Consider the following 72,089-nt stretch of genomic DNA (forward strand, 5'->3'; position numbering starts at 1 on the left):
ATCAGTGAGAAGAACATACTCATTTACAGAATATCGTACAAAAGGATGACGAACTCTCGTAGATCGTCTGAGTGGAACACATGGTGGCATGTCTGTAACTGGTAACTCTGGATGAACCATTTCATCTACATCTTTCTCTTGAGCATCAACATCATCAATACCATTGTCATCAATAGGAACATCATCTCCAACCTTTGTGTCAACATGTTGTAGAGGAACTGGATCCAAAATCATCACTATGTTGAGGAATTGTCTGTCTTCTCAAAATCCTTCAAAATCTGATCTTCAATAAACACAATATCCCGACTTCGAACAAGCTTCTTCTAAACTGGATCAAAAAGCCTGTACCCAAACTCATCATCGCCATAACCGAGGAATGCACAAAGCTTAGACTTCACATCAAGCTTTGACCTTTCATCTTTGGGAATATGCACAAATGACTTGCATCCAAAGACTCGCAAGTGACTGTAAGAAACATCTTTGCCGCTCAAAACCCTATTAGGAACATCAAACTGCAAAGGAACACAAAGGGTTAGATTAATAACATGTACCACCATGTTCAACGCTTCACCCTAAAAGGAACGCGGTAACCCTGCATGTGAAAGAAAACGTCCGACTCTCTCAACCAATGTTTTGTTCATCCGCTTCGCTAAGACATTCAACTACGATGTCTTTGGAGGAGTCTTTTGATGCCAAATACCATGCTCTCTACAATAAGCATCAAATGGCCCAATGTATTCGCCTCCATTTTTGTCCGAATACACTTGAGCTTTTTTCCAGTCTCTCTCTCAACTGAGGCATGAAACTGCTTAAACACATCTAAAACTTTATCTTTAAACTTCAAAATATAAAACCATACCTTCCGGGAGTGATCATCAATGAATGTGACAAAATATGAGAACCACCAAGTGTTTATCTCTTCATAGGACCACAAACATCGGAATGAACAAGATCAAATATGTTCTCTCTTCTGTAGGGAGGATGGATCTTGAAGGAAACTCTGTTTTATTTATCTGTAAGACAATGAGAACACATCTTCAACTGGACATCATTTACACATGATAACACTTCCTTCTTTGACAACAAAGTCATGCCCTTTTCACTCATATGGCCAAGTCTCTTATGCCATATCTCATTCATGTCAGCATTCTCCATAGCATTAACAATGCTCTTGGAGATCTTTAGCTGTGCCACATACAACTTTGAGCACTTTTTATCTCTTTCCACGATCAAAAAACCACAAGTGAGTTTCCACAAACCATTACCAAAGTAGTTGTTATACCCATCATCATCAAGTAAACTTGTAGAAATCAAATTTAATCTCATATTTGGGACATGTTTTACATTTTTTAAAACCAACTTCATCTCAGTATCAAATTTAAAACAAATTTCTCCAATACCAACAACCTTTGATAGCCCACTATTACCCATCTTTACATCCCCAAAATCACCTGGAGTGTAAGATGAATAAAAATCTCTTCGTGATGTAACATGATAAGAAGCTCCACTGTCTATAACCTAACTCTCCTCATCATGTGAAAAGTTCACCAAATTATCATCACAACAAAGCAATAAATCATTAGTGATAGTATTCCCTTCAACCTTGTCACCGTCATCATCATCTTTCCTTTGATTGTTGTTTTGGTTGTTGTAGTTTTTCTTCTTGTTCTCTTTCTTTGTCTGTTTGCAGAAATTTTGTGTGTGCCCTTTTTTACCACAATGGTAACACTCCACATTAGCATACTTCCCTTTACCGAAGTTACTAGTACCACGCTGATTTCCTCTATTACCCGGACCTCTACTCTGACTTCTCTCCCGCCTTTCAAAAACCAAGACATCTGATTGTGAAGATGAACCTTGTGACTTTCTTCTCATCTCTTCATTCATAACACTGCCCTTATCCAATTCAATGGTGATAATATCATTCGGTGCAGAGTTGGACAAGGATGCCCTAAAAGTCTCCCAAGAATCCAGTAATGTAACAAGTAGCCATAGACCTTGAATCTTATCATCAAACTTGATACCCATTTCTAAAAGTTGGTTCACAATGCTCTGAAATTCATTTAAGTGATCTGTAACAAGAGTGTCATCTCAGTACTGTAACTTGATCAATTGCTTAATCAAGAACAACTTATTGTTCACAATCTTCCGAGCATACAACTGTTCAAGCTTGTTCCATAAAGTACGAGCTTGTGTCTCCCCAAAAATATGATTCAACACATTATCCTCCACCCATTACCGAATATATCCACAAGCCTGTCTATGCAAAATAGTCCATTCTGCATCAGTTTTATTCTCAGGTTTATCAATAGCAAAAATAGGTAAGTAATAATCTTTCACATATAGGAGACCTTCCATTTTTGCCTTCTAAATATGATAATGAGAACTATTCAAATTAATCATCCTACTTGTATTAGTTTCCATCGTTCAAACAATTCAATTCACAAATAAGCAGACAAGGCTCTGATACCACTTTGATGGGAAATTCATCACAACGGTAAACAATAAAATGCGGAATTTAACCTTTGTTTGACAATACTTTCCTAAACCGTTTAAACCTGTGAGAAAGCTAACAAATAGGTATGCACAAATGCAATCAACACAGCCCCTAAAACAGTGAGTAACACACTAAATAAGCACACATACAAACAACACAAAATTTTAGCGTGGAAAACCCTTCAATGGGTCAAAAACCATGGGACACCTAGTGCCGCATAAAATCCACTACCACCGGTAAGAGATCAATACAAAGTCTTCTCTAGAAAATACTAGAGGAATACAAATTCATCATAACTTTGGAAACATGCACATCAAGGAATATGGAAACAATCAAAAAACAAGAAATGAAGAATATCACCGAAATAATTGTTACTGTTCCGACAACTAAATCTAGATATCTTGATCTCATAATCCAATCTCCGTCGTCCAAAATGTTTTTCCAGAGGTTGTGAAGCTGCTGTCCAAAAATTAAGACGATCCAATGGTGTGAACTCCGACGATAATCAAAATACTAAGAGTGGTTCGGAATGAACAATACCTCCGAAACTTGAAGTTTTTCTCTCTTTTCTTTCTTGTTTTTTCTCTCTCTTTCTCTTGCTATAATTTTGCTAAAAAACTCTTCTTTTATCTCTCTCCCAAATAAGTGTATTAAGAAGGATCCAAGATGGGCCTATTTGTTGGTCTTTTCCTCATGGGCTAAGGAAAACAAAACACACAACACTATCTTCATCAACAAAAACTTACATATCCTTCCCTTTAACACAAAACTGACATATTCTTCCCGCCAGCACAAAACTGATATATTCTTCCCTTCATCACAAAAATTAACCTATGCGAGCTTCGATAGTCTCCTTCTAGTTGATTCATCTATATTATCATCTCCTCAAGTCCACCAACTTCATTTAATTCCACCAAGTAGTTGAGTATTTCCACCATGCATCCTTGTAGGCTTAGAAAAACAAAGTTGAATGTTCCTTAGCAATGCATCAACTGTATATGATGATGTCTTAACCTACAATGATTTGTATAATATCTAATCTACAAAATATCCATCCCAAATTATTAATGTTAGTGTCTGGGTTGTTTGGTGGTTGAAATTAAAGTTGAATGTTAAACACGTCACTACTGGCAACATGTCTAAATTTTGGATCATTATCTGTTATGCGAGGTCTAGCATTGTCTTGTTGAATTGTGATATCCTTGCAAAATTTGGCCATTTAACATTTATTGAAAAAATTGTTATCACCAAATAAAACTGTAATAATATCACCAAATAAAACTGTTATCATTACGGTCTTATCTTGGAGATTTGTTATAACTACTCTATACAAATAATGTTTTGATACCATATTATAATATAAAGAAAATTATATTTGATGTTATGTTTAGAGTTACATAAGTTATGTCTATAATGTAGACATTATATTCGACTTATAAGAAAATAAATATAATATAATAAATATAATAATGATATTATCACACACTAGTAAAATATTATCTTTTAACGTCCGAAAATTAGGTCAGTATTTAAACTTTTTTGGTCGACACTAATCAATACAGTTCGTTACAATTAAGAACGGCCAAGGATGGTAGAACCATGGTCAATATTGAAAAAACACAAATAACGCTCGTCTACACACGATCGTTATTAATAAATAAAGTCGGTATTTTCTGCGGACATTGTTGATCAATAAAGTATGTGTTTTCTATGGACGTTAACGATTAAAAAACCATATTTTCTATGAAAGTTATTAATTAGGAACGACTATCAATAAGTGTTGTAGTAAATATGGTCGGTATTAGTTGTTTATTTAAAAAAATATTGTTTTTAATCTAGAAGCTTGATATTTAAATTAAAACTTATTATATATTCAAATTAAACATTAATACATATTATATGTAACACAAAATATATAATATGTTACGACCATCTATTCAAAAATATATATGTTTCAAAACATGAAAAACATTTATAAGTTTTGAACTTATATCGATAAATATGTTCAATTTCTTCATTTTTAAGCTTCCAAAACATGAATAGACATATATGTTCATTTTCTTTATTTCTTCAGTCTTCTTATATCGAAAAATTTACAACAATCTCATTAAAAACAATCCCAATTAAGTATCTCGAAACTGTAAAAAACAAAACCAGCATAGGTAAAATACTTCTTGAACCACATAATCATTGAAATTATTTCTTCTAACTTTTATAATATTAATTTTTCAAGATCATAATCATACAGATTATCAACAGAACTCATTCAATTAGCCTAAATTTATTCTACAACTAAATCAATTCATAAAATAGTATAATAAAATAATATTTAACCATCTTAGATATCATACCAACAAAATAATAATCATACAATATTTTAATTTACTGTATTTTTATTATACAAAAAGTATAATAAAAGATCAATAACAGATAACTGGTCACTTAATCTCTCTTACTAATTAGTCGAGAGCAGAAAACTATATAAAATTTAAAAAAAATATTTTATTCATCTAAAAAAATATTAAATAAAAAAGAAAACATTCAATAAATTAATCACAAACAAACTTGAAATGTGATTAAGATTTACCATTTTTTTATATTTTGTATAAATTTTAATGATATATATATATATATATATATATTTATATATATATATTTATATATATATTGAAATGTTGATTGTTTAAAATTGGTATTAAAATTTTTCTATAAAGTGTATTTCTTTTATGTTATTTGTTATCAATGCATATTGATGTGATGATTGTAATTTTTATTTGAAAAAGTTTTTTACATTTTAAAACAATTGCCAATGCATTGGTATAAAAATTATAACTTATGTGATCACTCCATTACTTTAAGAGAAGTCATTTTTGATAATTGTGTATATTTTAAAGATAATTATGATAACTCATTTTATTTTATCTCCACTTACAACTCAATTTGATATAGATATCAAGTATATTTTACGAGCTTTATATTTTATAGTTGGTTCACTTATGTATATAATAGTTTGTGTCAGCATCGACTTCAACGATAGAAGGGGGTTGAATATTGTTGAGCTAATTTTTATTTTTAATGCGATTTTAATCCTATCAGAGATTAAAATTTGTTTCTATTTTTCAACAAATCGTCCCAAGCTCTCTTGAACATATTCAAGTGCGGAAATTCTTGCTAGATTTGAAGCGGCATATTAGGAAGTTAGAGATGCAGTAAGGAAATAACACAAGAGTTTTATGGATATTCGAAGATAAAACTCATACGCCACTCATTCTTCTATTTCCATAAGGATTCGACTAGAAGACGTTGGTTTGTATAGAGACTACACAAACCCAATCAGAACCCAGGACTTAACAACTGTTTGTTCAATAGACAACGTTCTGTTCAACTTACAACACTAAGTATACTCTCAGATAATACAATGAATTAACTCGCAGCTTAGCGTAAGTAAAATACAAAATGCACTTATAACAGATGAGCTAGAGAGAGAATTAATCGAGAGTTGTAAAGCTTGTTCTTCGTATATTTTATCGTTCGTATGTTCGATGATCTGATCGAAGGTCAGAAGTGTGTTCTTCGTTGTAATTTTCTCTTTTATATTGAAGTTGTAGCAACGGTAAAATATAATTCTTTGATACATGATTTAACTAAAAGACCAGATATTCAGAGATCCACCGTCCAGAAATCTAAGGATCTGTCGTTGAGAAATCCAAGGATTCACCATTCATGAATCTAGGGATTCGACATTGCACTTTGATGCCCTTCTATATTGAAACGTAGCAACGGCCGAATCTCGTTTGTAGATACGTGTTGACTTTTTAGTGGTTATATGTCAGGTGACAGTCTACTTGTTAGCGCAACACATCTATTGTCGTAACACTGTCGTTGGCTTCTTCAGACTACTACAGAAGCAAGTCGACTGTTAGTGCTTTTTCAGACTGCTACTGAAGCAAGTCGGCTGTTAGCGCTTCTTTAGACTGTTGCTGAAGCAAGTCGTCTACTTGCGCTTCTTCAACTATGTTGTTGAAGAAAGGCGTCTGCTCGCGCTTCCTCAACTCTTCTATTGAAGTAAGGCATCTATTAGCTCTTCTTTAGCTCTACTGTTGAAGTAATACATCTGTTAGCGTTTCCTCATCTTTTTTGTTGAAGTAAGACGTCTGTTAGCGCTTCTTCAGCTCTCTTGGTGAAGTAAAATGTATGTTAGCGCTTCTTCAGCTCTGTTGTTGACGCAAGCCTACTTCCAGCGTGCTGAAGATAACTCTATTGTTGGCAACGCGTCTACAGCTTTGCTTACATCAGCTCTGCTGCCCGCGCTACCTGCACATAACACATTTGCATAACTTAGTTTTATTCAATTATCGGTGCATCATCAAAACTTTGTCGTATTGATTTTAATTATCCTAAGTTCATTTTAATCAATTAAATCGTTTTTCTTAATTCAACTTAATTGATGAATTCCTATTTAATCTTAATTAAATAGTTTTCTTTTTTCTTTAATTAGCTTTATCTAACAATTTCCCCCTTTTTGATTATGTTAAAACTAAGTTATAAGATCTGGGAATTAAAAGTAAATTATATATTTACATATGAACAAATATGAACAAAATGTACAAATTAAATATATTCCCCCTTTTAAGTTTGAGCCTTCAGCTGGCTTCCTCTTCGCTTTCCCTTTAGAAGAGGAGTATTTCCAAACCTCCCCTTCCTTCTCGTCCAGGCTTTCCCCTTCCTGATCTTCTCCCTCGAATGCTTCTCGGTTAACTGCTTCCCGGGTAACTGTTTTCCCCCTTTTTAACATCATCAATATCTTTAATACGTTCTGCTACTGCATTTTTGAGATGGTTTGTTACTTTGACAAGCTGAAAGTTGAGAGTATCAATTTTTGCGGAGAGTTTAACGTGTTGATTGCAGTTGTTTTTTTAGCAGAATGGATTTCAGCCTGGTCATCGACTCCTTGATGATCGACACCTCAATTGAACTCCTCGACACTTGGCTAAGGATTTGTTCATATACCACAGATGTCGAGGATAAAGCCTTTGAGGAAGCAGCCGCCTGCTTCTTGATGGATTCCAGCTCTCCGAAGATAGTAGCGACACTCTGTTGTAGAGGCGCAATGACATCTTGCATAAGACTTCGCAGGGCTATCATTCCTCGAGATGACTCATCTTGTCTAGAGGAGGTCAAATGTTCGAGATGGGAACCGGCTTGAATGATGCGAAGAGGGGAGGCATGCATACTTACCTTAAGGGTAGACGACTCTTGATCTTTGGAGGAAATGGATGCTCAAGGAGTGGGCACTTGAATTATCGCTCGAGATCCACAATCATTCCCTTGAATTTTTGCACAGAGGTCTTTTAGAAATTTAGTCACTTCTTCAAAGTGACTAGATGCAGCCGGGAGGGATTTCTTCTTGGATGAGGAATGAGTCTTCACGATAGTCATATTGGGTTCCAGCTTAGAATCTGAAGAAATCTCCACAGTGCCCTAAGAAAACTCATTGTGAGTCTTTATAGGAGCAAAGACGACAACAATCGAATTATTGTTTTTTTATGCTTTTACGTACCATTTAAATAAAACTAAAAAATCATAATACCAATTTTAAACGATCAACAATTCAAACATAAAAGAAAAAGTATTGGACCCATCAACCTCAATTTGTTTTATATATATCATTAAAATTTATACAAAATATAAAATTTTGGTGAATCTTAATCACATATTTAAAGTTTGTCGTGATTTATCGAATATTTTCTATTTTATTTTCTATTTTTTTAGATAAATAAAATAAAATATTTTGAATTTAATTTATAATTCAAAAATGCAAAACATCAGCGATATAAAGTCGATTTGAAAGTGACTCAAGTGAAGTGAAGTTTTTATGTTTGTATTATTCGGTCAAAATATCAGTGTGCTGTTTTTTCAAATAAAGTTAGTCGTCCTACAATTTTAAGCACAACTTTTATAATTTTAAACTTATAATATATTTTTTATACGAAACAATCAATAAACTAATAAAAATGGTGTATGAGATTATAGTCAACCTTATATATATATTTACAATTTCACTAACAACTTAATTGTGAGTCTTTAAAATATACACAATTATCAAAATCCCTTCTTAAAAAAAGTAATGAATGGTCATAGAAGAGTTATAATTTTTATATACTGCATTGAAAATTGTTTTAAAACGTATAAGAATTTTTTCAAATAACAAATACAATCATCACATCAAGATGATGCATTTTTACAAATAACTAACAGAAATACACTTTATAGAGAGACACTACAACAAAAATAGTTTTTACCGACACACAAAAAGACTTTTAACAACGTTTATATGTGCCACTAATATTCTTATCGACACAAAATTTAGTTTGGCGAGAAGTAGAGTCGATAAAAGTCTTAACTGATGCATTATTAAGTGCGGGCAAGCAACATTTATGCGTCAATAATATATTTCCAAGTAAACGACTTCGTTTTTTAATTTCAATATATTTAATTATAAATTTAACAATTTTAAATATTATCAATATTTAAGATTTAATATTTTGTTTAATTGTTTAATAAATAAATAATACATTCATCTTTTACCATTTAAATAAAACTAAAAAGCCATAATACCAATTTTAAAGTATCAACAATTCAAACATAATCACAAAATAAAATGTATTAGATCCATCAACATCCATTTATTTGGGGAAGTCGACAAAATGATGCCAATAATAGGTGAAATTTGAAAAATAACTCAAGATTAATAATGTTGACAAAAATAATATTGTCTTTTTTTAAATAAATTCTTTTAAACTAATTCTGTTTAATTTTGATTTTTGGACACATTGCAGGTTTAAGTCATTTTTAACCCGAATGGTTTAACGGTTTTTTGTCCATATATGTTACCAACACTGTAAGTAATTCTGCTGAATTGAAATGCAATTTTGTCTACTAAATGCTTTAGTCTATATGCATTTTATGACTAGAAAGAGTATGCCTCATTCAGATCGCGGACTAGGACAAAAGTAGATGAAAATTTGTCGAAATGACCTTGATAATTTATCAAATTCAAAAAATGACTCACGCATAATAAACTTTGCAAAACTGACACTTTTGGCCTATGAAATGTCCACATTACCCTTAATGGGTCTTATACCCTCCCAATCAATCAACAGAATCCTATTCATTCTCTTCATCTTCTCCCTCCCTTTCCCTAAAAATCATAAACTCTCAAAAACAACCACCACCACTCTCCCTCTCTCTAAACCCTAATCCCCATCCCCACGACTCCCCCTCTCCCTAAACTCTAATTCTCATCCCCACGACTCTCCGTCCATTGAAGAAAAAACCACGACTCTCCAACGGTTGAAGAAGAACCATCACATTCTCAAATGAGTATGTTAATGTGCATTTTATTATAGTTAGTTGATTTGATGATTTCTTAATTTAGAGACCAGATTTTACATAGTATTCGCATCCATGAGTTATCATTCATCGGGATTTGTTATGAACACTATGTTATATACTATATTTGAATACTTTTTTATGAACACTATGATATTGATGCAACATTATGTATTGGTTCTCACGCATATTATAATGCTCCTCACGCGTATTGCAATGCCCCTCATGTATATTGTAACCCCCCTCATGCGTATTGTAATTCACCTCACGCGTATTGCAATGTTCCTCACACGTATTGTATAATTCCTCCCAATGCTCCTAATGGTCATTTTCTTATATCTATAAGATATAGGTATATTCGTTATAGTTTATCTTATTTACTGCATCAATTATAGTTATTTTATTTTCTTCTTATTTATTGTAGCATATTCTATGACCATAACCATATATTCAATTTCTTCTTTTTCTGTACTTTAGAATAAAATGTCCTCATTTTTCAATAACATGATAAATGGTCTCCCATTTCAAGCAATAAGGAGTATTTTTAATGTTCCTCTTTCAGCTTCATGGCTTCTTCCAACAGGTCGCACACTCTTTCTGATAGAAACACCTATAAGAGAACCAGGAAATTGGATACCTTTGTGGTTTCAGCTGTAGCATCTGAAGCAGTTACAAAAGAAACATTAGTCGATGACTCGTCTAACCAAGAATATATCTCTATCTCCCTCAACTTTTGACCTAATTTAATGGTTTTGAGTTGCATTGATAGTTTGTTAATGCTCTAGTTTTTGTTGTTTCATTATGTATTTTCTTCCATTATTGAGATTTTTTCGTGCCAACAATAGAGTTAATTTGGTGGCTGAAAATGAAAAATTATATTGTTTATCCAACTTTTAAATTCTTGTAATAATTGATGATATTACTCGTGTTCTTTTGGCTATAAATTGATTATATTATTCAACTTTAAATAAACCATCTAATAATATTGATAGTTTATCAAAACTATTAACCAATTAAAAACACTTTTTAATGTCTAAATACAACTTAAAAAATGACTTATTTTTTGTCATTTTCAAGCACATATGAAGGTTTGATTGGACATTATTCCAATAAGATACAGATGAATTTGGACATGACGATGAACAATGGTGGTCATGTCTTACTCTTCAATAAAACATTGAGCTCTTCCTAAGCATCATTTCTAGGCTATAAGTAATAAGGAATAAGAAGGATGGTGTGGTGTTGTTTGGAAGAAGAGACAACAGTAGTAGGATCCATGGCATGATAGTTCTTCTTAATTCAAACAAAAAATGGACCTCACGCGTATTGTAATTCACCTCACGCGTAATACGCAATGTTCCTCACGCATAACACGTAATGCTCCTCACATGTAATACATATTACTCGTCACTCATAGGGCAAAATGGATATTTCGCAGGCCGAAAAGGTCTATTTTACAAACTTTATTAAGCGTGGGTCATTTTTCTAATTTAACTCATTATTAGGGTCATTTCGTCAAATTTCCCTAAGTAAAATCCTTTTATAAAGAAACGACAATAGGTTTTGGATTTAAATTTAAAATAAAATTTATTTAACTTTTCATGATAAAATCAAAAAGGCCAAGTTTGTTTCGGAGATTTAAAAATAATTAAAAAATAACCCTAAAGTTTTTCACATATTTTCCGGACACTAGTAGTACAAGTTATGGACACTATAAGTTATTCCGAATGGAAAAAAGTATCTAAACAACTCCAATTCAGAATCTTTTTGATTTATAAAATGTAGAAAATTATTTTTAAAACTTTTATATTCTTATTAGATTTTTCCTAAAATATTTAGGCCATCTTAGATATAAAATCAATTGAATGCTCAACAAATCAAAAAAAAATTAAACCTTAATTTTTAAAATAAACCAATGACCAATTAGTTTATTATTTTAATTTTAGTCAGACCGCTTTTGAAATTTGATCGGACTACATTGAACCAAATTAAACCAAACCAACTCCATCTAGATTAATTAAACATGAATCAATTTAGCCTTTTAACATGCCAACTATGATCGAAATTTAATAAAATGAAACACTCTACCACATAGATCAATTCTCTTTTTCGAGAATTAAATGAGAACTAGCATGACACCCCACAATCATAGCGCTCCGCTTAATTTCAAGACGCTTTCAAATGGAATTGAACACATGACATTTTGATCTTTTAAGTCGACTCTTACTACTAAGCTACTTTGGTGAGGTATCAATTCTTTTCTACATAACTTATTCATTTATAAGCCCAAAACCAATATAAGACGTTTCATATGAGAATCACCAACATTCAACTTGTTTGTCTAACACCTCAAATATCAATTTAAACTTCAATAACCGAGACTCAACTCGATCACAGGTAATCATACAATGCATCGGTAACTCATCATTTAATTTTTTTTATTCTTGATTGTGATTACCAATTATTTTTTTATCGTTCATTCGGCCAAACACATAATCGAGATAATCATTTATTGAAACAAACTTCAATGACACGAGAATGATTGAAACATAAACATTTTAGCCCATTAATGATTTGTGAACCACCTATAAATTAATTAGAAACTCATTTGAAGATACATGAAGACGATAAGAAATGTCAAACAGTTCGATTACTACATTTTCATCATCATTCATCCAACCCTAATTACTTATTTTGATGTCGAGCCTAAAGCATCACCATCACATTCCAACAAACACGAATGGAAATCATATGTGCATTATAGGAACAAAGACAAAAACAATCAAATTATCATTTTTTTATTCTTTTCGATTGTCCTTAAATACTCAAACTACTATCGGTCGATGACTCATGTAGATTAAAATGATTTATAGAGACATAATGAGGCTCAAGAACAATAGCTTGTAGTCGAGCAAAGTCTTTTTTGAAAATCAGATTTCCAAACAAGTGTTTTAATCAATTAGACATAAGCAATTAATTAGTTAATGACTAAAGACAATAACATTGATGGATTACTAGGTAAATTTGTAACTTGGGTTACTAGTTCTTGATCTCAAAGACCAAGAATGAATCTATTAAAAGGGCAACAGAAGAGTTAGGAGAACAAGAAATCAAGTGTTCTAGAAAAAGAAGACAAAACTAGGATTAGAAGAGAATAATGCTAGTATGCCTAATAGTTGGAGAGTGCAAGACTAATTGATCAGCACCACAAGGGCAGTAAAAGACAATCCTCTCTAAGCAAAACACTAAAGGAGCGGCGAAATTCGTGATCAGCGGCATGATCGACACAATTGGCACGATCGACACAATCAGCACGATCGATACAAAAACGTTTGGCACAATCGAACGTTAGTCGCACAAAATTCAGTCGGTTGATTTGGTAGTCAGTTACGGGAAACATGGTCGGAGTCACGATCGTCAGCACGTCTAGAACGTTCGGCACATCGGAGAAAATTGTTTAGGGTTATAAGTTGCAAAATCAAGAAACATCGGTTAGGGTTTGAAAAAGGTTGGGAAAAGGGTCGCAAAGTCTTTGTTTGAGGTTGGTCACGGTTCGGTTCCTGGTCTGCTGCACAGGGTATTCAGGTATTATGTATTACTTCGTTCTGTATTTGCTCTATTTGTTGCATAATTATGTATTCTACAATAATAGGAAGAAAGAAAAGCAACAAGGTAAAGGAAGTTCAAGAATTTGATCTGGAAGGTACAAAGGATGCTGTTGAATTTGAAATTAGTAGGAAAGAAAATGAAAATGTACAGGAAATTATATAGGAAAACAATAAAGGTAAAGAACCAATTAATGTTCAAAGTTCTGGTAAAGCTGAAATAGGAAAACAAAGAAAAAATGAGAGAATATGGAGGGTTGGGTATAACGACAGAGCAAATATCTTCGGGCTTAAAAATCAAATCACAAAGTTATTGATGCATGTAAAGAAATGAGAGATTGTGCCCAATAAAGATAAAATCCAGCAAATCAATACCCAATTGAATATACACTACCTTCAGGATTAGAATTTACTAAAGAGGGAAGAATATGAAAAGATAGTTAACTGGTATGTTGAAATAATGAGGGAGATGATGTAGTCCCCAAAATCAAAGACCTATATTATTAGGAACAATTGCAACTGGAAGGTAAATGAAGTTTGGAAAAAGAATGCAGAAAAGAAGTAGAAGATCATGCATACAAATGTCAAATCTACTTGGGTGAGTTTAAAACAAAAGTCGAGATTCTCAACTCTCCTTTGAATTAAAATTTCCCACTAAAGTGTAGGAGAAATGCGTCAAAAAATGAGAAAATTTTGTCGTTGGGAACTACATAGGAAAGAACCATGTATATTTTCTAGTCACCAAGGAAGCATTAATGAAACAATAGGAGCAGAAGGGACTGGAAAGGTTTTTACAAACATCAATGATCTCTATTTTCTACAATTTAAAAAGAAAACAAGCTTGGATGATATTCTGGAAATTGGACATACTTATATTGTATCAAACTGTATAAAGTTGGAGAGATGGTCTGAAGAATTGAGCCTTCTAAAAACCAAAGGAAACAACCCAAATATGGTTCAAGCTTAGGAATATCTCAGCACACATTTATAATTCAGAAACTCTAAGTCACTTTACTAGTCTATTGGGGAAATCATTATATATATACCTAATTACATAGGGAGGAGAGTACCTTACTTTTTCTAGAATAAGCATTGAAGTACATCCTCAAAGTATATTTCCAAATAACATGACAGTTGTTGATAGAAAGGAAAAGTCCACAGTCATGGAAATCTCATATGAATGAAAGAAAACAGGTGTGCTTTATGTAATACTTTCCAACATGTTAGTACTAAATGTGAAAAAGTAATTGAGGAATAGCCGAAAATTCTAAAAGCCCGGGAAGCGAAAAACAGGAAAATAAAACAAAAGAATCAAGAATGAAAGAGCATATTGTGAAAGTCAAGGACAATGATAAAAAAAGACAAAATTAAGGAAATACGGAGAAAGAAAGCAAAGAAGATTCAAAGAAGGAAGAAAATAATGAAATTGATGAAAAAAAGGGTGCGGAAGAAGTTAAATATGAAGACGAGGAAGAGGAACAAACAAAAGAAGATAACAAATAAATAAGAGAGGAGAAGAGTGAAGAGGAAATTAGGATTGTTGATTCTCAAACCCACAAAACTGAAATAAAGAAAATCATTAAAAAAAGCTCTAAATTTCTAGAAAAAATATCATTTTATCAGATCCGTAGAGTTTCATACGTAGGTAGGCTAAACAATGGGAGTAGACATACATCATCATCTGCTACAATTCAATCATTTTTCGTGAAGTATAAGCGAGGAAAGGGGCGTGGAAGAAAGAAACATGGTCTACAAGGCGAATATGGAAATAACAACAAAAATTGAGAATGTTAATTGTAATCTTTGATTGTATTGTTGTTTGATTACTACCATTCAGAAACTCTAGGATCGTTTGTTTGTCATCTTATAATCAAATCTAAGGTGCTAATAAAATGGTGCTAAACTGTTTTTCCAAACAAAAAAGTTGTGACTTCTTCTAATTACTCCCCTATCTAGCATATCATTGACTAATTACTCTTTTTTTTTCTTTTGAGCAGAGACGATCGAAGCTTAGAACTGAGGTGGGCACCCTAAGCTCATCCTGTTTTTTTTATATAAATATATATTCAGTTTTGTTGACAGGAGCTCGTAGTGGTCAGTAAACGTCAAGCATACATAATTACCTAAATCAGAAAACGTGGGGAAGAAGATGGAGTAATAATTTACTTTTTTTTTTTTTACTTTTTTTTTTATTCATTTTCTCTTTTTCTATATATATCAACTTATTAAATTTAATATTTATAATTAAATTTTTAAACCAAGTCTATAAAGTTATTATTTGAGAATTTTTTTATTAGAATAAGATTAGATTTAAAGAAAATTGTGTAATTTTGATATGAAAAGATAAATATTTTTAGTTTTATAAAAGTTATGTATATTTGAGAGAAATAAAATTATTTTTTATCTCATCATTTTATAAGGTTATTAGTTATAAATACATAACTTACTTATTTATAAATGTAAAAGTGTAACAAAAAAAAATTATCTTTCATAAATTATTTTTATGTTATAATAAATGAATTTGTCTTTCGACAATTCTTCATGTGATGTATATCTTCAACTATTATAAAAATTTAAGTTTTATGTGACAAAGTTTTAATAAGGTTATATTAGTTACCTACTCGTTAATGTGACAATTTTAAATTCGATTATCTTAAATTAATTTTTTTTCATATTTTAAAGTTAGTTCTAAAGATTTTTTGTTTTTCAAGCCCACCCTAAATATAATTCCTGAACCCGTCCCTGAGGGCAATGTACCAATATGAACACATGCACACTACTTATGTGTCTTTCTTTAGTGGGATTCGATGATGTTGTTCTCTAACTGGTAATTGCTCTTCGAGTTGTTGGAATAGAGTGTTGAAGACTTCGAGCAGACACTGAAGATCCTCAAGAACCTATTATATTGTCATTGTATTAAATGAAACAAATTGCTCTTCATGCTTTCTACTTATTTGCACCATGACAGCCACAATTCATTTCTTTAATAACTTCTCTAGATTGTTTCCTTATATCAGGTTGATTTGTGCATTAGGTATAGCCTGCAAAATAATGATTCTTCTTTATTTTTCAAAAGGGAGGATGAATTTTTCAAAATTCTAGGGGCCTAAAGTAATTAGTCATTCAATGCCCAACACAATATTGTACCATATCATGGTAAGCACCTTCATATATGTTTGGTAATATTTACCCTCCATTGTAGAAAATGTTGTAGCAGAATATATTGGAGTCATCTACCACTCGAATTGACAACACCTTAGTCGGTAGAGTATTGTGACTTATATTTTTCATGATTATGTTGTTTATGAAGTTATGGGTGTTCCCTATATCAATCAAGATCACCACCGAAAAGTTCTCGATCTTGTCGAGAATATGCAGTGTCCGGAAATTATTAGAATCGGTCAATGTGTGTAAGAAAATGAAAGGCTCTTCCACTCCGACAAGCTGCTTGGGGGAGAACTATCAAGAATTGCCTTTGGGGTGGCTTCTTGAAAACTTAAAATAATATATAGGAACAAAAACAAAAACAAAAAGAATTCATTTTTTCAAAAACAAAATAAAAAAATGTATAGGAATTAAGTAAAGAATTCAATTCTAGAATCCCCATGATCTGCATAAATAAGAAGCCTCCCTGGTTCGGGAAATAGCCCTTGCAACACCTTAATAGTTCCTAGTTTTCCTTGAGAAAGATTGTCTTCACAAATATTTGTTTTTCTTTAGTATAGAAAATTACATGATAAATAAAATGAAGCTTAAAAAAATATCACTATTTTGACACGATGTGAGTCCATAAAAAGTCTTAAAGTTGCATGTGAATTGTTGTAAGCAACTCCTCGTGTTACAAGCACGTGAGTAACCCCTTGTTCATGATAAGAGAAGTGGATAAGAAATGATAGTTAAAAACAGATTGAAGATTTTGAAGGTGAAGAACTCAATAATGATCACTATCAGAATTATGTTAATTACTGTATATGTAAGTTGGGAATGCCCAATTATATTGAGTTTGTAATTAGTTGATTAGTATTTAAATAACTTTATAGTTAAATTGTATTCTTTGTAAGAGTTTAAGGACTATTTTAACATTTGTTAATAATATACAAAAGGGGTAGATGGCACCCTAGGAGCCATTACTTTTTTCTCAAACGGTTTCTCAAATCTCTAAACCTAAGATTCAGAATCTTGTATATTTCTTATGGTATCAGAGCAAGATCTTCAAGAACAAGGAGAATCAGAAGATATTGAGACAACATCTTCTTCTTCAGGTACTGATTCTTCTTCGCCTTCTTCGAATTCTTCTTCGACAAGTATTTCAAGTAAAGAGGAGATTCAAGAAACTGTCATAATGATGGGAAAGAAAAAACGTGACAAAGATACAATGACTATTCATAACTCAGATAATCTATGAGGGATTATCTGCACCACAATCTTCAACGGTTCAAACTATATAGGCTGGAGTAGTGGAATGCGACTAGCCCTTGAAGAAAAATCGAAATTAGGGCTTATTGATGGATCATGTATTGCTCCAACTGAACTAGAAGAGTTTGATAAGTGGAGGAAGGTCGACTGCTTGGTCCGCTCATGGATCCTTAATACAGTTACTGATGAAATTAAAGGTAATTACTCTTCTACTACAACTGCATTAGATCTTTGGTATGATATTCAAGAAAGATATCAAGAGAATAATGGTCCTCAAGCTTTTCAAATTCAAAAGGGGATTAGTAATCTGCGTCAAGGACCATTAACATTAGAGAAATATTTCTCTAAAATCAAGAAACTATGGGATGAACTTCTAGTATTGGAACCTCTTCCATTTTGTGATTCTGAACCAAGAAGTACTTGCTGCTGCAAAATGACAAAATTAGTCATTCAACAAGATACATCAAACAAGTTGACACAGTTCTTGATGGGTCTGAATGAGTATTATGACAATATTAGACAACAGATTCTTCTGATGGATCCAAAACCTAGCATTAACAAAGTATATGCTATGTTGCTAAGTATTGAGAGACAAAGAGAAGTTCAATCATTAATGATTGATCAAAATGAGAATTTCTCTATGCTTTTGAAGGATAACATAGAGCAACAAAGAGGACAAAAAACTGGAAAATTCAATAGAGGAAAAGGAGGAAGACAATCTACGGGAAGAGGTAACAACAAAGGAAGTTCTTTTAGAGATATGTATTGTACTTATTGTAGAACTGAAGGACACAATCAAGATGGTTGTTTCAAGTTGAATGGGTATCCAGATTGGTGGAAGGGAAATAGAGATCAAAAGATAAAAAAATGTGGCTAATATGGAAGACACTCCATTCTCCAATTATGAAGAACAACCAGAATCCTCTGAAAAATCATCTATCAAAATCAGCAAAGTTGAAATTGCTGCTGCCTTCAAAGAAATGATGAAAGATCTTCTTGCAGAAGGAAAAGGTAAAGAACATTACTATGAAGGTACACAAATTTCTCCTAATATAACTTCTAATTTTAATGGTGCTTGTAGTCTTAATGTTCATGGTATTTTTAAAAATGAACCTATTTGGATTATTGACAGTGGAGCTAGTTGTCATATATGCTCAAATGTGAATAGAATGATTGAAATTAGGAATGTTGCTAATATACCTTTATTTTTACCTGATGAAACAACCAAACATGTGAAGCAAATAGGAAATGTAATACTTTTTGATAAATTGAAACTTCTTGATGTTATGCTTGTTCCAGACTTTAAATACAACCTAATTTCAGTATCTAAACTTGCTAAGACAAATCATATTCGATGTCAATTTTCGCCTACTGGTTGTATATTGCAGGATCTTAAGGACAACAGCACCATAGGAACTGGAGAACTATCTCAAAACTTGTATTTGTTTGAAAATGTAGGATCTAAATCCGGGTTAGAAAATACTTTACTAAATAGTTGTACTGATTTCAAATTACTGCTTAGGAGACTTGGACACCTTTCTGATGTAGCATTAAAGCATGTCTTTTCTTTTAATAAAGATGATATTGTTCATTGTGATGTTTGTCCTGTCTCTAAATTGAAACGATTGCCTTTTAGTAGTAGTATTTCTAAAACCATACACTGTTTTGAAATAGTTCATATGGATGTTTGGGGTCCATACAAAGAAAATTCACTTATAAATTGTCCTTTTATGTTAACCATTGTTGATGATTATAGTAGATTCACATGGACTTACATGATTAAATGCAAAAATCTTGTTATCCAAACATTTATTGAAATCTATGCCATGATCAAAACTCAATTCAATTTGGCTGTCAAAATTATTAGGACAGATAATGGTAGTGAGTTTGTTAATAACGAATGTCAATCTTTTTTAAAGAAAAATGGGATTTTACATCAAAAATCGTGTGTCTACACACCCCAACAAAATGGGGTGGTAGAAAGAAAACACCAACATCTTCTTCAAGTAGCTCGGTCATGCATGTTTCAGGCCAAAATGCCTAAAATATTCTGGCCATTTTCAATATTAATGGCAACCCATGTTATTAACAGAATTCCTTCCAAAATTTTAGAATGGGATAGTCCATATCACATTCTTTATAAACAAAAAACAGATTATTCTAATTTGAGAGTTTTTGGATGTTTATGTTATATCAAAAATAATTTTCCAAATAAAACAAAGTTTGAACCAAGAGGGTCAAAGTGTGTCTTCTTAGGTTATCCTTCAGGACAAAAAGGATTCAGGGTTTTTGATTTAAAACAAGAAACTATTATTGTTTCAAGAGATGTTGTTTTTCATGAAAATATTTTCCCTTTTCACAAATCTAAAGTTAAAGAAAAAAATTCTTTTAATCATGATGTTGGTACTAACCAAAATGTTTTTGATTTGTATGATTCTGAAACTGATTCTGAAACTGATTCTGATAATGATACTTACACAGATAACACTTTAGAAGAGTCACAAACAGAAAATCAAAATAGTTTTGAACCCCAAAGTGAAAACACTCATTTTCAAGAACAATCTGAAAATTCTCAAACTTCTTTTTCACAAGATGAAACTTCTTTTTCCCAAGATGAAAATGTAAAAGTGGGAAGACAAAGAAAACCACCAGCATGGTGTAATGACTATGTGATGAGTTCAAATATTGATTCATCTACAAAAAAAAAAAAAAACATATACTCCTAATACTTTTCCTTACACATTCAAATGCCAAAAAGAAAATTATCTAGAATTTTTAGGTAATATTTCTACTATTAAAGAGCCTCAAACGACATACATAGAGGCTTCAAAACTTAATCATTGGCAGCAAGCCATGAAAGAGGAGTTAACTGCTCTTCAAGAAAATAAAACTTGGATTTTAACTTCTCTTCCAAAGGGAAAAAAGTCAATTGGATGCAGGTGGGTATTCAAAACTAAATTGGAACCAGATGGGTCAGTAGCAAAATATAAAGCTCGATTGATGGCAAAAGGATACAACCAAAAGAATGGAGTTTACTTTCACGATAGTTTCTCTCCGGTAGCCAAAACGGTAACTGTTCGGTTATTTCTTGCTTTAACTGCTGCTAACAAATGGTTTTTACAACAATTTGATGTAAATAACGCATTTCTCCACGGTAATCTTAATAAGGATGTTTATATAATTCCTCCAGAAGGTTATACCGAAGCTAAAACAGGTCAAGTATGTAAGCTTAAAAAGAGTCTTTATGGTTTAAAACAAGCATCTAGACAATGGAATTTAGAATTTACAAATTGTCTTACAAATTATGGTTTCATACAATCTGTTCATGATAATTGCTTGTTTACAATGAAAACCAATGATTTCTTTTTAGTTTTATTAGTTTATGTTGACGATATTTTAATTGCAGGAGACAATTTATATCAAATTAATTGTGTGAAACATTTACTTGACAAAAGGTTCACAATTAAAGATCTAGGAAATGCTAAGTATTTCTTAGGATTAGAAATATATCGTACTGATGCTGGAATATATGTTAATCAACGAAAATATGTTTTAGATATTCTTGCTGACACAGGATTAACAGGTTGTAAACCTGCTGTAATTCCTATGACAAAGGGGATTAAATTGAATGAAAAAAACAGTACTGTGATATCTGAACCCGAGAGGTTCAGACGACTTATTGGGCGTTTGATTTATCTTAGTTTTACGCGACGCGACATTAGTTTTAGCGTACAACAGTTAAGCCAATACATGAATCAACCCTTACAAATTCACTGGGATGCAGCCCTTCAGGTTGTGCGATACCTGAAAGGGACTCCTAGTTTGGGGTTGTTTTATCCTTGTGTATCTAACAATCTACTTGAGAGTTTTTCAGACGCAGATTGGGCTACTTGCACTGATAGCCGACGATCAGTCACAGGTTATTGTATCAAGTATGGTGATGCACTAATATCTTGGAAGACAAAGAAACAAAACACTGTCTCTCGATCATCAGCTGAAGCAGAATATCGAAGTATGGCTACAACAGTTTGTGAGCTCAAATGGATTTCATTTTTACTACAAGACATGAATGTTTCACTTAAGTTACCAATTCCGCTGCGGTGTGATAATCAAGCGGCGATACATATCGCTGAAAATCCAGTTTTTCATGAACGTACAAAGTATCTAGACATAGACTGTCATCTTGTACGTGATCATTTCAAGCAAGGTTTTATTCTTCCTCAACATGTATATTCAAAGGTACAACAAGCCGATATTTTTACCAAACCATTGGATTCCGGCCCTTTTTATCTACTTCGGAACAAGATGAATCTTAAAGATCTACATCTTGAGGAGGGAATATCAGAATTATGTTAATTACGGTATATGTAAGTTGGGAATGCCCAATTATATTGAGTTTGTAATTAGTTGATTAGTATGTTAAATAACTTTATAGTTAAATTGTATTCTTTGTAAGAGTTTAAGGACTATTTTAACATTTGTTAATAATATACAAAAGGGGTAGATGGCACCCTAGGAGCCATTACTTTTTTCTCAAACGGTTTCTCAAATCTCTAAACCTAAGATTCAGAATCTTGTATATTTCTTAATCACTACAAAAACAATCAAGATTTCAAAAGGATTCATTAGGTATTTTCTCAAATTATCTAATATATGAAAATTACAAACTTACTTGACTTAGGATGAAATTTGGTAATTGTTTCAGCAAGAAAATGCATATTGTAGTAGCCACCAATAAGAGTTTGTCTACATAGTTCTTCTGCATAACACAGACACCCAAAAAATGCCTAACCACAGAAATTGAGGATCATCTTATTACTTCCTAAGGACATGGATCTTGACTTTTATGTTCTTAATCTCTTAAAGTTAAAATTTGGAACTGTCATTCACTCGTTTCGCAGTTCTACCAGGTTGGATTGACAGTGGAAACAGTTCCACTGTCGTGTTTTAAAATCTTGTAAATAATAAGACATTGGTATTAAATTTACCGACTAAACATCTGTTAGTGGAAAATCTCATATGTTTAAAAGTGTAAGATCAAGCCTCCTATTGTTAAAATAGATAGAATGAGAGTTTTAAATAGTATTTGATAGTCATTTATAAAATATATATATATATATAAATTTATCTACTCACATAAATATTAATTTAAAAAATTATATATATAAATATACTAATTTAAAATAAGTATATAATAATAATGAAATTAGTATATAACTATTTTTAAAATAATTATATATTAGATATAATAATAAATAAAAGAAAAATAGCAATAAAGGGGCAAGTGTCATCCTAAAATATTTATAAAATAAAAAAATTGAAGTTATGTACATACATATATATTTCAAATTTCAAAAAACTTTATTATAATATGTACATATTTAAATAGTGATATATTAGATATAATAATAAAGTTAAATAGAAAAAACATAAAATTATAATATTTATATATAAATTAATAAAGTAAGAGAATTTATTATTATTATTATTGTTATATTTATATATGAAAGGAAATAAATAAAGTGAGAGAATATATATGTATATCATATTACATAAAAAAAAAATTAATTATATATATATATATATATATATATATATATATATATATATGGAGAGAAAATATTATATATGTTATGTTTAAAATTATATTTTACTTAAATATAAAATTAATGGTGATAAAAAAATATATTATAAATATAAAGGTAGAAAAATAATATTACTTACTATTCTAACTTTCATTGCAGTTTAAATAATACTAATTTTTAATCTTTAAAAATTATTTTTAACCTTTAAACTGTTTTATGTTTTAGTAGATTAAATAATATATATATATATATATATATATATATAATGAGAGCATATAAATACTTGTGTTTGTGTATAAATGAATGGGGATGCATTATTCATCATTTGTATGTGATCTATAAACATTTTTATATATAATCTTTTGTGTTTAGATAAAAAGAATTGAAGAAAAAGAATTTATATAAATGTTAAAAGAAAATAAATGAGAAAAAAAACATTATATATAAAAACTTTTGTGTATAAATTAAAATAAATAAATATATATATATATATATATATATAATTTTAGAGGATATATATTCTATGAAAAAAAATTATCTGAAAAAAAAAAGTTTAAATAGAGATAAAAATAAAATTCGATATCAATCGATTTCTCTTTCCATTCACATTCACTGTTTCAAATTTACCTATCATTTCTTATATAGTAATGGTGTAGAATTATTTTGTATTATTTATTAAAAGTAATTATATCTAATTAGTTAGATATTAATTAACTTATTTAAAATAAACATGATTTGAGACTCATTTGATTTAAAATATTTCAATTTATTTCAATTATCAAAATAAATCACCTATCATTAATCACTTATTTACAATGAATTTTTTTAATTATAATATCAAAATAACATATTTTTTCTTAATTTTTACACAATAAATATTAAAAAAATCTATTAAACTAATAAAAATAGTTTAATATATATATATATATATTTACTAAATTATTAAACAATATTATTTTACTTTTCAATTAATTCATTAACAATTAATATAAATAACTCAGTCAATCTCTATTATAGAATAGTTCAAATCAACTATATCAATATTCCTTAACATCCTTCATAGAATACTTTGTCTAATCCAGAATTATAGTTTCAATTGTTAATAAAGGAATAAACAATGATATTTATATTTAATAAAATAGCATTATAACTTGTATGGTATAATTCGAACTAAAAATCCTCTTTTTTAAAATATAAAATTGAAGAAAAAAATACAAAATTGATATATAAAAACATGAATAAAAAATTTATAATAGTGCACACCAAGTTAAATAAGCTAATTTAAAACTCGTTAGAATGTATAAAATGAGTTATTTGAAAATAATAATTTTTAATAATTTTATGGAGATATTATTTTTAGTTAAAAAACATAGAAAGTATTAATATATAATGATAAAATAAAAGATAATAATTTAAAATATAAAGTATTTTAATATTTTATTTAATAAATTAAATAATGTGAGAGAAGAATAGAAAATAAAACAATGTTAGAATTTTGATTATTTAAATAATTCAAAGAAGAAAATTTATGTTAAAATCTATAAAATTAGAAATAAAAAATTGTTTGAGAATCTCACTTTTGAGGTATTATTTTATTCTTCTTTATTTAATTTGTGATAATCATGTTAGCTTTTTTAAATTATAATTTATTTAATATAATATTTATGTACTTTATTGTTATGTTTATTTTATTTAAATTAAAGTATTTTTTTCAGTGAGAATTAATATATATTTATATATATATATATATTAAAAGACTAATTACATTTAATAAAACCTTTTCCCTATGAAGTTAATATTGTTAGCTCTTCATTATTCATATTTTTTAATAAAATGAAACTTTGATAAGTTATATATATATATATATATATATTTATATTTTTAAGAAATTACAAATCCCAACAAAGCCCAAAAGGAGACGTTAAACGTGACATATAACAAAGCAACAAAAAGCTGATGTGCTTAACTAAGGTCATCTTACGTTATACCTGTCCTCTTCCCCCATTTTTAACGCTCCTTTTTTTCTCTTTCTAAAAATTAAAAAAAAAAATGGGAAGGGAAAGCCATCTGTTCATAAACCATCGCCAACAAAATCACCATTGACACTTGTGATCAATTTCTCAAAAACCCTAAAATTTTCTCTAATCAATCATTCATCATTGTCCGAATTTCCGACCCATTTCATCTAAAATGCATCTCAATTAACTAACTACATTCTAAACAAGGTAATTTGTTCATATTACATTATTGTTAATTATCAACCCTTTCTCATTTCATCTCTATTTAAGGTGGAAAAATATACACAACTTGATCATCGATTTCACCCTGTTTCTGCAAAGCAATTTTGATCCTTTCTCGTCTAGGTTTGGTGGGTTTGATTTGTTTCCATGGCTGTCGAAACTGAAATTTCTGATGAGACGGCTGTGGAAGCTCCTCTTGTTGTTCAGTCCCCATCAAACACTGACACTCATGAGAAGGTGAAGGAGAAAGATGAATGTATCGCCGATGAATCGATTGACATCGATAATATGTTTTCCACTTTGAAACTGAATCCGATGGCCAAAGAGTTCATCCCTTCGTCATACTTGAAGGATCTCAATCGCGATCAGTTTCCTGTTAACAATTTTGATCTCGTTAATGTGGGTTATCCCACGAATTCTCGAAGGGTATGATCCCATTTCTCAAATTTCTGGATTAGATCTTGTGTATGCCGTTTTAACCTTTGTCAAATCTCTCTGTTTTAAGCAATGGGTATGGCTCTGTTTGAAATAATCTTTATCCAATTGTGGAAAACATACATTCTGTTTACCCGAAATGAAAGTGTCATCTTTTCGATTTGTCGATCTTTTCGTGTGATTAATAGTGGCATGTGATGTAACTTAACATCCAGAGAAGGAATGGATATTATAATAACCAGGGAGGAAGAAGGAGAATTGGGAGATCTTTCAAAGCTCAAAGAGAAGACAGCATCAGAAGAACAGTCTATGTTTCTGACCTTGATCACAATGTATGTGAATTATATTTATGATTTAAATAGGGATGGATTCATTTTTTTAATTGCATGATGATTGTGAAATGTTATAAATTAGATCTCTGAAGAACAACTTGCTGCTTTGTTCAATGAGAACTGTGGACAGGTATCTATTTTCATTAGACTGTCTTAAGTAATCGATACATTTTGAGAATTTTCTTTGCTGTGTTAAAAAGGTTGTTGATTGTCGAATCTGTGGCGATCCACATTCACTTCTTCGCTTTGCATTCGTGGAGTTTAATGATGAACGTAAGTTTGGCTGCTTTACTTTTTGAAAATTTTGAGGATAGGAAGAATTTCAGCATCTTAGATGAATGTTTACAGGATGTGTACTAAATGCTCTGAGTTTGTATGGAACACTGATTGGTGTCAACCCGATTAAGGTTTTGCCTTCGAAAACTGCTATTCTTCCGGTGAATCCCACTTTTCTTCCTCGGGTAACAATTCTTTGAAAACTGCTATTTTTTTTGTGGGATTTCCTTTCTCACTTGTTCTGAGTTTTTTCTTCTTTTTAACAATGGGCAGTCAGAAGATGAAAAGGAAATGTGTGCAAGGACTGTTTACTGTACAAATATTGACAAACAGGCATAATATATATTGATTAATACTATTGTTCTTGTTGTTGTTCTTCTTCTCTAATGGTTTGTCAAATGCAGATATCTCAAGCTGATGTGAAAAGTTTCTTTGAAAAGAGCTGTGGAGAGGTAACAACGATGTCAAAACTTAAGACAATGTCATTTTCATTTTTCTAAAACCGTTATTGATAATGTATGAAGGTTTCTCGTTTGAGGCTTTTGGGAGATAATGTTCACTCAACTCGTATTGCCTTTGTGGAGTTTAATGATGTAAGTTGAGATTTTATTAATTTTTTGTCTTAAGGCTACATTGATTTGAATCTGAAAGTTTATGTTACTATCATAGGCGGTGAGTGCCATTCAAGCACTAAACTGCAACGGGAAGATGTTGGGAACATTACCCGTAAGGTAAATTGTATTTTTATTTTTTATTTTTGGGCTTTTTGGACCAAGATTGTGATGAAGAAATTTTTTTAGTTAAAATGGTGTTATGTTTGACGAATGTAGGCTGTCTCCTTCAAAAACGCCTGTAAGGCTGAGTTCGCCTAGTCCAACTGCTGCTGACTAAGCCGAGCATTGGTTGTTAAAGAGGGAAGCATTCGTGTATGGAGTGGAGTCGAGTCGAAATCTTTCCTTCCTTTCCCGAGTTAATTTCCATTTCTTTTCCTTTTTTCCCTTTGCAACTGTAACTATCTGAATTATCTTTGCTTCGGTTTGGTTGTTCCTTCTCTTGGGGATTGGTATATGTGCAAACTTTTGTTGTTCTTTGGATGCATGCAATATATGATGAACTTGGGTATATCATTTTCTTAGATTATCTTGTTATTCATAAGTTCTTTCTTGCCATAGGCCAGTCAGTCTATTCATATGCATAGAGAGTTTTGGGAAATATCTTTGTATTGCTTTGGATTTGATTAGATCTAAAACACGATTTGATCTTCTTAGCTTATACTCTGACATGTTGCAAATGTCTAGTGTAATTCGGAAGAGAAACCATAGAACATTCACTTTTTAATGTTAATGGGAGTTTGTGTCCTATTTTTTTTTCTTTTTTAAATGATTTTGTTTAGGATATAGATAAAGGGAATATATATAGAAAAAAAAATTAAAAGAGGATATTTAAATATATATATATATATTATCAAATATTAGTTCATTTAGTCTATTTTATTAAATTATAGTTAATTTTTATTTTTCTATTTATATATTTTTTTTATTTAATATTAATATATTTTCTCTTTTTTTCTTTTTCATTAATTAAACCAGATAAATTTATTTTATTCTTAAACTTTTTATTATTTTTATATTAATTTCTCTTTTCTCTTTTATTTTTTTATCAGTTTTTATTTCTTAAAATTCTTAAAGTCTTATTTTTGAAAAACCTTTAACAATTTATTTATAAATTTTGTGTTTTATTATAATATTTTTTTTTAAAGTTTCTTTTCTTATTAATTTTAATATGAACACAAATTTAATTAATAATTTTATATTTATGATTTATAGTAATAAGGAACATTGTTTTGTCTAATATTTGATTATTACTCTTTTATTGTTTGATGAATGAGTTGATATTATTATTCAATTCATGATTATTAATTTATTTATTTTTGTGTTGAAAGATTTTTATTTTTGAAAGAAATTATTGTTATATCCAGACCAAATAATTTTAAAATAATTAATAATCAATGTTAATATAATAAAAAAACATAAAAAAAAAGAAATACAAAGTTAAAATAATAAATGATGATATATTATATATATATATATATATATATAATAAAATTAAAATAATCAATAATAAATCCTTATATAGAAATAATAAAATTTGTATGAAAAAGATAAAAATAGAGAATTTATTGATTAATGAAAAAAAATATTAATATTTAATTAATAAATATATAAATAAAAAAATAAAAATTAATTATAATTTACTAAAAGAGGTTAAATGAGTCAATTTTTGATAGTACGTATGTTTAATGACCTTTTGTTAGTACATACGTTATGTTTAAATGACATTTTGTTAGTATATATATATGTTAATGTGAACTAGTTTTACAAGTATATAAACATTTAAGTGAGTTAATTGTATACGTCTATATCAATGTTTCTTAATTTGAAACTTTTAGATTACATATAATAAAAAATATTTGGTAGAGTAATGTTAGAGAGTAAAAATTTGGTAATATGAATGATGTGTTAATACATCATTAATGAATTTAAAAAATGATTTTTTTTTCTTATTATATTTTCAAGTCCACTCACGTGTTTGATACATCATTCTATCAAATTTCTACTCTATATTATTATTATTTTCTTTAGACTATGATTTTTTTTTATGTGTTAGCTCAGTTTTTATTTAACTCGAAAAGAATAACTCATTTCAAGAATAAAATGGGACCAATAAGATAGTTATTTGATGAAACATATAAATGTTTAACATATGGTTGATAATGAACTTGATAAAATGAGAAGCTATTGTAATTTGGTGGTTAGAGATGATAAATGACATTTATAATGTTCTTTTGTAGTTTGTTTGATCTTCGGCTTTATTTAAGTTGTAGGTAAAAAAATTGTTTTACTTAATTTAAAAAAAAAAAGGAAATTTAAAGTTTAATGATTATTATATCTAAAATAGATGAAATAGAAATTTGAGAAAAAAATATTAAATAAATAATATTTTATGAACAAAATGAATAATGATATAATTGAAGTTAAAGGAAGAAAAATATTAATTTTAGGTAACATTTTATTTCATTATATTCAACTTAAATATGAAACAATTATTTCATTTTCAAATTACTAACATGTTATTTATAAATAATAAATAATAAAAAATTATGATTAAGCATTATATTATAAATTAAAAATAAAAGGATTAGAGTGCTTGAATTGTTATTTATTATTCTAGAAAGTTTTGACGTTGTAATATTTCAATGTCAACTTAATTGACTTAAAATTTATTTTAGATATGTACGGTGTTAATTATTTATTGAAAAGTATTATTGACTTTCAGTTATTTTTTATAATTATTTATTTTTAAAATATTTAATTTCATACTAGTTATGGGCCCCACTTTCAGGAACTATATGATGCTTATGTAACCAGCAAGGCGGAGTCTCAGGCAGTTTCCTAGTCACGTGCAGTCTTAGGAACTGTTTGGTTTAGAGATAAATTTATTAGGGCTCGTTTGATGTAGTGGTTTTTTAAATTTTTTTAGGATTTTATTTTAAAATCTAACTATTTTTTCATTTATTATTTCAACTATCTATTCACTCCTTTTGTATATTTAAAATATAAAAATAACTTTTTATTTAATTATATAAAATTATTTATTTTAAAAAATAAAAAATAATTTTTATTTTTAAATATAATAAACTAGGTTTTTTTTTAATTTAATCAATCATGAATTTTTTTTTTTTAATCAGAAAAATCCAAATAACTACTGCACAAAAAAATATTTTTGACTTTAATTCAAAAAATTTATATGTCATTTCACACCCCAGTGATTTTAATTAGATTTAGTCAAATGTTTTGTGAAATTTATAGATTACAGGATTGGAGTGATTATAATAATTTAGAGAGAAAATAAATAATAATTTAAAAAAGGTGAAAATATTTAAAAAGTATAATAATAAATAACATAATCAATATACCTCATATATTTTATATTTTTTCTTAATTTCAATAAATATATTTCATGTACATTGATTACGTTATTTATTTAGAAAACTATATATTCAATTATAAAATATGGATTTTTAGTTTATCAATATAATTTAAAAAAAATTAAATCATTCCAAAATTTATCAAAATATATTTTTTAATTTTTTTGTCTTCATATAAATATAATGTATTTTTTTACTAATTATTTAATTAAAATATTCAAAATTAACCAAGTTTTAACCCCAAAAAAATATTATTAAAATAAAATAAATAATTATAACATTAAAATTTTAATAATAATTTATATATTTAAGTTAATTAAACATATAAAATAATAAAATAAATAAAAAATTAAATAATTAGATAAAAAAATGTTAAAAATTAGATTATTCAAAGTATGCTCAATTTAATGTGTTAATCAATATAATGGTATGAATTACATATTGAATAAATATAATTTGGATTTAATACGGATAAGATAAAACAGACTGAATTTAACTATTTACTCATCTCTAGTTAGTAGCGTTTTTTCTCCAAAACCGAACGGGGTTGCTATTTGTGTTCCCGTCTCGATTTCATATCGATTCTGTCTTGAAGGCTAATAAACATAATTAAATATATAATATCATCAATATATTTATTTATTCTTAATATTTTAGAAGAATTATAAACTTATTTTTTTATAATAATATAAATTTTTAATATATTATAGTATATAATATTAAAATATTTATTTATATAATTTTATAAGACATTTTTTTAATAATATGATATAACGATGTCCCGCAATGACTTAGATAATAGTAAAATATTTTTCGGCGTCAGAAATAATAAACGCATTCATCGCCCGTTCCACCCACATTATCAAAATTAATTGTACTAAACACAAATTCATAAGTTGAATCAAAAGAAGGGTTTATAATTATTAAAATTATCCAAATCCTAGTCAGATTTTCCAAACAAGACCTAAGGTTGCATGGTTTGACAATATCAAACGAGTCCTTCTAGACTGCGTTACAACGGTCAACTCATCTTACAATTCTTCCTTCTTCCACATTTCCATATTATATAAAGAGACTCTTCAACAATGATTAAAATACCGCATCAAATCAAAAAATCTTAGTTACTAATCGCAGTCCACAAACGTCGCCGTCGTCGCTGTCGGAAAATTAAAACTTTTGGGTAAATAGAGTAAGAGTTTAAAACCAGAAGAAACAGGACGATGAAAAGAGGGCATAGATCTGTTGTAGAGACGCCGGTGAAGGTGGTGATAATTGATACCCAGTACGTGGAAACCGATGCTTGCAATTTCAAGTCAGTAGTACAGCAGCTCACCGGAAAAGATGCGACGGCGGCATCTCAGGCAAAGTATTGTGCCGCCAAATTAGCTTCAAGATCATCATCTGGTGGAATTGTCGCCGGCGCCGGAGGAAGCTGCGGGGAAGAATCGTTTTTGTCGAGGGGATTGTCATTCAAACATTTTGATGGGTTGCTTATGGATCTTCCTCATCTTGATGAACTCTTATCAGCTTCATTTCCTGTTTGGAGATAGCTCTTATATTCTTGTAATATATATTTTTGTATAAATATACATTATTTTATTTATTTTATTTATTTGTTTTACTTTTTTTTATTCTATTGTTCATACTGAATTTTCTGACATATTTTATAATAATAATTTATTTGAATTATTAACGAGTTACTATGGTTAAATTTATTGGGCTAGTATAGGTAAATAATCTGTTTAGGCTATGATTAAACCGGACCCAGTTAAGAAAGTGATTTAAAATATTTTAATTATTGAGTTAAGTTATATTTATGTATGGTACTAATTATGTATAGAAATCGATTATTTATTTATTATTATCATTAATTAAATAATAAATAAATAAGAATTTAGAGAAAAACAAAAGAGACATTTCTATGTATAATTGGATATTAAGATATTTAATCATGAACAAAATGAAATTCTAACACGTTAGGGATGGCAATTTGAAACCGCTCCGCGAAAACCGAACCGAATTGTCCCGTTTGGGATGGTTTTTCCCCGAAACCGAAAATGAAATTCTAACACGTTAGGGATGGCATTTGTGTCCCCCGCCCCGATTTCACCCCGAATCTACCCCGAATCTACCCCGAATCTGTCCCGAACACCATAAACATAATTAAATATATTAAATTATCAATATATTTATTTATTCACTATATTTTATAAGAGTAGTAATGTTATTTCTTTATAATAATATAAATTTTAATATATTATAATATATATTATATTAAAAACTTGTTTATATAATTTTATTGTATAATTTTATTTTATTTTAAATAAAAATAATTATTAACGGTGTCCCGCGGGATTCCCTGAAACCAAAAAAACCGAACGGGGCGGGGATGGTATTAAAAAATTCCCAGAAATTAAAACGGTGCGGGGACGGTAAATGCATTCTCCGCCCCGAACCGCCCCATTGCGGTCTCTGAGTGGTATGTTGATTTGTTGATGTTAAAATTATGATTATTATATGTACATTTTGTTGACTTTAAAATTATGATTATATCATTATTGATGTTAAGATTATGATTATGAGATGTAGAATTTGTTGTATATAGAAATCATGATTATGATAGATACGTAGAAATCATAATTATGAAATAAATAAATGAAGACTAATCCTATTATTTTATTATATATTTATTATTTATTATATAAATATATATATAATTTGAAATGGTCAACCAAAAATTTATTTATTATTTATTTTATTATATATATACACATAATATACTTTTATTTATTAAATATATAATAAATAAACCTTTCTATATTTTTACGGTTATATATATTATTAAATATATATTTACATTAAATTTGATATATTTTATATAGTTAGACTATATTAAAATTATTTGAAATTTTTTTTTAGAAGTTGGGTTTCAGAACTCTTTCGGAGTGTGACTAATTCTCACGGGTTAAGCAGATAGTCCGCAAATTTACTCAACCAATTTAATTAGACGCAGAACAGGCTGGGGACCTGGGGCATCCACATTCTTTTTGCCCGTTAGGCTAGAAGAGGGAGATTAAAAATTAAATTATTAAGATTGAAGGAGTTTATTATTATAAAATAAATTAATTGAAACAACATGTTATCAAACTATCCTCTCTTGTGAGTGTTAATTTGTTGAGAATTTTAAATGATAGTATATTTGTAATTCATGTGGATATTATATCAGCTCAAAGGAAAGATCAATACTGCCGGGCCGAATAAAATATATACATGTAATGATAAATATGTGACAATTATTCGGTTTTTCTATGTGAACAATATTTTGGTCCAAATATAGTATTATTGTTTGACAGGATTTATTGTCAATATTTGATCATAACACTAAATTATCACTTACAAGTTAATATTTATGTCAAAAGACTAAATTTTAACGTTGTGCGAGATAATTTACTTTTTTTGATAGACAAATCTTAATATAAAATACTAATTATATTTTAATAAAAAATGTGTTTATGATTTCAGTTAATGCTTCCGCTTCTTCAATATCCATCAATGTTAATTTGATTCCTGTGCTGATTGGAAACAACTTTAAGAACCAGGAAGAAAATGTTTTGATTATCTTCGGTTGTATGGATTTAGATCTTGCACTTCGGATTGATCGACCCACTATTATGGTTTAGGGTACCCTTGATGAAAAACAGGACCATGAAAAGTGAGAAAGATCAAATCGCATGTGTTTGATGATCATCAAGCGAGAAATTCTAGAAACATTTAGGGGTGATATCTCTAAAGTTACTATTGCTAAGGAATTCATCGAGGAAATTGAGAAATATTTTACAAAAAATGATAAGGCTGAAACAAGCACGCTTCTTGTGAGCTTAACCTCAATCAAATTTAAAGGAAAAGAAAATATAAGGGAGTACATTATAGAAATGTCTCACCTTGCTTCAAAATTAAATGCACTAAAGTTAGAGCTTTCTTATGAACTACTCGTGCATTTAGTTTTGATCTCTCTTCCTACACACTTTAACTAGTTTAAGGAAGTTATAACTGTCAGAAAGAAAAATTGACTCTTAATGAACTCATTTCATATTGTGTGCAAGAGGAAGACAAGATTGGATTGAAAGTGCTCACTTGACTTTAGCAAGTAATTTCAATGAAAAAAATAAAAGAAAAAACCCTATAGAAGTTGCATGTGGTCCCGCACAAAAGAAACAACAAACTAAAGAAAATGAGGAATTCAGTTGTTTCTTTTGTCGGCAAACGACACACATGAAGAGGGACTGCACCAAATATCATGTGTGGCGTGCAAAGAAATATGACATTCTTACTTTAGTTTTTTCTGAGGTTAATTTAACTTTAGTACCGAGTCACACTTGATGGGTAGATTTTGGTGCTACTAATCACATTAGTGTTTCTATATAGGGTTGTCTGAGCTGTCGAAAGCCAAGTAATGAAGAAAGATTCATTTTTGTGGGAAATGACAAATCAGTTGAAGTTGAGGCTATTGGGAATTTAAAATTATTATTAAGAACTAGTTCTTAGTTGGATTTGAAAGAAACTTTTGTTGTAGCGTCTTTTAGACGGAATTTGGTTTCTATTTCTGTTTTGGACAAATTTGATTTTTGTTGTTTATTTGGGAATAGTTAGTTTAGTCTTTCTTTAAATTCAAGTATTATTGCAACTCTTTGTCGGTTTATGATAATCCATATTTACTTGATACACTTGCCTCATATAATGAAACTTTGCATACAAGTACATGCGATATTAAAAGAAAATTAACAATTGAGAATTTTGCATCAATTCGACACAAGCGTTTAAGTCATATATCTAAACACAAAATTGAAAGACTTGTAAGTGATAGAATTCTTAATTCCCTTGATTTTTCCAATTTTGAGGTTTGTGTTGGATGTATTAAGGAAAAACAAATAAATGTAAGAAAATTGACTGCCAATAAAACTACGGACGTGTTAGAACTCATACATATTGATATTTGTAGGTCATTCCCTATGGCCTCTTGGAATGGTCAACGATATTTTATTTCGTTCATAGACGATTATTCAAGATATGATTTACCTATACCTTATCAATGAGAAGTCTCAAGCACTAGATGTTTTTAAAGCATACAAAGTTGAATTAGAAAATCAACTTGGTAAAAGAATTAAGGTTGTTAGATCCGACCGTGGTGATGAATTATATGGTCGATATGATGGATTGGGAAAACAATGTCTAGGACCATTTGCTAAATTCCTAGAGGAATGTGGAATTATAACTCAATACACTATGCCAAGTTCTCCTAGCATGAATGATGTATCTTAGAGACGAAACAGAAGTCTTAAGGATATGATAAGAAGCATGATTTCTCATTCTACCTTACCTGAATCTCTCTAGGAAGAAGCAACAAAGAATGCAGCTTATATTTTCAATAGAGTTCCAACTAAAGCAACAACTAAAACTCCTTATGAGCTTTGGACTGAAAATAAAAAACAGTCTTACAATATTTTCATATTTGGTGAAGTCCAGCAGAAACAAGGCCTTATAATCCTAATGAAAAGAAATTGGACTCTAAAATAGTTAGTTGTTACTTTATTGGATATTCCGAGAAATCAAGGGGTTACAAGTTATTTGTTCCCACGAACATAACTATTTTTAGACGGGAAATGTAGTGTTCTTTGATGATTTTGAGTTTGAGGGAAGATATACTAAGGAGTTTGTATTTGAAGAGGAATTTGTTCAAATTCATGCTATTGATGATAATCATGAATTTATTTAAGATATTAATCAAGAAGTAATATCAGAACTTCAAGACATTAATACAAATCTTTTCATTGAGAATGAGGTAAACATTCCTAAGGAACAAACTCAACAACTTCAAGAACAAATGACATTACGAAGATCCACAAGAGAAAGAAATTCTATTTTGGATGACTATATTTTATTTCTCCTAGAGCATGAGGATAGCGTTGAAATGATGAAAGATAATCCTATCAACTTACATCAAGAAATACATAGTTCTAATTCTCATAAATGGATTATTTCCATGAATGAAGAAATTAAGTCCATGAAAGACAATAACGTTTGGGATCTCATTACTTGAAGGTGTGAAACCTATTGGTTGTAAATGGATATTTAAAACTAAAAGGGATTCAAAGGATGATGTAGAAAGATATAAGGAACGTTTGTTGCAAAGGGTTTCCCTCAGAGGGAAGGTATTGTTTTTACAAAAACATTTCCCCCTGAACTTATTTAGGACGATTATGGCATTAGTGACACATTTTGACTTTGAGCTACATCAAATGGATTTTAAGACTGCGTGTTAAATTGGTAACATTGATGAAATAACTTTTATGAACCAACCAGAAAATTTTATGGTGGAAGAACCAAATAAAATGGTTTGTAAACTAAAGAAATATGGTCTAAAACAAGCTTCTCGTCAATGGTAACACAAATTTCATGAAATTATTATCTCATTTGGTTTTGAGAGTAATGTGATTGATGATTGTGTACCACAAGTTTAGTGGGAGCAAACATATTTTTCTAATTTTATGTGTTGAATATATTTTTTGCTAGTAATGATATTGACTTACTACATGAAACTAAGATTTTTTTTCAACTAAGTTTGAGATGAAAGGTCTTGGTGATGCCTCTTTTGTATTATGAATAGAGATACATCGAGATCGTTCTCGAGGTATACTTGGATTGTCACAAAAGAGCTACATTGAAAATATACTAAAGAGATATTGCATACATGAATGTAAATTAGGAACTATTCCCATTGTTAAAAGAGACAATTTTTTTCTTCAATAATTCTCTAATAATGATCTTGAAGTTAAAGAAATGCAAAAAATTCCTTATGCGTCTACAGTAGGGAGTTTGATGTATGCACACGTTTGTACTCGACCAAAATTTGCATACAATGTCAGAATGTTATATGGTATTTGAAAAGAACTAAAGACTTCATGCTCACATAAGTAATCAGACTAACTAGAAATCATTGAATATTCAGATTTTGTTAGATGTCAAGGCAGTCGGAGATCCACTTTAGGTTATATCTTCATGCTTGCTAGAAGAACAATCTCATGGAAAAGTACTCACAGTTTCCTCTACTATGACCGCTGAATTTATAACATGTCACGAGGCATCTAATCATGAAATATGGATGCGAAATTTTGTCATTAGACTAAAAATTGTGAAAAAGAATTAAAAGACCATTAAAGTTATTTTGTGAGAATAAATCAGTAATCATATATTTGAACAACAATAGGAGTTCAACCAAGTAAAAATGCGACATCAATTATCACCTTTAGAAACTTTATGATGCCTATGTAACCAGCAAAGCTATCTATGACTAGTTTGATTTAGTTTAAAGTAATTAGTGAAAACAGTATAATAAACTGTTATTGTATTAAAAAAATAGTTTAAATAACTAAAATCAAATGTATTTAAACTTTTAACAAATATAAAGGTTAACTATTTGAATAAGTTGAATACAATATCAGTGTATAAATTAAATTAGAGTCCATAATCTGAATCAAACTAGTCATTATTCACTCTGTGCCAACACTTAGGGCTTGTTAATTGAAAATCAATTTAATTAATCACTGAGTAAACAGTTAATTATAAGTAATTAATCAAAATGTTACACAGATCCCAACAAATATATCATTAGGTCAAGACAACCGTGAATATTATTAAACTGTTCATTTTCATGGTTCTAATAAGAGTTTAAATTTACTTAACATCCATGATTTACTTCAACAATGATTGAAATTATTGGTGGTATGATATCACTTAAGATTTTGTTACTTTACATAATATTGATGGATAGGAATCTTCAATTATTTATAATGTCATTGTTAACAATTCTAGGTAGATTTTGTTTCTCCTTATCAATCTGATTAATAATTGATTTCGAATATTTTTTATCCCGTTTCAATAATACTCACATATAAATTTTCAATGTTTTAATGTTCTTCTGTTTTATATTTAAATAAGTATATAATTAGTATGAATATTATAATTAGTCTCACACTCAAGTAAAATAATCCAATCTGAATAGTTTATATCTTGGCGAGTTTATATATGCATAATAGATAATAGTGAATTTTGATCCTAATTTCAATCTTGGACCTTCTTCGGTTTTGGGTTATTCGAGTAACTAAAAAAGAAAAATCAAACATTACTTCACTCTATTTTTATTTATCAAATCAATTAAATTTTAACCAAAATATTAAAATATTTTTATTTTAAATTATTATTTTTTATTTTTATTTTATTTATATATATATATATACTCTTTAAGTCTTTTTATCAAAAACAACCTCTTTACCTCTTCAAAATTATTATAAATCATCATAATTTTTCTTTTTTAGATTATTTCAATAATCACAGCCGATGAAATACTTATTGATAAATTATATAGTTAGGGTAGCCTTAAAGTTTCAAAATTATAAATTTTAATTTTAAATATATAATGTAGTTTCTTTTATCGGAAAAGGACTGGGTTGGGCTGGGCTGTACAACCCACCAAATAGGACTATTCTACACTCTTGTTACCTTTCAAAAACTGATATTTAATTATAAATTATAATACAAAATTTCCAATATAAAATTAAATTTGAGTATTTTTTTATACATTTTGTTGATTTTTTCTCAACTATTATATTTTCTCAAATACAAATAAATTACTTTTGATAAAAAAAAAGTAATAATAAATAAATAAAGACAATTTATTTTTGGCCAGAGAACTCTAAACTTGGCATTACATGGAAGATTTTAACAATGCAAAAATCCAAAATATGTTTCAAAATATCTTCTTAACCTTCTGATTTTATTTTTATTTTAATTTGAAAGATAAATGTGTCAAAATATATTTAACAACAGTCCAAAACATATAAGTAAAATTGAAAAATCAAAAATTAAACAAGGCCTTATATTATATATTTATAAAAATGGACACAAAATTATAAATGAATTCCAAACAAGACCATATCAAGTTGCATGAAATCCAAACAAGACCATATCAAGTTGCATGGTTTGACCACATCAATCAAACGGGTCCTTCGAGACTGCGTGACTACAGTCAACACATGATGACTCATCTTACCTACCTTTCCTTTTCCCTCATTTTTAATTATACATAAAATGATCATTAATCAACTATATATATATTTCTTCAACAATTGCATCACCACATAAAAACTATATTATTAAAAAAATATATTGTTTTCATACATAATTTAAAAGTCGAGATATGAAACAAGGAGGCAATGGATTTGCAGAGAAAGTGAAAGTGGTGATAATTGATACCCAATACGTGGAAACCGATGCTTCAAGTTTCAAGTCAGTAGTACAGCAGCTCACCGGAAAACATGCGACGGCGGCATCTCAGGCGAAGTATTGTGCCGCCAGATCAACTGGTGGAATTGTCGCCGGCGCCGGAGGAAGCTGCGGGGAAGAATCGTTTTTGTCGAGGGGATTGTCATTCAAACATTTTGATGGGTTGCTTATGGATCTTCCTCATCTTGATGAACTCTTATCAGCTTCATTTCCTGTTTGAAGATAACTCTCTCATATTATATTATACATATGATGTATCATTTCTTTCTTTATTTTTTTTTTTAAGATAAAAAGTATTAACGTGGATTGATATCTATATATATACAATTATACTTAATTTTTTAAAGTGTTTGGATTTCTGGATCGAGAGCTGTAGTTAATTTGGATATATATGTGAGAGTAAATGGATACTTGAGTCGGATTGTGAGTTGACCCGCCCATAAACTTAAAACGGTTAAAAATAAAATTAAAAATGCTATAAATATGGTTTAAACTTGCAACCTAACAAAAACAAGTACAATCATTTAACCAAAGCTAATAACACTTTATATTTTAAATTCAACACCTAATTTGATGAACGCGGTGATTCATCAATAACTTTTAATCAGTCATAATTCTCTTTTGACTTTACGCTATATATTTTACTATTATTAGTGAGCAATAATGGAAGAATTTCTTCATATGTATAAAAAAGGGGACATAATTCATATGCATATAGTAAGTCTCGCCTATGCTACTTTAATGATAGTCTTTACATTTTCCCTTTTACTCGTAGTATGAGGAATAATTGGATTCTAGAGGTCAAACTAATTGAGTTGAGGAATCAAACTGTATCAATTGTTTTAGAGATCATTCTGCAATGTAAGATTAAATGGATACTTGAGTCGGATTGTAGGTTGACCCACCCATAAATTTAAAACAGTTAAAAATAAAATTAAGAATGCTATCACATTTTTATCGTTATATTTTTTTCACGGTTTTTTATATTATTACTCGTGCAAATGCATACATGCTAGTTTAATATTATAAGAGTATTTTAATTTATTTATGTGATTGATGAAAGAATAAAAGAAAAAATTGTGATTTTTGTTTAAATTATTAAAATTATCTAACCAAACAAAAACTAAATGTAAAAAAAAAAAACTTTTTTCTAAATTAGTTTTACCTGATTTATTCATATTATACTATTAAATAAATAAATAAATAAATATATATATATATATATATATATATATATATATATATATATATATATATATATATATAAAAGAGTAAATGAATATTTTAGTCGAATCGTGGGATGACCCGCCCATAAACTTGAAATAGTTAAAAATTAAATTAAAAATGATATAAGTATGTTTCGAACTTATGATCTAACAAAAATAAGTACAAACATTTAAACAACTAGACTAATAAGACTTTATATTTTAAATTTAACACAAAATTTGATAAACATGTGATAATCCTAACAATATAAGTTTAAATTTTTAATTAACTAATATATATATATATAATAATAACAATAATGTTTAATTTGAATTTGCTTGGTTTGCTCGGTCGAGAACTATGATTAATTTGAATATATATGTGAAAGTAAATAGATACTTGGGTCGGATCGTGGGTTGACCCGCCCATAAACTTGAAACGGTTAAAAATAAGAATTAAATTAAAAATATTATATGTATATTTCGAACTTGCAACCTAACAGAAACAATTACAAACTTTTAATCAAGTGTGATTGAGATGTGACCGAGAGATAAGAGGCTAATACTAAATGAGAGTGGTTAAAAAATATGAATCAAATATTTGATTGACCAAAGTGTAAGGTTACGATGTTAAATGTCGATTGAGATTGGTGGTTGGTTTGCCTATGGATAAGAGACATGTGATTGTAATGTGGTTTGTCAAGAGATAAGAGACCGGTAACAAAGAATCGTGAGGTCACGAGATTAGAGGTCGATTGAGATTGGTGGTTGGTTTACTAAAAGTTATAAGAGGCGTATAAAAAATATGATTTGAGACTAGTAGTTGGTTTGTTGAGAGATAGAGGCGTGTGAAAGTGTGATTGAGATTGGTGATTCGTTTGCCGATAGATAAGAGGTGTGTGAAAATGTGATTGAGATTGGTGGTTGATTTGTCGATGGATAAGAGACATGTGAAAATATTATTAAGATTGGTGGTTAGTTTATTGAGGGATAGAGGCGTTTGGAAGTGCGATTGATATTGATGGTTGGTTTGTCGATAGATAAAAGGCTGATAACATCTGTTTGCCAAGGAATTAGAGACTTATGAAAGTGTGATGGGATGTGGTTCTCCAAGGGATAAGAGATCAGTAATAAGTGATAATGAGGTGACGAGATTAGAGGTCTATTGAGATTGGTGATTGATTTTCCAAATGATAAAAGACGTGTGAAAGTGTGATTGAGATTGGTGATTGATTTTCCAAATGATTAGAGATGTGTGAGTGTGATTGAGATTGGTGATTGGGTTACCGAGGGATAAGAGACGTGTAAAAGTGTTATTTGGATTCGTGATTGATTTGTTGAGAGATAAGAGGTCGGTAACATTATGATTGGTGGTTGATTTGCCAAGAGATATAAAGGTTGGTAACAAAGAATAGTATAGTCACGAGATTATAGGTGAATTGGGATCGGTGGTTGGTTTGTTGAGGGATTAGAGGCATGTAAGTATGAAAGTGTGAGATTACGAGATGAGAGGTCGATTGGAATTGGTAATTGTTTTACCGATGAATAAGAGGTCAGTAATATTGGAATTAGTGGTTAGTTTGCTGAGGGATAAGAGGTCGATTCAGGTTAGTGGTTGGTTGGTTTGCTGAGAGATAAGAGAGGCATGTAAAAGTGTGATTGTAGTTGGTGGTTGTTTGTCAAAGGAAAAAGGCGTTTGAAAGTGTGATGTCATGAGATTGAGAGGTTCATTGGGATTGGTGGTTAGTTTGGCGAGATATAAGAGGCATGTAAAAGTAATAGATCATGAGATGATAGGTCAATTAGAATTGGTGGTTGGTTTGTCGGGGTAAGAGACCAATAATAAAGGATCATAAGGTTACGAGATTAGAGGTCAATTGTGATTAGTAGTTGATTTATCGAGGGATTAGAAACATGTGAAAGCATGAGGTCATGAGATGAGAGGTCGATGGAATTAGTGGTTGGTTTGCCAAAGAATAAGAGGCCGATAAGATTGAGATTGGTGGTTTGTTTATTGAGGGATATATAAGAGACTAGTAATAAATGATCGTAAGATCACGAGATTAGAGGTTGATTGTGATTTATGGTTAAAAGTATATGTGAATGAGATATCAATTAACCGAAATATGTGGCCACGATATTAGAGATCGATTGTGATTGGCGGTTGATTTGTTGAAAGATAAAAGGCGTCGGAAAGTATGAGGTCATGAGATTGAGAGGTCAATTGAGATTTTGATGGTTAGTTTGACAAGGGATAAGAGATGTGTGAAAGTGTGGGAGGTCACAATATTAGTAATTAGAGTTGTCTATTAGGAAAAGAATATATGAGTAATTGAACAATTATAGTTGAACATTTTTTTACAGTAAAATTGTGACATTATCCATTTCTTTTATAAATTTCAATATAATTCACTGTTTCTTTATCTAATTATTAAAAAAATGGTAAAAATTACATTTATTCACTCGTTTTATCCAAAATTTTATCGTTATTTATTTATATTCATCATAATTATTTTTTAAACTCACCCCACTACTGAATCATAGGTCCGTCCCTGACTTTAAGTGATCTAATAAGATCTAGAATTATGTTAAAGAATGTTGCCAATAGAAACACATCCTTAAAAAATTAAGTAAAAAAAAACTACATCAAAATGCCAATAATTTGTGGTAGAACTGATTTGCATACACTAAGAAAATAGCATTTAGGGTCAAATAGTACATAATAAAGTGATAATCAATATTAATGAAAGCTGATAGTTATGACCCGAATAAATTTTGAATTTGAAATAGTACCATAACTTGCGAAACTCAATAAAATTAATGAATGGATCAAAGGATTCCAAATGAGACTAATCAATTACTTTTCAACTTATAATTTCCTGTCAGGTCCAGTCGTGTACTCATGCTGTATATCCATGCATGTTTATTTTGTAAAATCTTTAGGTCAAGTTTGACACCAATAATATTTCATCATAAATTGTTTTTATTTTATTACTTATAAAATTAAAAAATAAATATAATTAAGGTCATATGAAGAATTTACCAATCAAAACCAAAATCAAGTGATATTTTTTTTTTGTCATTTATAAAAGAAACAATTCACTTTTTCTTGAATAAAACCGATATCAAACAACCCCCAACTAAGTTGAATAATTTGACCATGATAGATCTCCCTCCAGTCTTTCTAGACAGCGAAACGGTCAACTAATCTCACCATGAGATCACAACCGTCCATCTACGATATGTTCGATATGTTGATAACAAGATGCCAAAATATATCTTTCTTATTATCTCAAATAAATTTTTACAACTCTTTATAGGAAAGTATAGATTCTTCATATGCTTGACTCTTCAAATGACAAAACAAAATTATTCTGCATATTAAATAGCTCCCACCCAAATCTCTTGGTTATCCCACTCACCCCTAGTTATTACTCTAGGATTATTAAACATCAAAAAACTAAATACCTTATTAATTAAAATTTATTCAACAAATTTCCCCCTTAAACTTAAATATTCTTCCCATCTCTCATTCCAATCAGCCTTTTACAACTCTCCAGCAGTGTGGTCGGTAATGGCTTGGTGAATATGTCAGCGGCTTGAGCTCGACTTTCAACATGCTCCAACTCAACCTTTCCTTCTTTGACTTGTTCTCGAATGAAATGAAATCGGACGTCAATGTGCTTGCTCCTTCCGTGATTAACTGGATTCTTTGCCAACTCGATCGCCGACTTGTTATCAACTCGAATCACAGTCCCTTCGTCTCGGATCACTCCCAAATGCTTTAGTAAATTTGAAAGCCATACTGCATGACACACACTCCAAGAGGCCGCCACATACTCTGCCTCGCAGGTCGACAGAGTTACAATAGGCTGCTTCTTTGACAACCAAGTAAAAGCCGTATTTCCGAGTAGGAATACATAACCTGAAGTACTTTTCCGGTCATCAACATCACCACACCAATCACTATCAGAGTAACCCACTAATCGGTAGTTATCTGATTTTGAATAGAAGATACCAAGTGAAAGAGTTCCTCGAACATATCTCAGAATTCTCTTCAAGGCCTTCCAATGTGTATAGCTTGGATCCTCCATGAATTTGCTTGTTATCCCAACACTCAACATTAGGTCGGGTCTCGTGCTTGTAAGATACCTTAGACTTCCGACTAAGCTTCGATATCTCCCAACATCAGCCCGTTCTCCTCCATCAAACTTTGAGAGTTTAGTGCCTGGTTCCATTAGAGTTGAAACTGGGTTGCAGTCCTCCATTTTAAACTTCTTTAAAATTTCAAGCGCATACCTCTCTTGGGATATAAAAATCCCTTCCTCTGACTGCTTCACTTCTAGGCCAAGAAAATATTTCATCAAACCTAAGTCTGTCATCTCGAACTCCTTGTTCATTACCTCCTTGAACTTCTCAATCAGTTTTGTGTTGCTTCCGGTGAATATGAGGTCGTCGACATAGAGAGCGACTACCATCATATCATTTTCTGATTTCTTTGTATACAAGGCATGCTCGTACGGACATTGCTGGTACCCATTTTTCTTGAAATACTCGTCAATTCTCTCATTCCAAGCACGAGGAGCCTGCTTCAGCCCATAGAGGGCTTTTCTCAATCTCAACACCTTCTTCTCATCACCTCTCTTCATATACCCAAGTAGTTGCTCGACGTACACTTCCTCCAACACTCCATTTAGAAATGCTGATTTCACATCTATCTGTAGAATTGGCCATTGGTTTTGAGTAGCTAACGAGATCAGAAGTCAGATTGACTCCATTCTCGTGACAGGAGCAAAAACTTCATCATAATCGATTCCCTCCTTTTGTCTATAGCCCTTCACCACAAGTCGAGCCTTATAACGCTCAACCTCTTCTTCGACATTCATCTTTTTTTTGTACACCCATTTTACTCCAATGGGTCGAGTTCCTTCAGGAAGGTCGGTTAGCTCCCAGGTTTTATTGCGTTCAATTGCCCCAATTTCTTCATCCATAGCCGATCTCCATTTCTCGTCTTGTACAGCTTTCTCAAAATTCAAATCTTCTGAGTCGGCGAGAAGACATACAATGTGGACTTTATTTGTAGTGTCATATATCTCCCGTAGACTTCTCATTCTGGGCTGTAGAGGCTCAGATTCATCTTCTGAAAGCTCGGTGGTTGTTGATATCGGAGGCATAACAGCCTCTGAACTAGTTTCTTCCTCAATCGGGTTACTCCAGTTCCATGTCATTGATTCCTCCACGTGAACATCTCGACTCACCACCAATTTCTTATTAATAGGATCAAACAATTTATATGCCTTAGATTTTTCATCATACCCGATAAATATGTACTTCTTGCTTCGATCTTCTAACTTTGTCCTGTGTTGACTTGGTACTTGCCCATAGGCCACACTACCGAATACCTTGAGATGAAAGACACTCGGCTTCATACCACTCCAAATCTCTTGAGGTGTCTTCTCTCCTAGCTTGGCATGTGGACATCTATTTTGCACATAAACTACGCACTGCACTGCCTTTGCCCAAAACTGTTTCGACATATTCTTTCCTTTCAACATAGATCGAACCATATCGAGTATAGTTCGATTCTTTCGTTCTGCTACACCGTTTTGCTGCGGAGAATATGGAGCAGTCAAGAAACGCTTGATTTCATATTCTTCGCAGTATTTGTTGAACTCGTTAGAAGTGAACTCACCTCCTCTGTCAGATCGGACTGCTTTGATAACTTTGTTTGTTTCTTTCTCCACCATCACTTTAAATTTCTTGAAGTTTTCAAACACTTCTGACTTCTCTTTCAGAAAATAAACCCACGTCTTTCTCGAAAAATCATCAATTAAAGAAAGGAAGTATCTTTTATCACTAAATGATTCTGAAGTTATTAGCCCACATAAATCTGTGTGAATCAGTCCGAGTTGCTCATTTGCTCTGTATTCAGAACTGTTTGGGAAAGAAGTCCTCGCTTGTTTCCCGATCACACATTCTTCATAGAACCTCTTTTCAAATATAATGTTAGGAAGTCCAAGCACCATCTCCTTTTTTACCAGCTCGTTCAACCCTCCGAAGTGAAGATGACCGAATCGATAATTCCACTTCATGGCCTCATCCTCTAGATCAAGTTGCATACATTTATCTTGAACTATTTTAAGCTCAAGTTTGTACATACGGTTTTTCTTCATTTCTACCTGGGCAATGAGTCTCCCAAGTTTATCCTTCAGTTGCATTTCTCGGTCCTTCATTATAGCTGAGTACCCTTTCTCCATCAACTGTCCCATGCTCAGTATGTTGCTTTTGAGATCAGGTACGTAGTAAACATCTCTGATTTCTCCGATTCCCCCATTTTTCTGCTGATACCTGATCGTTCTTCGACCTTTGACGGCTACTTTTGAAGCATCGCCGAAAGAAATGGATCCGGACTCCACCTTTGAGAGTTTTTTGAATAAGCTCTCGTCGCCGCACATGTGGTTACTTGCCCCAGTATCCAAGTACCAAAATGAGTTATTAGAACAACTTGGTTTGATCTCAGTTTCTGGAATTTTTGTCACCAGCAACAATCCTTCATCTTCTTTCTCAGCAAAGAAGTTTGTTGGTTCCTCTTTTTTCTTCTCGGATATATAATATTTGGAAATATGACCCAGCTTTCCGCAATTATAGCATTTTATCGAGTAACAATCTTTGGAAACATGCCCATTCTTTCCACAATTATAACACTCAATATTATTATTTGTGTTTGTCCGGCCACCCCGAGCTTGACCTCTGCCATGCCAGTTCTGTTGGCCGACTTGCTCACTTCCTCGTCCTCCTCTTCCTCTACCACCTAGGCTTCTGCCTCTCCCTCTGCCTTTGGTACTCTGAGCATAAAGTACCTTCTCCTCTTTTATTGTCGCCTTCGCCTGGAGAGCCTATTCAAGAGACTCTCCCTTCTTGTTTTTCCTTCTCTGCTCATGCGCTTCCAAGGACCCAGCAAGCTCTTCAATGGTGAGCATTGATAGATCCTTAGATTCCTCTATTGCGCACACAATATTTTCGAAACTATCTTTCAATGACCTCAGAATCTTTTCAACAACTCGGTTTGATGAAAGACTCTCACCATTCCGATTTAGTTTGTTCACCACGGTCTCCACTCGAGTAATGAACTCAGATACGCTTTCAGACTCTTTCATCCTCATGTTTTCTAGATCGCCCCTTAGGGTTTGAAGTCAGACTTGCTTCACCCGTTCGTCTCATTTGTTTGCTATTTCGAGTGTATCCCATGCCACTTTGGAAGATTTTGCGTCAGCTATCTTCTCAAAACCAGATTCGTCGACAGATCGGTATAGTAGATATAGAGCCGCCCTATATTTAGCTCGAACGACCTTCAACGCGTTCAACTGGGCATTTGAATACCCATCTGTGTTCTCCGGTTTCTCATACCCAGTCTCGACCACATCCCAGTTATCTTGGGAACCGAAAAGGGCCTTCATCTGCACCTTCCAGTTGTTGTAGTTGACGCCTTTTGTCAACTTGGGTAGCGGGATGCCATTGGTTAGACCTGTCATTCCTCTCAAGTGTTTACACTCAACACACACACCTCACATGGCTCTCGATCGCTCTTGTTTTTCTCTCTCGGCCAGCGCACACCGCAGCGTTCTCTTTTGAGACTAACAGATTTTCTCACGCTCACCTCACACACAATAGCTCTGATACCAATTTGTTGATAACAAGATGCCAAAATATATCTTTCTTATTATCTCAAATAGATTTTTACAACTCTTTATAGGAAAGCATAGACTCTTCATATGCTTGACTCTTCAAATGACAAAACAAAATTATTCTGCATATTAAATAGCTCCCACGCAAATCTCTTGGTTATCCCACTCACCCCTAGTTATTACTCTAGGATTATTAAACATCAAAAAACTAAATACCTTATTAATTAAAGTTTATTCAACACGATACACCAGTCTCTATTAGTTCGATCTCATATATATTATGTATATATAGAGAAAGACTTCTTGTGCATTTCATCAATATATCATATAATTATTATAAAATCTAAAGAAAATACAATATAATAATTAATATTGGAGATGGAACGACGTTGTAAAGGCAAGAGATGTGTAGATGCGGTACCAGTGAAGGTGGTGATAATCGACACACAATATCTGGATACCGACGCATCGAGGTTCAAATCGGTAGTACAACTTAGTGGAAAAATGTGACTGCAGAATCTCAAGTCATGTGTTATAATTGAACCACAATAAACACGATAATAAAAACGAAAAGAAAAACGAACACTAAAAATTACGTGGAAAACCCTTAACGGGTGAAAAACCATGGGCAGAAGAGAATGTTTCACTATATCGAAGTTTGTACAATTTTTGTGGCCAACATAAAACTGATAAGAGAAAAGACGGTTGTTTACTATATTTGTTGCCAAACCTTAAAATACAATGTGTATATATAGGGTATATAAGTTAAAGAGGGTCAAACTCATTAAGTCTACAGGTCCATACCGTGCGGGCAAAGCCCGCCTGTCCAACAAGAATTCGGGCCACAAACTCTAACAATCTCCACCTTGACACGAATTTCAATCTTTGATAGAAAAACCACAAAATCAAACATCTTCCACCAAAGCCCCTAAGGCATAACTCAGCAATGAAGACCAACCAAGTTCAAGCAATGCTCAAACTTTGTAATAGGAAGTGACTTGGTCATCATATATGCAGGATTATTGTGTGTGCTCACATTGCTCATAACACACCACGGGCAATCACATCACTCACAAAATGATACCATACATCAATGTGTTTAGTCCTCTCGTGAAACATCTGATCATTTGTTAGAAAAATAGCACTCTGGCTATCAAAATAGATTGTAGAAATCTACAAATCTTTAAATCTTCATTAAGTTCTTCAAACAAGTCTTTCATCAAAATTGCTTCTTTGCAATCTTCTGTAATCGTCATGTACTCTATCTCTGTAGTAGACAAAGCAATTGTAGCCTACAGCATAGCCTTCCAGTTAATAGCGCAACTACCAACACAAAAAATATAAACAGACAAAGATCTTCTCTTATCGAGATCTCCAGCGTAATCTGAATCAACGTAACTTATAACTCCATCTCTACTCTTCCCAAACTGTAATCCAACATCAGTAGCTACATAAGTATCTGAGAATCTATTGAAATATTTTATAATGTTCCTTATTATGGTTTGTCATATATCTACTAACAACACTAACTGCATATGCTAAGTCAGGCCATGAACAAACCATAATATACATAAGGGAGTCAACGACACCAGAGTATGGAACTCGCAATATGTAATCATCATCACTATCTGACTATGGTGACAAAGAAGACGAAAGTCTAAAATGAGCAGTTAGTGGAGTACTTACCGGCTTGGCACTTTGCATGTTAAACCTACTAAAAACTTTCTCGATGTACCTCTTTTAACTTATGTACAATTTATCAGTCGATCGATCTCTAAGAATCTCCATTCCAAGCATCTTCTTTGATGCACCTAAATCTTTCATCTCAAACTCGCTACTCAAATGTGCTTTCACCTTTCTAACCTCTCTCTGATCCTTGACGGAAATTAGTATATCGTCAACATATAACAGGTAAACGAACGACCAATCATCACATACTCTAAAGTAGACACAACTATTGTAACTGCTCCTCCTGAAATCACGAGTGGTCATAAATGTATCAAATCTCTTATAACACTGTCTTGATGACTGTTTCAAACCATAAAGAGACTTTTTCAGTTGACATACGTAGTCCTTCTTTCCTAAGGCTACGAATCCCTCTGGTTGTTGCATGTAGATGTCTTCCTCAAGTTCTCTGTGTAAGATTGCATTTTTTATATCTAACTGCTCAAGATCAAGATCGTGGAATGCCACAATACCTAGTAAGCCTGAATATAACTGTGCTTCACAACTATAGAAAATACATCAGTAAAATCAACACTTGGAGTTTGACTATATCCTTTTGCAACAAGTCTGGCTTTATACCTGACTTCTTCAACTCTCAACATACCTTCCTTTCTCTTATACACTCACTTATAGCGAACAACCTTCTTGCTCTTTGGTAGCTTCACTAGATCCAATGTAACATTCTTGTGAAGCGGTTACATATCTTCCTACATAGAGATCATCCACATACTAGAGTTTTCGCATGTAACCACCTCTAAATACGTCGCAGATTCTTCTTCTAAATCAATCTCTTCAACCACATTTAATGCATATGCAACTAAATCGGCCTCTACGTATCTCTAAGGACGTTTAATATCTCTACGAGGCCTATTTTTAGCAATTGAATGATGTGGAGGTGCTTCTAAGGAGCTAGCACCATCCATAGAATTTAGAATAGGCCCTGGAGTTTGCTCTATTATAGGTTTCAACCCAATCTCAAGCTCCACCTGAATACTTGACTTCTGCTAATTTCCCTCGGAGATCCCTGAAGCATGCTAGTCTCATAAAAAACAACATCTCTACTAATGATGACTTTACTAGTCTTAAGACACCATAGTTTGTATCCATTCACACCTTTCTTGAACCCTATGAACACATACTTCACCGAACAACACTTCCCATTATCAACATGAGTATACGTAGGACATCCGAAAAATTTAAATCAGAATAACTAGCAGGAGAACCAGTTCATACCTCCTGTGGAGTTTTCTTATCAATAATAGTCGAAGGAGAGAAATTAACGAGATGACATCCATACGCGACATCGCTAGCCCAGCATTAAGGCGCATACAACGCACCTTCTCCATTAAAGTCATATTCATCTTCTCTGCAACACCATTTTGTTAAGGATTATGTCGAATTGTATGATACCTCACAATATCTTCAGTTCTACATAAAGTATTAAACTCATTAGAACAAAACTCAAACCGTTATCAGTTTGGAGATGCTTCACTTGCCTCCATGTTTGCTTCTCAATCATTAACTTCCACTCTTCGCGTTCTATATGTTGACTATTATAGATGATTTCTCTAGGAAGGTTTGGGCATTTTTTATATGGTACTCTAAAAGGCCCCACAAATTAGAATGAATGTAGTCTAGCGTCTCTTTTGTATTATGAATATCAGCCGAGAACCTAACTCTTTTCTGTTTACCAAAAATGCGATGTTCACAAAAATTCAGCTTCGTAATACTCTACCCATCAAGAAGTCCTCTCTTATTCAATTAGACCATGCCATTCTCACTCGTGTGACCCTATGGAATGTGTCATAATCTCGTAGCATTGGAATCAGACATAAACGAACTAGTGATAGCAACATCACCTGTAATTGTAGAGCCTTGCAAAACATATAAACTAGAAGTTTTCTTAAGTCCCTTCATCACAATAAGAGACCCCTCGCTGACATTCACAACTTCACCTTCACCGGTGTACCTGTACCCTTTAGAATCAAGAATACTCAATGAGATCAGATTTCTCTTTATGTCAGGAACGTGCCTTACATCACCAAGTGTTCGAATAATGCCATTAAACATCTTAACTCTGGCCGTACCAATACCAACAATTCTACAAGATGCATTATTGTCCATCACAATGGTACCTCTAGAAACCACTTCATATGTAGAAAATCAGTCTCGATTAGGACACATATAAAACGTGCAGCCAAAATTAAGAATCTATTTGTCGCTCTATTTCGAATAAATATCAGATGAAATAAAGAATTCTCCATCATTGTACATTTCAACAACATCAGCTTCGCTAGATTTCTCTAGCTGATTTCTCTTATGATCCTCACCAACCCTCTTACTCTTATTATGTAACTTATGACACTCATCAACATTATGGTCCTTCTTCTTGCAGTACCTACACGTCTTATCCTTGTTCTTGGATTACAACTTGCCACGATTATTACTGCCAAAATACCTCTCTTGTTGTCTGCCTCGTGCAACAAGGCCTTCATCCATGTTATTTAAACCAATAACGAGTTTATGCATCTACTCCTTTGAGAACAGTGCATCATAAACCTCATTTAGAGTTAAAGTATCACGACTATAGAGAATAGTATCTCTAAAAGTAGCATACGAAGGAGGTAGTGAACACAACAATATCAGACCTAAATCTTCTTCATCGTACTTAACCTTCATAGATTCCAAATTAGAGACTACTTTTTTAAAAACAATCAAGTGATTTCTAAAGACGTATCGTCAGACATACGTTGGGAATACAGGCGCTACTTTAAGTGTAGCTTGTTAGTCAGAGTTTTAGTCATACACAATTGCTCCAATCTCAGCCAGAATGCAGCAACTGATTTTTCTTTCAAACAATCTTGAAGAATCTGATTCGATAGATGTAGATAAATCTGCGATAGAGTCTTACGATCCGATCGTTGCTTTCGTTCATCAGTCCATGAAGACGGCATCTTGTTAGCGCCAAATAGCGCATCTTTCAGATCTATTTGTGCCAAAGTAGACCGCATCTTCACTTGCCATAACGAAAATCTGGTGTTACGATCCAACAACGAAATATCGTACTTCATAGTGGTTATGACCAAAAATAAAACAAAACAAAACTTGTCTCTAATACCAATTTGTGTATAATTGAACCACAATAAACGATAATAAAAAACGAAAAGAAAAATAAACACCAAGAACTACGTGAAAAACTTTTTACGGGTGAAAACCCACGGGTAGAAGAGAAGGTTTCACTATAATGAAGTTTGTACAATTTTTGTGGCCAACATAAAATTGATAAGAGAAAAGACGATTGTTTACTATATGTGTTGTCAAACCCTAAAATACAATGTATATATATAGGGTATATAAGTTAAAGAGGGTCAAACTCATTAAGTCTACAGGTTCATACCGTGCAGACAAAGCCCGTTGTCTCAACAAGAATTCGGGCCACAAACTCTAACACCATGTTTTGCGCAAAGCTTCTAGAACATTAATAACGGCGGAAGCTTCTAGTTGTAGTCATGTGTTCGATTTCCTCTTCTAATGCAAGAAAGTACAAATATGTTGTGTTATTGGGTGTAATAAATGTATGCCTAGTGAAAACAAGCTTTATCATGTGAGAATTTTGTCTCATTTTTTAGACTAGACTAGTGATATAAGAGTCAAAACACTACATTTGACAAATAAAAATGAATATTGTATTAGTAGTGTCAACTACAATATAAGAAATGCAAAGATTAATAAATTTGTGTTATATATTTATATAATTTTTTGCACATATTAGAATTATGGTGTAATGAATATAATGAGTATGTACACTATCCTTCATTTGTTGGAGCAACAAACACCAATCTATATGACTTTACTTAGCTGATATATATTGACTATTTAATCAATATATGTCTCATATTTTTAATATAGAAAATTAGGATGATCCCACTTATATGGTTTCTACAGTTCTACTTACATTTATATCTCAATATTTTAAATATATAAAAACAATAATAGTTATATTAGTTAAAATTACAGAAATTACATATTATTTTTCCCTTCATTTTTTCAAGTTTATTCCAAATTTTGTTTTTTTTTTTTCTAAATCCACACTAACTTTAACCCATCCCTGTAATAAAAATTCATTAAGGTACTCTTGTATGATTATTGTAAATTCTTTGAGGATTGATAGTTGTTTCATTATATTACTTTGAAAGAAGTCAAAATAATTAGATTTTCTGAGTTGTTGGAACTGCCATATATGTGAGGCCAATTATTGATTTGATTCACTAGTTCTTATTTTTCTTTTTTCTTTTTAACTTAAACACATTACTATTACAAACAAAATAACATTATTAAAATATTGTATATACAATAACCATGACAAGAAAGAATCGAGATTGAAAGAAGCCAATTTGGAGAAAGATATGATGATAAACTTATTAATTTAATTGTGGATTTTACTATAAATATTGGTTGGAGTTGTTAGAACTATATATTATTGGTGGTTAGGTTTCATTAGGCTAACAAAGTATAATGATCTTTCTTAACAACTAACAAGGCTATCAAACCTAACCAATTAATTCTATCACTAATATTACTTTTTAAGATTCAAATCTCAATATAATATATATTTAGATATGGTTAAATATTTCCTCAAAGCATCAACTCATTTAGAAACAATTTATGGAATAAGAATTAGATTTTACGAGAAAATTTAGGTCGTGTTAGCTGTTAGGTTGTGGTTATTTGAATAATCATAATCAAAATATATCACATCACTCTCTCTTTCCTTCCTTACATGATCACACAATTCATCAACCAAAATATTAAAATACTCTTTATTTTAAATTATTAATTTTTATTTAATATATATATATATATTAATATGCTTTAAGTTTTTTTTAAAAACAAATACCTATCTCAAAATTAATTATTATCAATCATTTAAATAACCGAGATAATCGAGTTATTTAAATAACCCAAATCTGAACAAGATATTAGATAAACTAATTTAATAAATATATTTTGGTCAAATATGTTATCAGATCTTAATTTAGATGAGATCATATTCCTAAACAAATTAGTTAACATATATATTTATACGATTTCTCACGAAATGGTCGAAATGGATAACTTAGTACAAATCTTTTCATTTTCAAAAAATCAAAATTTAAAACTCATATTCAACTTTAAAAAAGATTTTAAAATGTACAATTAAATATTAGCACAATGAAACATTATCAATTTTTTAACATATCACTAGGACTCCAAATCTGAGTAGCAATAAACAAATTAAAAGAAAAAATAACTACAAATGGTGAATTTTGTCCATTAAATTTCTAGAAAACTATATTGATCTAGCATTTTTTTTTTCTCTACTTGAGAATGAGTTAGTTTATAAAGGTGAAAAAATAAAGGAAAATAGAATTAATAGACAAATGAACAAAATAAATAAGAAACAACTGAAATAAAACAAATGAAAATTCGGGATTATTATCTTCCAACAATTTTAAGTAGATTCAGCTCTAAATTTTTTTTTTTTTGTCAATACATCGATAATGAAATTGTTCGAAATTTAATATGGAAAACAAAAGTAATGTTAGTAAACAAAATTAAATGCCACAAAAACATAATCAAAATAAAAAAGAGAGATGACACAACTATCTCTACCATGTCAAGGGGACCGACCAAACATGTATATAATATTTAATTTATAAGACACTTGTAACATATTTATCTCATAAGATAATGTTGTTTAAATGTAATGTGTTCAAGAATTATTATAATACATGACAAATAGTTTCCACCCCTTGAATTAAATTAAGACAGTCAACAAAAAGAAAATAAATACTAACCGACATGATTTGTTAATTCTACATTTAACAACTTTTGCAAGTTTAGAATAAATTTTAAAAAAATATATGAACTTATTTAAATGATTGGTGATAATTTTGAGGTAGATATATTTTTAATAAAAAAAAAAGATTTAAAATGTATTAATATGTAATGATAAAATAAAAAATAATTATTTAGAAAAAAAAGTATTTTAGTATTTTAAATAATGAATTAAATGATGTGATAGAAGAGATGAATAGTGATATGATATTTTTGGATTATAGGTTATTTAAATAACCGAGATACCGATACAAGGCCTATATGTTAAATTGCAAAACAAAATCTATTATTTTTAAGATGAGACTTGTTCAAGAATGTAAATTTAGCATATAGGTTAGCAATATCTTGCTCTTTAGTATGAATACTTTTAAATATATAATTTTTATTCTTTTGTATGGGTTACAACTCTCTTTTTCATTGAATATTGATAGTTGATAAATAGTACTGATTACAAAATCACAAGTTTTTAGTAAAAGAGATGTGTGAAGAATTAAGAAAGATTTTCCTTTGCTTTAAGAATTTATACTTTTAAAAGGCTTTTTGTTTATATAAGCAATAAATATAATATATATATATATATATATATATATATATATATATATAATAGAATTTATTTTATAGGAGGACTTCACAGTCATATAAATAAAATATTGATGATTAAGTATATAATAAATATATATTTTAATTAATTACAGCTGTTCAATTATGAATAAAAATATATTTGTTTCTTAGCTAAATTGACAAATTCTATAATGATTTGTAAAAACAAAAATCTATTTAGGATCGAGTAGTGAAAATGAATTCATATTTCAAAGATGGAACACTTTAAATGTTTTTTTACATAAGGTAGTAACAATTAAATTTCTATTTTAAAACTTTTTAAATTTAATCAGTTAAAGAATTTAAATTAAAACATAATTCATATTAAAAACTTTCGTTATAACAAAAATAGACTAAAAATTATTACCGAATAAATAAAAGATAATATCATCTTATATAACAAAAAGGGTATTAGTAAAAAAGAATAATTTAAAATGGATTTTGTTCTTGAATTAAAAGGTTTTAAAAAATTTGTAATGTGAATATATTAAATATTAGAACTATCTATACGGACTTATTAAGGATAAGGTAAAACTGGTCAATTTTATACATTGCAGACCCCCCTATTTTCAAATATTTAATAACTACAAATACATTCAAACATATGAATTAATTTGACAAACTATGTATGGAGTAATAAAGTAATAAAATGTTGGATGTATTATTATTTTAAAATTATTTTGAATACAACTTTTTATCATATATTAACATTAACATTAATTTTATTAAATTTTTTATAAATGAATTATTCTTTTACCATTATTTTATAATCGAAATATAACAAAAACAATTTCAATAATGAATGGAATATTGAATTCATTTATTTACATTACTTTATTGAAATGACTATGAAATCAAATTATTATTTTTTTAAGATAAATTTAAATTTTATGTTAACATTCTAATTATGGTCTTAATTATTTAGTTTGTATTATTTAAATAATCAAAACAAATTTAATATCACTTCACATATTATTTCATATATTTTTTTCTCTAAATTCTTTTTAAAAGTAAGGATAGAGTTGAAATTTATTTAACAAAAAAAGTGTAAAAAATAATGTGTCATTTTTTTGAATTGTATTAAAAATTTAAAAATAATTTTTTTATTAAATTTTTAATCCACCAAGAGAAGGTTATACATAATTCTATAAATATTTTTAAAAATATATATATATGGTTACTCTTTTTTTTTTAAATAACCTCAGTCCAAACAACACATATATATATATATATTATAATTTTTTTAATATATAAATCATATATTTTTAATTATTTTTATAGATTAATTAATTAAACAAAATATAACAATAAAATAATAAAGAATAAATAAAGTATATAAGTAATAATTAGGGGCGGGGCCAGGATTTGAAACTTACCCGAGCTAATTTTTTATAAAAAATATCTATTCGGGCTAGTTTTATAATAATATCAAATAAACAAACAAAATAAACTAAGTTTACTGTGTCACTAGTGCCTTTTAACGATATGAAATAATCAATAACGATGGTAATTTATCGTCGTTATTGATGAATACATATAAAATATTTAAGTCTACCCGGGCTACGACCCGACCGACTTGTATTTGGCTCCGCCCTGTAAAAAATAATATTAGACAATATACCATAAATTAGATTCTCAGTTAAATTATCTTAATTAAAGTTGAGGTAATTAATGCAAGGAGATAATAACTTTCTTACATTTAAATAAAATATTTATTTACAATAAAACTTTCATACTTAATAAATGTGAATTGAAGTTTCTAACTAATAAGTAAAAACAATTAAATTAAATTAAATTATGAAGGATTGATTGTATGACGAAAGTTAGTAGCGCGTGGGAATGTATGTTCAGTTACTAGTCTTGAGAAAACTTGTTGATTCTTTCCTTCTCTAACCATTCATACTTTTCTCTCTCTCTCTATCTTTCTCTTTCTCTCTCTTCTTTCCGTCCAGATTACGACGAACCAACACCAGGCAGGCAGACAGGGGCCAGTGGAAGCGGAAAGAATCACAAATCGATCGAAGAAGAAGACGAAGAAAACGACGACGATATAACATACAGTCCAAATATATATATTATATACAAATACAAATACATGTCAATGAACATCTCCTAAAAGAGAGTTCTGATCTTCTTCCCTGTGATTCTCAGCGAATCACTCGATCTCCATCTCTTTTTCACTTTCTCTCCGAATGTTCCGGATGTATTCTCCTTTTCCACTCGCTTCACAAGGTTAGAGGTATCATTCCTTCTTCCTGTTGCTTAATTCAACTGTTTCTTTATCCGATTTTATCGTCAATTAATGATTGGTGCTGAAATCACTTCACTTTTTATGATATACATTTCTCACGAGTTCGTCTTATGTTGTTTTAACATATGTTTTTTTATGTATCTTGATATCTCTTGTGGCAGGGAGTTTGTTGTCTTGGTTTGGTCTATGATGATGATGATGTTGTAGCTCGAAGAATATTAGGGTTTGTTTTTGAAATTGCGAAATTCTTGACAATTGAAATGGGAAACAAGTTGGTTAGGAGGAGACAAGTGGTTGACGAGAAGTACACTAGACCGCAGGGTTTGTATCAACACAAGGATGTCGATTATAAGAAGCTTAGGAAACTCATTCTTGATTCCAAACTTGCTCCTTGTTATCCTGGTGATGATGAATCTACCAACGAACTTGAAGGATGTCCAATTTGCTTCTTGGTTCTTTTCTTTTTCTTTTTCTTTCTTTCTTTCAAATTATCTTCATTCAAGTTATTATACCAGTTTCTGACTGTTTTTGTCTTTCATTTCTTTATAGTATTATCCAAGTCTTAATAGATCAAGATGTTGCATAAAAGGAATTTGTACAGGTAGAATGGTTGTCGATTCTCATATCTTTTTCTTATTGCTCAAGCTGTGGATTTACTAATTAATATGTTCTTATTTTTCGCAATAGAGTGTTTCCTGCAGATGAAAACCCCCAATTCAACTCGTCCTACGCAGTATCCTTTTTTGTATGGTCTTGTCATATTGGTAGAGGCTATTATTATTCGTCGGCTTCATTCTTAGTTATTTTATCCTTGATTATCTAAGATGCCCCTACTGTAAAACTTCAAATTATGCAGTGGAGTATAGGGGAGGCAAAACCAAGGAGGAAAAAGGGATTGAACAGATTGTAAGTTTTTTTTTTGTTCGACAGTTTTCTTCGTTTTATTATAAAGTCACTCTTTGCTTTCTTTATCTGGAAGAGGGTTCACATGCTTTTGTTCCGAAAAGTAAATTTGAATGTAAAAAAGATCACGGGGTTAAAATCCAAATGGAGTCCTTAAAAAACTACCTAAACATGCCTACTTTGCCACGTGGTCTGCATGATTGGCTTTTGATGAAGAGAGTATCTAATTTCCGAACAAATTTGTTGAATTTTCTAGAAAATTTTCTTTTCTAAACAGCGTAAGACAACATTTGTCCATTTTAGTTTGTTTGCCTCAACAATCCTTAGATCTGTAATTTAACAGATTTTCCATTTGAACAACAACTTTCCTTGGTCATCTGGAACAATGTATTGCAATAGTTGCACTGCTCCTCACCTTATTAAAAGCAGCATCAGTGTTGGTTTTCATAGAATTCACAAACGGGTTTTTCCATGTTGTGTTACTTTTGGAAATTGCGGAATCTACATAGGATTTTATAGCATTATTTCCGAAGTAGATTGTTCGGCACGAAGGCTGCTTGTTGTTATATTGACATATCAGGATTTGTGTATTTAAAATGTTTAGGAAGAACAGCGTGTTATAGAGGCAAAAATAAGGATACGGCAGCAAGAACTCGAGGATGAAGAAGTGAGGACTCAAAAGAGACAAGAATTAGCTTCTTCTAGCAGAACAGTGGCACATGGGGATGTTGAAAATGAACCAGTAGCAGGTACTTCCATGACCTATATTTTTTTTTCTTCTTTCTTACTAGTTTTATTTTTTAATGATATCTTATTCAAGTTTTCCTTTCACTTTCGCTTCACCTGTAGCATCATCTCTTGTATCTGAACCAGAGACTGAAGATGCCATTTCTATTAACGAACCGTGCCCTTCAATGAGACATCCACGCCAAAGGCAAAATAGGTATGTTTCTAAATATATTTTTTTTGCTTCAGGCAATGCATTAATAGAGATTCGAGTAAGAGAAAAATGATTGTTGAATATGTTCTTAATTAAAGCTTCTTTATTTTACTGAAATTGGATGTGTATTCAACTATAAAAGAGCAGTTTTGACTTGTGATCTTATATGCTAAAATGATTATGGTTGAAATATGGACAATGAACCCTAAAAGTGCTGAATACTCTGAATTCATTTCATGCAACATGCTTCGATTTGATGTCGATTAGGTGGTTTAAGACTATGGCCTGTTTTAATTGAACTTAAAATGCAGGGATGATGAATTTGATCTAGACCTTGAAGATATAATGGTAATGGAGGCCATCTGGTTATCCATCCAGGTACAATTTCATATCTAAGAATTTTGATTTCATAACCAATTGTTTTTCAAATAACGAAAATAAATTTCAATACAAAGTAATTTACTAAAAAAAATAAAAACCTTTTTTTTCATCTAAGATCAAACAATCCTCCTAAGTATATACACATACCTTACTGTGTGTATCTATGTACAGGAAAATGGAAGGCAAAGAAACAGTCCTGCTACTCCTACTACTACTACTTATGCCACATCATCATCATCCGAGCAATATGCGTCAGAGGATGGTTGTTGTTACTCGGGATCATCTACAGGCGTTGTCCCGGCAAGGGTAGAATCGACATGTTCCCCATCTGGAGGACTTGCTTGTGCGATCGCTGCCTTAGCCGAACGCCAACAGACTACAAGAGATTCCTCCTCCTCGACCAACAACTATCAAATGATGTCCGACCAACAAATTCCAGGAAATAATATCCACGGACAATGGAACGCACAAATACTTGGTAATAACAATAATGTTGAAGGATTTCAGGTGGCGGTTCCTAGTAATAATAACGATGAAGGATTTCAGATGGCGGTTCCAATAGTTCCAGAGAGTTTCGAGGAACAGATGATGATGGCTATGGCTGTTTCCTTAGCCGAGGCTCAGACCAGAACGACAACAACAACCAATGTTCAAGGACTCGCACAGCAATAGACTTTCTAGTAATCCATTTTCTATCTCATATGTATTTTTGTAAAGTCCACAATTATATGTTCCTTTTTCTTTCATTCAATTAATGAGATTGCTTTGTTTTAATGTCTCTTTGGATTTTTACCATAAATCCCATGCAATGAAAATCTTGTCTTGATGCTTGAAATAGAAATAGTCAAATTTTTTTGTTATTAGTTCCTATTATTGTTGAATAACACATATTAATAAATGGCAAAAGAAAGGATTTACAAGAATCTGAAACTTTATTAATAACATAAACTGTATTTTAAACCATTTTTCAGTAATATTAAATTTCCAACAAAATACAATTACCTCTTTAAATGGTGGGAGAGAAGTTGAATCCTTACAAATTTTCAGTTTTTGACATGCATTATATTGTTCATCAATTGGGAAGGAAACTAATAGTCGAATTCTTTTCAATCTTCATCACTGTCGTAGTTTTGAAAGAGTGATTGCAATGCTGTAGTAGATGAAACCGCGGTTTTCTCTTTCTCTTCTTTTATTATAGGTTCCTGTTGTTTCTTAATAACTGCAATTTTGAAACGTGGACGATTGAGACCACCATCGATCACTTTCTCTCCTCCTCCAGCTTCTTGAAAATAAACAAGACATTGTTACACTTTTATTTTCATGAAGATCATGAAATATCCAAATTTATGCTGCCAAAAATCATAATGATCCAAAGAATAATCTGGATCATGAAAAAATGAACTTTCAATTTTAACTTTAACAGTTTTTCAATAAGATTGTGACAAAATACTTAATTTCCAAAATACTATCTTTTCATCAAACTTTTGGAACAACAATATATGTTAAGTAGAAGAGACATAAGCACACAAGTAACCTTGGTCTCATTTGAGGAGATTGTGTTTTATAAAAATAATGTAAGGGTATTTTTGTTGGTGAAATGAGTGATTGAAAAGAAATAAGACGTGATAAATGGGTTTTTGGTAAAAACAAATAACCAACATCAATCGAGCTCTTGGTGGTTGGATGAGATCACAAGCTAGTTATAACTTCTTACTCCCAAAAATATCAAGTTTATTAAAAAACAAATCAGCAGTTCATGAAACCTACTAGAAACTAGCGAGAAAAAAAATCAACTGACCTTTGCTTGCAGTATTATCAGGGTTGTTGGTGCTAGTCAATTGATCTGTTGGATTATCACTAACAAATTTTCTCTTCTGCAAAAGAAAAGAAAATGAAAACAGAGTATGAACCTACTTCCTTGGCCATCAAACTATATACAACTTAGTAATATATATGCATCGGATCATACCTTAAAATCATGGCTGCTGGTTTCTTCGTTAACAAGTGGCGAATCTTCATCGTCGTCATCATCTTCATCGAAAAGGGCATCGTCGTCAATCCTATAAAAAATCTCTCTTTTTCCCTGAAATTTAAATTAATTGATAAGTTATAACAGAAGAGAACATAGTAGTTTATGAACATACTACTTACATGAAATATTGACTTTATGAGAGCTTCATCTTCTTCTTCTATCTTCCTCTCCTGTATAATATTTGCAAACAGTCAAATCTTTAGAACTGCTCATATAAAGGTATTAGTTCTAGCTGTTTGTTTAAACGAAGAACGGGGATGAGAAGCAAGATGAAACCAGAACAGAGAAATTACAAGTAACATAAAGTCCCTTTTATAATAGTTAGTTTAACCTACAAATAAATTTCTTAATCTGTGTAAGAATAAGTTCAGTTTATAAATGTAGTCCAATCTGGATCCACATTCGAATGAAAAATGAGTTTATTAATGTTTCAGGTCACTGAAGGTAATAATAGCACACAAGCTTAAATTAAATTCAGTATCATATCACCAAGTTATAAGGTAATCAGATATCTCAACAATGTGAAAATTACGAAAGCCGATAGCATAGTAGATATTTGTAATCCAAGGGAGTTTAAATGATAATGATAATAGTATGGTAATAAAGCCTTACATTTTCATCTCTCGATTTCTGCAAAACAGCAAGCATGGCATCTACACTGACAGTGGCTTGTCTGGACTGAAAAACACAGAAATAGAAAATATGTTAAGCAGATTTAATAAAAAAAAACTGTATAGAATATAAAATAACAAATGTGTTTGTATTATTGACTAATCGTTAATACACACATACCTTCATGGACTTCACTTCATCAAGAGCTGCAAGAATGTCCATCTCTCTTTTTGAATCCAGCGTTCGGTTCTCTAAGGATTTCATTGCGTCACCTACTTCTTCCGCGTCCCTTTTTTTCTTTACATTGTCCAGTTCCTAACAAAGGGATATAACTAACTTTAGCCTATTTTTCAAAAAAAAAAATCAATTTGAGAGAAAGTATATACCTCATCTTCTTTACGCCAAGGTTCGAAATTACGAGCTGCACCCGACTCAACGATATAATCTGAATTTTGTGGGTCGGTCTTTATAGTTAACTCAGCAGAACACTTGGTACACTTGAAGTAGAACCTGAACATTTGGATTCCCAAGTATGTCTAGAAACAAATTATAATCTTCAATCAGAGTTTTGGAGACAAAAGGTGCCAAATAAATACAGTAATGAATAATCATACCTAGCCCTAGTGCAGTTAACTTAGATATGCAGTGGGAAATCCATAGCAATAGATGTTATTTTCAGATGAAATATAAAGACAAATTAAGTCTATGTATGTTCAATTCCTAGATGCAACTTTACTAAAACCTCTATTTGTGGAAGATGGTTCCCGAACTGAGACAAAAGGGCCAAATAAATGCATGATCAAGGCAGGATCAGTTCTTTTAGAATAGTATTAACAGTTGCATTACTTAACCCTAGAGCAATTAACTTAGATAGCAATACAATTCAATCAAGTGTTTTCCAAAATATATAGACAAATTAAGTCCAAGTATGTTCAATTCCTGAATGCAGCTAACATCTAATTGATAAAATCTCAAGTTCTTCTTTTTCTTCTCTTTTTCTAACATTTATTACATGAATCCATCTATACAAAGATCTGAAGAATGGACAGATGTTATAATGTAACATACCTCGCCGACGCAGTCTTCTTTTCTGGAGTTGAATTTGGTTCCCTTGTATATATAATTTCCACAAGTGTTACATCGAATGCTCATCGGAAGCATCATCCGCACTTTCATCTGCTGATTCTTTAGCTGGCGGCGCCGTGGAATCTTTGCCGGATCGAAATCCGGCGGATAGTACTTGTTCAGGACCTTTCTTTCTCCCATCTTTCCTTACTTTGATTCGCCTCCCCGATTGAGGTTTGATTTGCCCTGCAGGAAACAAGAGAAGAAGAAGAAATCAAACCCTAACCTCCGAAGAACCGATTGAGAGAATTAGCAGAAGAAGTTGATCGATTACCTCCAATTTACCAAGTTTTGCGGTGGTGGCCGTGAATTAATTAGGTTTTCCGAATCCTGCCTTGTTTGAATGGTCTTCAACACTATTAATATAAAATAAAAAATATTATTACAACTTATATTTATAATACAAATTTCCCTATTAATAATTGGTGAAGTTTAAAAAATATTTTTTTAATAATGTTTGTAAAATAAAATATTATTACAACTTATATTTATAATATTATTGTTTCTTATTTATTTTATTATATATTCAAAACTAAAATATTTAATTTGTTAAATTTTTTATATTAAAATAAATTTTTATATAAATATTGTATGTTGGGCCTTGTTCGGATTGGGGTTTTTGAAAAAACCTAGAGAGGGAAAAAAGGTAATGATTTGTGATAATTTTGAGGAAGTGGTAATTATTTTTGGTAAAAAGACTTAAAGGGTATTGATATATATGAATAAAATAAAAAATAATAATTTAAAATAGAGGGTATTTTAGTATTTTGGTTAATGAATTGAGTGATGTGATTGTTGAGAAGTGATTGATTAGAAAATTGATTTGGAATGAGTTTTTTAAAAAACCCAAAGAGAACAAGGCCTTGTAAGTTATTTATTTTCACAAAAGATGATCGATAGAGAGAGGGAATTTGGTTTGGGAATGACTTGGCATACCTTCATTGGTTGAAAAATGTAAAAGTAGGGTTGAAAAATGTAAAAGTGGGAGGAAAGAAAGAAATTATGTCAAGTCATTTCTTCACCAAATTACCTCACCTAATCATTTCTCTTCACAAAATTCATGACTAAGAGGATAGGGTGGTTCTTAACGTTTATCTTTCCAAACTTTGTTTTTTATTTTTTATTAATATTTAAATAAGAGTATGGATAAAGAAAATTATGTGTCACTATATCACTGGTTGAAAAAATAATAAAAGGTGAGGAGAGAAAAATTTTATTATTTTTTCGGCTAATCAAATTACGCCAGTCATTCCCTTTAAAATTTCATTCCCCAATCATTTCTCTTTAAATAATTAAATTTAAAAAACTAGTGAAGTAACAATACAAGTCATTCACTTGTTATCAATAATAACATAATCTTCATTTCCTTCATTTTACTAGTATCTTTATCTCTTTTAATGATACGTAGACCAATATTTATTTTTTCCATTATCTATAACTGACCAGCGAATCTGCGAGTTGCTGGCGTCGATTAAATTTTGATCAAAACAGTCAATCGTTAGAGGACATTTCAGAATGATTTATTCTATATCTAGCTAGGGAATTTGAGACAAAAGAAGATGCATATGAATTCTATTTAGCATACGCTAAAATAATATGATTTGGTATAAGGTGCAATTCAAAACATGATAATAAATTTGGTTTATTACTGGATAGAATTTTTTATTGTAGCCACAAGGTCAAAGGGGAAAAGACAAACGAGATGTTTATGTGAAACACAGTCGTTCTGAAATAAGGTTCAGTTGTGATGCAAAATTGAGGATAAAATGGCAGAAAATGAAAAGTTTCAAGTGGTAACTTTTTTGAGTGAGCATTGTCATCCTCTTGCAAGTCCAAAGAAAACTCACATCTAAGGATGAAAATTTGAAACCGTCCCGCGAAAACGAACTACATTGACCCATTTGGGACGATTTTCCCCTGAAATCGAACGGAGATGGTGTGGGGATGGTATTTGTGTCCCCGCCCCGATCTCACCCCAATCATGCCCAGAACACTATAAAACATAATTAAATATATTAAATCACTAATATATTTATTTACTATATTTTATAAGAGTGGTAAGTTTATTTCTTTATAATAATATTAAATTTCAATATATATTATATAAAAAAATTCGTTTATATAATATTATTTTATATAAAAAAAAATTATTAACGGTGTCCCGTAGAGATTCCCCGAAACCGAACAAAGAGAGATGGTATTAAAAAAATCCCCGAAAAAAATGGGGCGGGGATGGTAAATGCATTCTCCGCCCCTATCGCCCCATTGTCATTATACTAGGGTCTAAAATCAAGGCATCGTTCCTAGAATAATTCCAGCAACCTTTCTCGGTACCTATTCTCGGTCCTAGTGTGCACATGGGCCAGATTTCTGTTTTGTTGTATTAATATTTTGTTTTGATTTCCTTTTCTATTTTACAAACCGAATTCTGTTATTTTCTAGTAGTTGTTGTAACCGAATATTATGGGGCAAAACATCACCTATATAAGGCTGATCTTTCTTCCCCAAGGACCCATGAATGGAATAATGAAGATATGAACTTCGACCTCGTTCATCTATTATTATTTACTAAGGACTGTTTGGTATAGACCAACATTATTTCTCTTTGCACCCTTGGTTCTTCTATCCCCTCCCCCAAATTCTCTATTGAAAACCTTCCACTGCCCTTTGATTATAGAATTTCTACCAGTCCTAAGATCAAGAACTTGATTCTTGAACCCATAAACACACCTTACAAAACAAGTCGTAACATTCTTGGTATCAGAGCAAGACAGTCCTCAAATGAAAGAAACCCGTTAGCAAACAAGACATGGACGCTCTTAAGACCCTACTCGAAGGCCTGATCCAACAACATGCCTCCATGCAAGCTGCCCTGCAACAACACATGACCGAACAAGCTGCTTTGCACAATGCCTTTCTGCAAAATATGAAGAGAAGGTATGCTGCTGGAAAAAACTTGACAGCCATTGAAAAATGTGCGTTTAATAATGGCCAAGATCTTCGCACCCGATCCTATGTTAATGCTTCTTACTACCTTCCTCCAACCCGACTCACAAATGTTAATATTCCTGAATTTGATAGAACTGATCTGGAGGGTTGGCTCTTATTTGTCGAGCAAGTCTTTAGGGTGAACAAGACGAATGATGCCACAAAGCTAGACATTGTCCGCACTCACTTCTCAAAAGAGGCAAGAACGTGGCGTGAATCATATGTGCAGAATCGCAACCATATGGTAACCTTGACATGGCATATATTCAAGAAAGATCTCTTATTGCGATTCGGTCGCAGGCCCTTGTACAACGCCAAACCACCGATGCTGCCCAAACCATGCAATATTAACACGGTCTGGCCGAACACAAACCGGACAACCGATCCCAAGAAAGATCGGCGCTATACTTGCAATGAAAATTTAGAGTCCAATCATAGGTGCAAATCCAAAATATGCATGGCCCCGGCTAATCAGCAAAAAGTTCAAGAACTCGTTCAAGAACCCGTCCAAGAATCAGGTTTTTATGACCCACCTTTGCTTAAGACATGGGACGAACGTGTCATTACTTTGCACACTTTCACAGTCCAACAAGGTACCCTCGGCCGCGGGTCATCATAATATAAGGCAACCAACTAGAAAAGGCCTTGGAAATTTATAATGTTACTGCCACGGTACAAATAAAGAGTAAGAACGAATGCCAAAGTATTTCACTTGTTTTGGAAGACACTCTAGAAAATTTCCAGCACATAATCAAAGGGTTCAACCAGCAACCCAACAACCGACCACTAGCCAGGAAGGTAGTTAGAAGACATGGCTATGTTGTTGCACATGTGTTGCTGGTCTGGATAAAGGACTGGGCTTGATTGTTTGAAGACATTCTAGAGTATGCGCGGAAGAAAAATGGCCCTTTTCTGCACCTGGCATGTTGGGCCGAAGAAAGGACTGATTGGGGAGCAGGAAGACCGAAGGCTTCTAAGAAATGCGGTCCTAGACTCCGACACTTGCTGGACTTGCTGAAGTCCGACCAAATTCTTTGAAATTTTGAGCATGCTCATTAGAGGCTCGACAGACTCGGCAGACCACGGTCTTTTTCGTCGAGGGCGACGAATTTTGAAGTGGGAAATAATGCTAGGGTCTAAAATCAAGGCCTCGGTCCTAGAATAATTCCAGCAACCTTTCTCGGCACCCGTTCTCGGTCCTAGTGTGCACATGGGCCAGATTTCTGTTTTGTTGTATTAATATTTTGTTTTTCTTTCCTTTTCTATTTTACAAACCGAATTCTGTTATTTTCTAGTAGTTGTTGTAACCGAATATTATGGTATAAGATATCACCTATATAAGGTTGATCTTTCTTCCCTAAGGACCCATGAATGGAATAATGAAGATATGAACTTCGACCCCGTTCGTCTATTATTATTTATTATGGACTGTTTGGTATAGACCAACAGTATTTCTCTTCGCACCCTTGGTTCTTCTATCCCCTCCCCCAAATTCTCTATTGAAAACCTTCTGCTGCCTTTTGATTATAGAATTTCCACCGGTCCTAAGATCAAGAACTTGATTCTTGAACCCATAAACACACCTTACAAAACAAGTCGTAACATTCTTGGTATCAGAGCAAGACGATCCTCAAATGAAAAAAACCCGGTAGCAAACAAGACATGGACGCTCTTAAGACCCTACTCGAAGGCCTGATCCAACAACATGCCTCCATGCAAACTGCCCTGCAACAACACATGACCGAACAAGTTGCTTTGCACAATGCCTTTCTGCAAAATATGAACAGAAGGTATGCTGCTGGAAAAAGCTTGACAGTCATTAAAAAAAGGTGCGTTTAATAATGGCCAAGATCCCCATACCCAACCCTATGTTAATGCTTCTTACTACCTTTCTCCAACCCGGCTCACAAATATTAATATTCCTGAATTTGATGGGACTGATCTGGAGGGCTAGCTCTTATTTGTCGAGCAAGTCTTTAAGGTGAGCAAGACGAATGATGCCACAAAGCTGGACATTGTCCGCACTCACTTCTCAAAAGAGGCAAGAACGTTGCGTGAATCATATATGCAGAATCGCAACCATATGGTAGCCTTGACATGGCATGTATTCAAGAAAGATCTCTTGTTACGATTCGGTCGTAGGCCCTTGTACAGCGCCAAGTCACTGCTGCTGCCCAAACCATGCAATGTTAACACGGCCTGGCCGAGCACAAACCGTACAACCGATCCCAAGGAAGACCGGCGCTATACTTGCAATAAAAATTGGGAGCCCAATCTTAGGTGCAAATCCAAAATATGCATGGCCCCGGTTAATCAGCAAGAAGCTCAAGAACTCGTTCAAGAACCCGTCTAAGAATCAGATTTTTATGACCCACTTTTGCTGCTTGAGACAGGGGACGAACGTGTCATTACTTTGCACACTTTCATGGTCCAGCAAAGTACCACTCGGTCGCGGGTCAACATAATACAAGGCAACCAGCTAGAAAAAGCCTTGGAAATTTATAGTGTTACTACCACAGTATAAATAAAGAGTAAGAACGAATGCCAAAGTGTTTCACTTGTTTTGGAAGACACTTTAGAAAATTTCCAGCACATAATCAAAGGGCTCAACTAGCAACCCAACAACCGACCACCAGCCAGGAAGGTAGTTAGAAGACATGGCTATGTTGTTGTACATGTGTTGCTGGTCTGGATAAAGGACTGGGCTTGGCTGTTTGAAGACATTCTAGAGTATGCCTAGAAGAAAAATTGCCCTTTTCTACACCTGGCGTGTTGGGCCGAAGAAAGGACTGATTGGGGAGCAGGAAGACCGAAGGCTTCTAAGAAATGCGGTCCTAGACTCCGACACTTGCTGGACTTGCTGAAGTCCGACCGAATTCTTTGAAATTTTGAGCATGCGCATTAGAGACTCGACAGACTCGGCAGACTCGGCAGACCACGATCTTTTTCGTCGAGGGCGACGAATTTTGAAGGGGGAGATAATGCTAGGGTCTAAAATCAAGGCTTCGATACTAAAATAATTCCAGCAACCTTTCTCGGTACCCGTTCTCGGTCCTAGTGTGCACATGGGCCAGATTTCTGTTTTGTTGTATTAATATTTTGTTTTGCTTTCCTTTTCTATTTTACAAACTGAATTATGTTATTTTCTAGTAGTTGTTGTAACCGAATATTATGGGGCAAGACATCAACTATATAAGGTTGATCTTTCTTCCCTAAGGACCCATGAATAGAATAATGAAGATATGAACTTCGACCCCGTTCGTCTATTATTATTTACTATGGACTGTTTGGTATAGACCAACAGTATTTCTTTTCGCACCGTTGGTTCTTCTATCCCCTCCCCAAATTTTCTATTGAAAACCTTCCGCTGCCCTTTGATTATAGAATTTCCACCGGTCCTAAGATCAAGAACTTGATTCTTGAACCCATAAACACACCTTACGAAACAAGTCGTAACACATTCCTACTCACATCTATAGATGCCATAGGAATATATTAGTTAATTCAAGTAGGCCTAAATCTCTCAAAAAAGAAACAAAATTAATCATATGTGTTCTTATACCGATATATTTAGCATTTAAATGTAATACCACGCGGAAGTCGGCTATTTTCTAGTATTTGCATTTTCTGAACAGTCATATTCACACATATAACATAGTA

At 31.4% G+C, this 72,089-nt stretch overlaps 6 protein-coding genes across 6 annotated transcripts; 5 read left to right on the forward strand and 1 right to left on the reverse strand.

The window, feature by feature from the left end:
• The first annotated feature begins 17,686 nt into the window (after positions 1-17,686).
• On the forward strand, positions 17,687-18,787 carry LOC124946312. The gene is made up of 2 exons (XM_047486874.1): positions 17,687-17,855; positions 17,943-18,787. Exons 1-2 carry the CDS (start codon positions 17,687-17,689, stop codon positions 18,785-18,787), a joined length of 1,014 nt encoding a protein of 337 aa, XP_047342830.1.
• A 6,610-nt stretch (positions 18,788-25,397) lies between these two features.
• On the forward strand, positions 25,398-27,900 carry LOC124945750 (polyadenylate-binding protein-interacting protein 9-like). Its single transcript, XM_047486239.1, has 11 exons — positions 25,398-25,720; positions 25,784-26,161; positions 26,386-26,502; positions 26,585-26,632; positions 26,703-26,775; positions 26,851-26,963; positions 27,052-27,111; positions 27,183-27,230; positions 27,303-27,371; positions 27,448-27,509; positions 27,609-27,900. The coding sequence occupies exons 2-11, from the start codon at positions 25,883-25,885 to the stop codon at positions 27,667-27,669; spliced, it is 930 nt and encodes a 309-aa protein (XP_047342195.1). The 5' UTR covers positions 25,398-25,720; positions 25,784-25,882; the 3' UTR covers positions 27,670-27,900.
• Positions 27,901-31,839: 3,939 nt separating this feature from the next.
• On the forward strand, positions 31,840-32,330 carry LOC124910840 (VQ motif-containing protein 10-like). The gene has a single exon (XM_047451523.1). The coding sequence runs from the start codon at positions 31,987-31,989 to the stop codon at positions 32,314-32,316; it is 330 nt and encodes a 109-aa protein (XP_047307479.1). The 5' UTR covers positions 31,840-31,986; the 3' UTR covers positions 32,317-32,330.
• A 7,689-nt stretch (positions 32,331-40,019) lies between these two features.
• Positions 40,020-40,325, forward strand: LOC124946315 (VQ motif-containing protein 1). Its single transcript, XM_047486877.1, has one exon. It carries the CDS (start codon positions 40,020-40,022, stop codon positions 40,323-40,325), a length of 306 nt encoding a protein of 101 aa, XP_047342833.1.
• Positions 40,326-59,098: 18,773 nt separating this feature from the next.
• LOC124945420 (E3 ubiquitin-protein ligase DA2L-like) lies at positions 59,099-62,450 on the forward strand. Its single transcript, XM_047485857.1, has 9 exons — positions 59,099-59,429; positions 59,610-59,900; positions 59,998-60,049; positions 60,136-60,181; positions 60,273-60,354; positions 60,956-61,100; positions 61,201-61,294; positions 61,603-61,669; positions 61,844-62,450. Exons 2-9 carry the CDS (start codon positions 59,709-59,711, stop codon positions 62,342-62,344), a joined length of 1,179 nt encoding a protein of 392 aa, XP_047341813.1. The 5' UTR covers positions 59,099-59,429; positions 59,610-59,708; the 3' UTR covers positions 62,345-62,450.
• A 940-nt stretch (positions 62,451-63,390) lies between these two features.
• Positions 63,391-65,810, reverse strand: LOC124945559 (splicing factor YJU2). The gene is made up of 8 exons (XM_047486013.1): positions 65,716-65,810; positions 65,385-65,627; positions 64,703-64,852; positions 64,497-64,631; positions 64,317-64,382; positions 63,824-63,874; positions 63,642-63,755; positions 63,391-63,546 (listed from the first exon to the last, which is right to left on the reverse strand). The coding sequence occupies exons 2-8, from the start codon at positions 65,580-65,582 to the stop codon at positions 63,439-63,441; spliced, it is 822 nt and encodes a 273-aa protein (XP_047341969.1). The 5' UTR covers positions 65,583-65,627; positions 65,716-65,810; the 3' UTR covers positions 63,391-63,438.
• Positions 65,811-72,089: the final 6,279 nt, after the last annotated feature.

The sequence above is a fragment of the Impatiens glandulifera genome, chromosome 7 (genome assembly GCF_907164915.1).
Source record: "Impatiens glandulifera chromosome 7, dImpGla2.1, whole genome shotgun sequence".
Taxonomy (NCBI): Eukaryota; Viridiplantae; Streptophyta; class Magnoliopsida; order Ericales; family Balsaminaceae; genus Impatiens; species Impatiens glandulifera.

Coding starts and splice junctions, on each gene's coding strand:
- LOC124946312 (XM_047486874.1), top strand. CDS start 17,687: ATGGTATCAGAGCAAGATCTTCAAGAACAAGGAGAATCAGAAGATATT. Junction 17,856..17,942: donor AATGATGGGAAAGAAAAAAC/GTGACAAAGATA, acceptor CAAACTATATAG/GCTGGAGTAGTGGAATGCGA.
- LOC124945750 (XM_047486239.1), top strand. CDS start 25,883: ATGGCTGTCGAAACTGAAATTTCTGATGAGACGGCTGTGGAAGCTCCT. Junction 26,503..26,584: donor TTTCTGACCTTGATCACAAT/GTATGTGAATTA, acceptor GTTATAAATTAG/ATCTCTGAAGAACAACTTGC. Junction 27,372..27,447: donor CCTTTGTGGAGTTTAATGAT/GTAAGTTGAGAT, acceptor TTACTATCATAG/GCGGTGAGTGCCATTCAAGC.
- LOC124910840 (XM_047451523.1), top strand. CDS start 31,987: ATGAAAAGAGGGCATAGATCTGTTGTAGAGACGCCGGTGAAGGTGGTG.
- LOC124946315 (XM_047486877.1), top strand. CDS start 40,020: ATGAAACAAGGAGGCAATGGATTTGCAGAGAAAGTGAAAGTGGTGATA.
- LOC124945420 (XM_047485857.1), top strand. CDS start 59,709: ATGGGAAACAAGTTGGTTAGGAGGAGACAAGTGGTTGACGAGAAGTAC. Junction 60,050..60,135: donor CATAAAAGGAATTTGTACAG/GTAGAATGGTTG, acceptor TTTTCGCAATAG/AGTGTTTCCTGCAGATGAAA. Junction 60,355..60,955: donor AAAAAGGGATTGAACAGATT/GTAAGTTTTTTT, acceptor TAAAATGTTTAG/GAAGAACAGCGTGTTATAGA.
- LOC124945559 (XM_047486013.1), bottom strand. CDS start 65,582: ATGGGAGAAAGAAAGGTCCTGAACAAGTACTATCCGCCGGATTTCGAT. Junction 64,853..65,384: donor AAGAAGACTGCGTCGGCGAG/GTATGTTACATT, acceptor ATTTGTTTCTAG/ACATACTTGGGAATCCAAAT. Junction 63,875..64,316: donor AGAAATCGAGAGATGAAAAT/GTAAGGCTTTAT, acceptor AATATTATACAG/GAGAGGAAGATAGAAGAAGA.